Source organism: Thalassophryne amazonica, chromosome 17 (genome assembly GCF_902500255.1).
Source record: "Thalassophryne amazonica chromosome 17, fThaAma1.1, whole genome shotgun sequence".
NCBI classification, from domain to species: Eukaryota; Metazoa; Chordata; class Actinopteri; order Batrachoidiformes; family Batrachoididae; genus Thalassophryne; species Thalassophryne amazonica.
The window spans coordinates 38,405,633-38,477,721 of NC_047119.1; the positions used below are offsets into that span (position 1 = coordinate 38,405,633).

At 40.3% G+C, this 72,089-nt stretch overlaps 1 protein-coding gene across 5 annotated transcripts; it reads left to right on the top strand.

Moving 5' to 3' along the window:
- The first annotated feature begins 14,163 nt into the window (after positions 1 to 14,163).
- On the top strand, positions 14,164 to 37,857 carry pip5k1ba (phosphatidylinositol-4-phosphate 5-kinase, type I, beta a). Of its 5 annotated transcripts, none has more exons than XM_034192484.1 (14): positions 14,164 to 14,346; positions 22,957 to 23,155; positions 23,500 to 23,630; positions 24,376 to 24,493; positions 24,608 to 24,760; positions 25,473 to 25,769; positions 28,600 to 28,784; positions 30,422 to 30,502; positions 32,250 to 32,298; positions 32,379 to 32,463; positions 32,545 to 32,682; positions 33,260 to 33,353; positions 34,998 to 35,094; positions 37,177 to 37,857. In XM_034192484.1, exons 2-14 carry the CDS (start codon positions 23,090 to 23,092, stop codon positions 37,186 to 37,188), a joined length of 1,506 nt encoding a protein of 501 aa, XP_034048375.1. In that variant the 5' UTR covers positions 14,164 to 14,346; positions 22,957 to 23,089; the 3' UTR covers positions 37,189 to 37,857. The 5 variants fall into 5 exon arrangements, with proteins under 5 accessions (XP_034048375.1, XP_034048378.1, XP_034048379.1 ...); XM_034192486.1 differs by having other exon boundaries at positions 14,165 to 14,346; positions 37,172 to 37,857; XM_034192485.1 differs by lacking the exon at positions 14,164 to 14,346 and adding an exon at positions 22,460 to 22,817.
- Positions 37,858 to 72,089: the final 34,232 nt, after the last annotated feature.

Genomic DNA, 72,089 nt, shown 5'->3' on the forward strand with positions numbered 1-72,089 from the left:
AATGTCGTACCCCTGAATATGGGGTAATGTGCTGCAGTACCTCTGAAAATATGAGGAAATAATCACGAGAGTTATTTCTGGTTGTTTCTCTCACGCAGAGGTTTATTGCAATCAATATGACCAATCGTTATTTCTTCGTCTTTTTCTTAACATAAAATGGCAGACTCAAGCTAAGTTCACGTGCAGAAAAACGTATTTTAAACTCTTAAAACATGCATGAAAACGTTTCTTTAGCTTCATTCTAACATGCAATATAAACAGAAAAATACCTTAACAATGCATATAACATTTATAACACTGGGAAACGTTTACCTGAAAATATGAGGATAATCACGAGTTATTTCTGGTTGTTTCTCTCACGCAGAGGTTTATTGCAATGGAGGAGAAACCCCTTGAAATCCCTCCAGTGGTGTGGGAACACATTACAAGTTGCAAAAATAAAGGATCCCAGGATTACTAGACGATTTCCGAGAATGCGGTCACAATTCCTTTGAATAGAATTACAAAACATTTAGAAAAAATAAAAGAATAACATACTTTTAACCAACTCTTAACTGTATTTATATTGTTCTGAAGGCTTTTATGTAAATGTATATTTATTACAAACCTTTTTAACGTTTTAAGCTCTTTCCTATTTTTAACTATTTCTATTCTACTATTTTTAATATGACATCACCTTATGAGTTGTTTTCCCTAGTGTTTTTAATGACATCACCTTATGAGTTATCATTGTTTATTGGCAGAGAGCTAATCACTATTTATTGGTGCTGAGCATAGTTTTTAAAGGCGTGCTACCCTTCTAACTATGAGTTATCATTGTTTATTGGCAGAGAGCTAATCACTGTTTATTGGTGCTGAGCATAGTTTTTAAAGGCGTGCTACCCTTCTAACCTATCACACTCTCCTCCACTTGAAAAATTTCGTCCCGACATTATAATCAAAAACATTTACTTCCACATGTCAAAATGATCAACATTCTATGTTTACCCGTTAGTCCATTAACTTGAAAGCAAACCATATCTGTGGGCTCTAACCATCACTTCACCACAGTCCAGATCTGAAGACCAAAGACTAAGGAGTCAGTAAGCAGTCTATTGTCTGTGTTTGTAACCATAGAAGGAAAAGTCTCGATGACAGTCTGTAGATACATCACTGGAGAGTGTCGTACCCCTGAATATGGGGTAATGTGCTGGAGTACCTGTTTACTGTAGTCCATGCATACCAAAGGGCTGAGTGTAGTATGGCTGCAGCGTAGGGAACCATGGGACCAGACCTGGGTACACAGGCAGCATAGGTGGTGCAGGCTGGACACTGGAGCAGGATGGGGTCCCTAGGTAGTCGTAGGTCATCCGTTTCGGTGGGTGTTTCTCTCGTTGAGGGCGCTGGGACGTGGTCTCCTCTGCTCCCTCAGATGCAGCAGGCAACAAAGGGCCTGGAGGATCACCAGCCGCTGAATCCGTCTCCTCATGAGTTGCCTCCTCAGCAGCAGGATGACGTGCTTCCAGATGATCTCCACCAGGGGGCTCTGGTGGAACAGCAGCAAGGGCTGGTGCTGGAGGCTGATGTCTCACTGCAGCAGGTTCTTGTTCCGTTTCAGGAGGGTCTGATGGCTGGGGAACAGGCGGCTGAGGTGATGCATAGTAAAAGCTGAACTCATCACCACTCTCCTCATCATCAGACATATGAGCATCTGGGGCAGTTTTGTCTCTCTTCTTCTGTTTTACAGGGTTGTCTTTTTCTGGGGCTGGTTCAAAAGGTAAGTGGTCACAGGACATGAGTAAGTTTCTGTGTAGTACCCTAGAGCGTCCTTTGCCTCTCTCTGGTCTCACTTCATAGATTGGAAGGTCAGGCCCCATTTGTCTGACTACCATATGAATAGTGTCCTCCCAATAGCCTGAGTTTCCCTGGGCCTCCCCTTGGAGTCAGGTTTTTGACCAAGACTCTCTCGCCAGGCTGTAACACAGAACTCCTTACTTTTGTGTCATAATGTCTTTTGCTTTTGTCAGCTGTTTTCTTGGCATTCTCATTTGCAATGGCGTATGCTTCATCCATGCCCTTTCTCCATTTTTCAACATAGTCTTTGTGGTCACTAAAACCAGAATCTGAATACAGTCCAAAGAGCGTATCTACTGGCAATCTGGGTGAGCGCCCGAACAGTAGATAAAATGGAGAGTAACCAGTCACATCACAATGAGTACAGTTGTAGGAGTACACCAGCTTGTTAGAGTCCTTCCAGTTTGACTTTTGTGTTTCAGTGAGTGTCTTAAGCATTTGTAACAATGTCCTGTTCATGCGCTCGACTTGACCATTCCCCATCGGGTGATAGGGAGTTGTTCTTGAGCCGGCTGTGCCACTGAGTTTCTTAAGTTGAGTGAATAACTGATTTTCAAATTCACCGCCTTGGTCATGGTGAATGCGACAAGGAAAACCAAATCTCAGGGCATAGTCATTGAAAATGAGGTTTGCAGCAGTTTTCCCTGACTTTGAAGTAGTGGCATAGGCTTGTGCAAAGCATGTGAAGTGATCAACAATCACTAAAATATATTCAAAACCACCTTTGCATTTGTCAAGATGAAGAAAGTCTATACACACAAGTTCAAAAGGCTGTGTTGTTACAATGTTGGTCAAAGGGGCTCTTAAATCGCGACTGGGTTTTTTCTGTTTGACACAGGAACACACACTGGTCACATAATGTTCAATGTCTGTCTGCATGTAAGGCCAAAAGAAGCAGTCACGTACTAAAGACACGGTGCGGTCGACACCTTGATGACCCATGTTATTGTGCAGTTCTTCAAGCACTGTTTTCTTAAAGTGTTCTGGCAGTACCAGCTGTTTGCGGACAGAAGTGGTTCTGTACAAAATGCCATCACTAACTAGCACTAGCTTGTCCCATTCTCTGAATAAGCATTTTGTTTTTGGACTGCAAGTTCTTAGCTCTCTGGTCAGTGGCTTTGAATCTGACATTTTGCGCTGTAATACAGGGCCAATAACAGGATCAGTCTTTTGTGCTTGGCTTAGCTGTTCTTTTGGGATGGGTGCGAGTGATGCTTCGACTGACACACCTTGTGCTGTGACTGACAAAGCTGTGGCCAACATTGACCATGTGGCAGGGGTCTCCTTTTGTGCCTCTATGGCCTGGATAGCAGCTGCAATAGAGTCAGGAGGGAGTTCCTCAGAACAGTCTTTCATTAGAGTCTCTACATCAAGGGGCATTCTCGACAAAGCATCAGCATCACCATTTTCTTTTCCTGGTTTGTACTTAATAGTGAAATGAAAGTCAGCGAGCTCTGCGACCCATCTTGATGTTGCATTCAGTTTGGCAGTGGACAAAATATAAGTTAATGGGTTGTTATCACTAAACACAGTGAATGACGGGGCATAATATAAGTAGTCTCGAAATTTGTCTGTGATCGCCCACTTTAAAGCTAAAAACTCTAGCTTGCCTGCATGAAAGTGGTAGTTTTTCTCAGCTGCTGTTAATGTGCGTGAGCCATAAGCAATAACTCGCAGCTTATGATTTTGTCTTTGGTATAGCACTGCACCGAGTCCCTCGTGTGAGGCGTCAGTGTGTACAATAAATGGCTGGGTGAAATCTGGAAAGCCGAGCACTGGTGGGTTCATCAGACAGTCAATTTGTTCCTCGAGTGCACTTTGGTGTTTGTCAGTCCACATTATTTGTGTGGATGAGGGCACAACGGGACTTGTCTTCTTTTGCTTTGTGACTTTTGTGGTCAAGTTTTCATTGTCCTTGTCTGCTTTTAACAGTTCATATAGACAGTTTGCTTTTCTGGAAAAGTCCTTTATGTATTGCCTGTAGTATGATAGAAGGCCTAACATCTTTCTGAGCTGACCAACAGTTTGCGGTTTAATGTCCTTGAGTGCTCTTACAGCTTCAAAATCAGCAGGATCAACTTTGCTGCCCTCTGCTGACACTATTCTACCCAAGTAGCGCACTTCAGGTTTAAAAATGTCACACTTACTTGACTTAAGTTTAATACCAAAGTCTCTTAGCCGCTGGAGGACTTTTCTCACATCCTCCACATGAACTTTGAAAGTTTTGCTGTAGACCAGTGTGTCGTCCAGGTAGGGGATGCATATGTTGTCGCGAAGTCCCTCCAAGCACTCCTCCATACAGCGTTGAAATGCTGCAGGGGCATTCATTAGTCCAAAGGGGATGCGTATCCATTCATACAATCCCCAGGGGGTCACAAAAGCAGTGAGTGGGTGGCTTTCCTCTGACATGAACCCCTGGTGGTATGCTTTTCCCTGATCTAATAGTGAGAACCAGGAGTTACCACCTAAACTGTCCATAATGTCCTGGACACGTGGGATGGGCTGGCGGTCTGGATGGGTTTTTCTATTCAAGTCTCTGTAATCTATACACAGTCTCAAAGTGCCATCCTTTTTTCTAATGCACACGACTGGTGAGGAGTATGAGGAGTTTGACTTTCTGACCCAGCCTTGTGCGATTAGATCATGCAGGTAACTTTTCATCTCCTGATAGAGGGGGCGTGGTACTGACATATGTGCGTTTGGCAGGCTCATTGTCCTTGAAATAGTCATTTGCAAGTTTTCAATGCAGCCTGTCATTGTCTGTTTTAAAGAAAGAGTCACATTCTTCTCTGAGCATCTGCTTAACTATGACCCTCTGTTCTTCACTGAGGTGGCCAAGATGTACAGGAGGATCCCACTTCTCATTAGAGCGAGATGAAGGCTGTGTGCTGGTGGGATTAATTGTAGCTACAGTGGCTTTTTCAAACATCTGGGCAGGTAAAACAGCTGTTATAGTCTGTACCATTCCAACGAAAGTACGACCTACCAGAACAAAGTCGTGGTCAGTGGGGTTAGACATCCACAGTTATGACAGGTAAAGTGCCCTTTTTAACTGTCGAAGAACTCAAGATTGTCTGGCCACTGAGGGTTTAAATCTGGCTCAAATAACAGTCATGTCTTGTTTAAATGGCTGTGCTGCTACACGGCACTCCACTTGGATATGACTTTGTTTAGGAACAGTAATACAGTCCTTTTTTGTTTTCACTTGAAACTCATCTGCTGTATTCACACTGACAGCCTGAATGAAAGCTTTCACCTTGTTTCTTCTGAGGCTGGGGAATGCTTTTCTCACTGTACTGAATACTTTAGCTTTTTCAGTCTTATTCAAGATGCATTCAATGACATTGTAACCTATAATGGGGTGCGACAGGTAACAACCTTTCATTAGGCTCAGTTCAGTGGAGTCCATAATCTCGGCAACATCTCTCAGCTTTAGGTGTGGCAAGTAGTCCTCTTTCCATCTCTCGTCAATGATTGACACTTGTGAGCCTGAGTCCCACAAAGCCTGAAGTCAGTGGCCATCCAGGAGAGACTCGACCAAACACTGTCTGCCCACCAGAGATGTGACCTTGTGAGGGGTGTTCACCTGGGCCGGTAGCAGTGGGATGCGGACCATCTCATTTTCATTGTTTATCTTAGACTTGTTGCATTGTCTCTTATGTTCAATCCAGTGTTGCTTCTGACATGGTTTAGAACAATAAAATGTCTTTTTACACGCTGAACACCGTCTCAAGCTCATGTCCAGGCCCAGGGACATGTTGCTGCGAGCGATGGTTAACACTCGTCCCTCAGTGGTAACCACTGCCTGTTTAAATGTCTCTCTCGAGGTGGTTTTGTGCCTCTGTTTTTGCATCCAGCTTGGAAGTGTTCCTTACGCCCACAGAAGAAGCAGTGGGTGCAGCGCTCATTAGCTACAGACTGCTGGCAGGCGTGGCACCTCCTTTCTGGACAAGCTGGGTGACCTTGGTAGTGAGGGGGTGGTGGTCTTTGGCGGGGGCCCTGATAGACGTGAAACTGCTGTGGGTCCCGGTCATACTGCATAACTGGTGGCTGAGCATATAACTGAGCACTAGACACTGGCTGTTGTAGTGTCTCTTTAATTTGAGCTATCTCTGCACTGAGACCTTTCAGGGAGGCTACGTCTGTCTTAAGATCTGCTAGTTCTGTGACTAGTTCAGGAGGGATTTTAGCTTTAACTTCCTTTACTGAATTTTTAACAGGTCCAGCATCCTCTGACTGAACTGCACTCACACTAGTGGCTGACTGTGAGGCTAAACACCTTTTCTTGTGCTTCCTCTCTGCTTCATTAGCACAAGCTATGTTTAATCTTTCTAGAAGGAGCTCATCGGGAGTATCATAGTCTAAGAGTAGTGGCTGCATGTCTATCCTGACACTGTCACTCTGAAGGCCTGTCAGTATGGTGTGTAAGCACATACGCTGAACTAGTGCTGGGTCATACTTAAGACCTGACTCTGACTCCTGTGATGCAAATAAGACTTTCTGCTTTAAACCAAGGACCCTCATCAGGAAATTCTGGGCAGTCTCTTTAGGGTTCTGTACCTCTGAAGCAAGCTGTTTGTAGAGTTCGGTGGCACTCTTCTCCTGGAAATGAGAGCGAAGAATGCAGCATAGAGTGGGCAAAGTGAGCTGGGCTTTCCCCTCCAGGTAGCTGCGCAGTTGTAGACCTGGCAAGATAGCCCTGATGACAGCATCTACAATGTCAAGCTCCGAGTAGCCTCTGCTCAGTCCATTTTCGATCTGATGGGCAAGACTCGAAAATGTCAGTTTATCCTTCTGGCCTGGCTCGCCTATTGGGCCTGATATTTTGAAATCTTTGTGCCAATAGGTGCCTGGTTGCTGCTGACTGGGCACACTACTCACAGGGCGGTTACTTGTTTGGGACTGAATATTCGCCACTGTGCTGCTCACTGTATTAACTGTCTCTGTTACCAGTGAAGTAGTAGTTGGCTGGTCTGTTCGCCCTGAGTCTCCTCTTTCATTTACATTTTCTTCAGGTAAGTCATTTTCAACATTTATTATTTCAGCAATCTTATCCTTCAGTGACAATAGTTCAGACATCCCTTCATCCTCCAATTCTTTCATTTCCTCTCTTTCAATATGCATCTGGATGTGCGTCAGCAGGGACAGGCGTGATTTTGTGTCAGCCTTTATTTTCCCTGCTATACCAAGAAAGTCACAGATGGCCACTAACTGTTCTTTAGGCAAGGTGTGCACTTCATGCACGATTTGTTCTTGTTGCTGTTCCAGCACTGACATCTTGGCAGTAGACAGGAGGAACTTTTGCAGGTACAGGGGAGGCCAAGCTGTGAGGTCTGTGCAGCTCCTGATGATCTCTGGTCGGCCTCAGGATGCGTGGACTGAAACACAGCTGCCAGCTCTCCTTAACAGCAACACCTTCCTCACTGTAGGCTGCCTGGGTGATGTGGGGGATTTAGCAGGCTCAGACTACGATGTACAGGCTGTGGACATCGGACATCTAAACGGCAATCCCAGCGGTGCCTCCAAATGTCGTACCCCTGAATATGGGGTAATGTGCTGCAGTACCTCTGAAAATATGAGGAAATAATCACGAGTTATTTCTGGTTGTTTCTCTCACGCAGAGGTTTATTGCAATAAATATGACCAATCGTTATTTCCTCGTCTTTTTCTTAACATAAAATGGCAGACTCAAGCTAAGTTCACGTGCAGAAAAACGTATTTTAAACTCAAAACATGCATGAAAACGTTTCTTTAGCTTCATTCTAACATGCAATATAAACAGAAAAATACCTTAACAATGCATATAACATATATTTATAACACTGGGAAACGTTTACCTGAAAATATGAGGAAATAATCACGAAAGTTATTTCTGGTTGTTTCTCTCACGCAGAGGATTATTGCAATGAGGAGAAACCCCGCGAAATCCCTCCAGTGGTGTGGGAAGACATTACAAGTTGCAAAAATAAAGGATCCCAGGATTACTAGACGATTTCCGAGAATGCGGTCACAATTCCTTTGAATACAATTACAAAACATTTAGAAAAAATAAAAGAATAACATACTTTTAACCAACTCTTAACTGTATTTATATTGTTCTGAAGGCTTTTATGTAAATGTATATTTATTACAAACCTTTTTAACGTTTTAAGCACTTTCCTATGTTTAACTATTTCTATTCCCTACTATTTTTAATATGACATCACCTTATGAGTTATCATTGTTTTCCCTACTGTTTTTAATGACGTCACCTTATGAGTTATCATTGTTTTCCCTACTGTTTTTAATGACGTCACCTTATGAGTTATCATTGTTTTCCCTACTGTTTTTAATGACGTCACCTTATGAGTTATCATTGTTTATTGGCAGAGAGCTAATCACTATTTATTGGTGCTGAGCATAGTTTTTAAAGGCGTGCTACCCTTCTAACCTATCACACAAACCTGGTGAAAAATTACAGGAAACGTTTGACCTCTGTAATTGCAAACAAAGGCTACTGTACCAAATATTAACATTGATTTTCACAGGTGTTGAAATACTTATTTTCCTCACTGTATCTATGGCTATTCATTGAACATTTCAAAGTAAGTATAAATTTTTCTATTTATTTAAAAGTTAACCGAAAGTGATACACCAGGAGTACGATGTTGCCAGTGATGTTGTATTACATCACTAACTATAGAACAATCACAGAGGGCCCCAATTTGGATTCATTGCCATGAACCAGATAACTTCTTTTAGAGCAGGACTGCCCACAGTCTGCTTTGGAGGGCACCTGCCCTGCATGTTTTTTCACTCTTCCTGGTCCACTCATAGTCAATGAGGAGCTGGGAAACACCAGAATTAAATATTCAGGTAGACATGAGAACATGCAGGTGCCCTCCAGGAGCAGATTTGGGCACCTCTGTATTAGAGGTTCAAACTGTCATTTTTAATAAATTTTGATGACCTGCCAAGCCCTCTTATAGACATCTGCAAAATTCAGTTTGTGGACACTTATGTAAATGTTCTCTAATTTTTGTGGAAAATCTACTGAGGTCCATGAAAATGGGTTTGTGTCATCTTATTATGCAATTCTCTTAACAAAAAAAAACAAAAAAAATTCACAATGAAATTATGGCACTATTTGTGTGTTTATTAGACTACTAGTCTCAGGTATTTTGTCATCTGCAGACTGGTGTGAAAATGTGGATTCCACAGTTACTTGTGGGGGCATTTTCCACCTAACAATTGCCCCAAACCTTGGCAATTTAACAAGTGGAGTTTTTGTCAGATGACAACCTCAAGGTTATTGGAGTCCAAAGCCAAGGGCTGTGTAGCAGTATGACCCGATTATTTCAGTTTATGAACAGAAGTGCTGTAAAAAAATAAAAATATGAACCCATAACCATAGAGTTATATTATGCATATAACTACGCTCGTATGAGTTATACAACCCCAGTTCCAATGAAGTTGGGACATTGTGTAAAATGTAAATAAAATCAGAATACAGTGATTTTCAAATCCTCTTCAATCTTATTCAATTGAATACACCACAAAGACAAGATATTTAATGTTCAAACTGATAAACTTTATTCTATATGTGCAAATATTTGCTCATTTTGAAATGAATGTCTGCAACACGTTTCAAAAAAGCTGGGGCAGTGGCAACAAAAGACTGGGAAAGTTGATGAATGCTCAAAGAACACCTCTTTGGAACATTCCACAGGTGAACAGGTTAATTGGAAACAGGTGAGTGTCATGATTGGATATAACTGGAGCATCCCCAAAAGGCTCAGCCCTTCACAAGTAAAGATGGGGTGAGGATCACCAGTTTGTGAACAGCTGTTTCTCAACATTCAATTGCAAGGAACTTAGGGATTCCATCATCTACAATCCATAATACAATCAGAAGATTCAGAGAATCTGGAGAACTTTCTGCACGTAAGCGGCAAGGCCGAAAACCACCATTGAATGCCCGTGACCTTCGATCCCTCAGGCGCCACTGCATTAAAAACCGACATCATTGTGTAAAGGATCTTACTGCGTGGGCTCAAGAACACTTCAGAAAACCAATGTCAGTTAACACAGTTCGTCGCTACATTTACAAGTGCAAGTTAAAACACTATCATGCAAAGCGAAAGCCATACATCAACAACATCCAGAAACACCACCATCTTCTCTTGACCCGAGCTCATTTGAAATGGACAAACGCAACGTGGAAAAGTGTGCTGTGGTCTGATGAGTCCACATTTCAAATTGTTTTTGGAGATCATGGAAGTCCTGTCCTGCGGACAAAAGTGGAAAGAGACCATCCAGATTGTTACCAGTGCAAAGTTCAAAAGCCAACATCTGTGATGGCACCATCAATGCTGAAAGGTACATCCAGGTTTTGGAGCAACACATGCTGCCATCCAAGCAATGCATTTTTCAGGGATGTTCCTACTTATTTCAGCAAGACAATGCCAAGCCACATTCTGCACATGTTACAACAGCGTGACTTTGTAGTAAAGAAGTGCGGGTACTAGGCTGGCCTGCCTACAGTCCAGACATGTCGCCCATTGAAAATGTGCTGCGCATTATGAAGGGATAAACATAAAATGACATTGACACAGAGTTCATCTTTTTGTCTCCTAAAATTAAACCAAAGGTTATGACATCTCTTAAGAGAGAAACATGGAAATTTTTCTTTCAACCATTTTTGAATATCAACCCAAAAACAATGAACTTTCTCATATGAGAAAAATACATGGTCAGTGGTTTGAATATCATCTTCACAAAATGTACAGATATTATCTTCAATATTGAAGCATAACCTCAGTAATTATTTAGATGGGTAGATGTTGTTTGTAATTTTAAAGTGTGTTTCTTTTGCTAACAAGTTAAGTCAATAACTGATCTGGTCTATTTTACCTCAGAATCTAACATCAGAAACAAAGGGCCCGGAATTTGACCAAAATAGCAGCTCTGTTGGTGTTTATGTACTTTTTAAAATTGAGGTGTGACTTCTGGGAACGTCTCCTATTTCTCCTCCTTCCTCTTTTTATCCTCCTATCCTTCTCTCGTCATCTCTCTGGTGTTCATCTGATGCAAAAGCAGCATCCTGGATGTCTGGCAGATGTGGATTCAGATCCTGAAATTGATCCTTTGAATAGCTCATGTGACCAATAAGATCAGGTTCTGACTTCTAACCATCGTTCTGGACCAAAAATTGATATTCTTCATCAATCCATGAAAAAAATCTCAGACTATGAGGGTGAGCCCAGTGCTGCAGCTGTCCATTTTGCTGGGGGCCCTCTGTTGGGGCCCCCGCAGTGCGTCTGTGTCACAGGAGGCACATGGAGTTCCAGTTTCCACCTTGAAGATGCTGTCGTTGGGTTCCGCTCATCATCTTCAGAGCATGGAGGAGAACACTGGGTGGACAGAGAAACAGGGTGCCAGATGGTGGCTGAGATTGGCGGAACCGCTCAGATTCTGAAGAACGCAATCGACCAGAGATTACAAACTGGCAGGACTCACAGACAGGTGAGGAAGAAAGCTGTTCTTGCAAAGCCTCTCAGTTTTTGATTTTCTTTTCCTTTATTAAAATGTGTAAAAAAAAAAAGACCCCCAGAGTAAAACTGAGTTGATCAAATCACCACAGTACCTGGAGTATTTGAGATTAGTATTCCTTCAACCTTCAGCCTAAATTATACATATTGTCTTCTAACAAAGCAGGTAGATCAGTGGAGTAAGAGTTGGACTGCCATTATATAGGACTGGGTTTGATTCCTGTTCACACCACCTGTTTGGTCCTTGAACAAGACACTACATCATAGGCACCGGTGTCATCGACTGACCAGTCAGCTCTGCCTTCACTGCGCACGTGTCATTTCGGAGCGTTAGCAGCAATTAACAGATTATCGCCTTTATTCTGCTTAAAACTGACTTTAGAATGATTTAAGAGGTTTTACTTTGTCATCTGATGGTTAATAATCACATTATTCCCTTAGATCACTTTGGGTGTAGAGAGTCAGACTCAGAAAGTCAGACTCAGACGTGCTGCTGTGGCACACTGATTGTTCCCCCATCTTTTATTATGAAATAATGTTGAATTTGTGTGGAAATGATTGTTGAACAAAAGCTTCAGAGATCTGTCGCTGAGATAGACGATGACTGGAGTGCAGTTTTAAGCAAAAATGAGGTGATAATCTGTGAATCGCTGCTGATTCTCTGAAATTACACATGCAGTGAAGGCAGGGGGGGCCAATCTGTCGGGGGGCGTTCAGTCTGTGACACTGGCACCAACAAGCCTTATGGCTTATTTCGGACGTAGGAAGCCACAGTGATGTTTTCAGTCCACTCAGTGATCCTCAGTTTAGTCTCCTAGTACCTAAAAAGTAATGTGATGTTGTTCAGGTGAGGAAGGAGCTCCAGGTACTGAGGGCCAAAGCAGACATGATGTTAAAGGTTGTCAGAAATCTACATAAAGAGCTGGAGGACCTGGAAATGGAGGAGAAGGTAATGAAGCAATGGATGAATTGGCTCTTCCAAAAAATGAAGAACATGAGCCAGCTGACCTCTGGGAATCACACAGCTGAACATCGGTAGCATGAAGGTGAGAAAAAAGGTGCTTATATTATAAATAAACACATGACGGCCGGATAAAGTATGTTTTCAGGCTTGATGATGCCTCCTTTAATCCTTTTGTACTTTTTGCTATGATAATCACAGATACACGACAACCCCAACTCAAATAAAAGGAACCCTATAATCCTAACAATAAGAATTCTCACATTCCTAAACCTAACAACCATAACACATAACAGTTTATACAAAATGATGAAAAACCAATATCTCTTATGTTTGACAGATCCGGCCTAATTCTGCTGAACCATTTAAATTCAAATTTAAAAATCACATTTTCAGTTATTTGCAATTAGCTCTATATCATTTAATTTACTAGGATTTTATATGTATAGTGACACTGTTATTGAGGCAGTTCTTTGTTTCGATTTGGAGTTCTTTGGTAATTTTTTCTGTTCTGTGATAGATTTGTAATTCAAGTTGCCCTTTGGCCCTTTTTTGAAAGTGCTATATAAATAAATTTATTATTTTTAAAAATGTATTAAAGTTGCTCTTAAGATGGTGAGCTATATTAGCTTGCTGAAAAGATAGACATTATGAGGCTTTTAATCATCTCACACCTCTAGTAAAATTATTTGGATGAGCTATTTTTTATTTTATTCATAACATGATCACAGTACAGAATCCCATCACATTCCATCACCAGTTATTTACAGTAAAAGTCCTGCAGTAGTCCCACAGTTTTCTTTTGCAAAACAATAATTCCTTTCTTTATTTTGTTGTTTCAGGTGTCTGAAGGCCTTCCAGCAGCACTGAGGGCAGATTGTGACCCCCAACTGTGTCCAATAAGCACAGCTGCACCAATATAGTGACTCAAAACAAGGCTGCTCAAAAGCTGCAAAAAAAAAAAAAAAGTTTTCATGAACAGCTTCAACACCCAAAAAGAAGGGACATTAAATAGGGGACTCCAAATCAGGTGGAAACTAAAAGAATGTGTGTAAAAATGGGTCAAAAAATAAATTAATTAATTAAAGTTGCTGAAGCATGTTCTACAATCTTAGTACTGTGGTTGGTGATACATTTTGACAAAAGACAGTGCTTAAAATATGTAAATACACCCCATATTTTTTTTTTTTTGCATATTCTAAATATATGACATTATAAATTTTTAAATTTATACAGTGATAGTCAGAATTTCTAGCAGGCAAACAAATGTTTACGCACATTTTTTAAATATGTCCAGAAATAAGTGCAAATAGAGTGAGGCATAAAGTTTCCACACCAGGAAAAGTAAATTTGCGATATCACATTATAATGTGACACATTTCATGCTTTAACATGAAATTGTATAACTTCTCAATCGGTATCACTGATGATAAGTGAAATTTCGGGACAGTGTGCCCACACTTTTGACTGGCAGTATATATATATATATATATATATATATATATATATATATATCATTTTTCTTTTTTGTCAAAATGACATCTTTGAATTCTTTTTGAGACTGAGCATGCTGTACCCACCTTTAGCAACATACGTTCTGTACAGTGTAAACTGCTGGTTTGTGTACCTAATCTGGTCCCGGGGCCACCAATTTGACACCCTACTGCAGGCATTTTTTTCCCTCCCTTTCTCCATCTACAGCTGCTTTTTAAACAGCAAACACCGCTGACTTGTTGATCTCAACTGTCTCTTTGTGGTAGCTGCAGAACAAACATATCCGGTTTTTAGAGGGGGCTTTTATTTTGAAGGCGGAGCCACCTGTCACCTGTTGACTTTGATCGTTAAACTGAGCGGTGAAAAAAACAAATTGTGTGTGGGTGTTTGTCAGGAAGATGAGCTGACTTCATCAGCAGAGGAAATACTGCACTTCCCTCAGAGAAAAAAACAGAAAGTCAAATGTCGGTAATAAACTGGGAGAAATCGTCGTCGTTTTCTTGTGTGAAAAAGAGCTGCAGGTCGTATGTGAGTTCTTCCGCTTTAGTCTTTAGTTTATTTTTCGATTTCTGACTCTAGATCGATGTTAGGTACTCACCTTGTTAAGCGAGCTGATGATCGTATTATTGTGTTGTGCAAAAACAGACTTTGTGCAATTTTTTTATGCAAACGTATACAAACTTAATGCAAATATGTATGGCACAGTGCTGGTTATTTTTAACCAAAAAAAAGTATATTTTACAATTAGCTTACATGATTAATCAGTAGTGTCAGTTACTTTTATAATGGCTTAACAAATCATTAAGTTAATGGAAAAAATAATTGTCAACTATTTCGGTGATTAAATGACATTTACCATCATGACACCAGTTTTCAATAAAAATGGTGAGTTAATTAATAAAACGTCACCTGTTTTGCTGATCAGTTTACATAATTGTTCAGTCTGCAAAGAAATTATTTTTTATAATCAGTTAATATAATTCGGCAGTTGATAGAAAAAATATGATCATTGATTTGCAGGATGAGTCAATCAATGGCAAAAAATAATTGTCAGCTATTTTGATGATTGTTGATTCAGGAACAATAAATATTTCTATTCAACTTACGAATTAAATGAGGACAAAATTGTCAACTGTTTTTGGTATTTCATTCACTCCTGTAAAATAATTAAATGGGAAAAATAAGTATTTTTTTTATTAACTGACAATGTTATTAACTTGAGAGGAAAAAGGCGGGAAAAAAGTTGGTTCCTGCATAAATATGAGGATTTGTACCACTTCTGATTCATTTAAACTAGACCTTAGGTTTTCATTTGTTTTATTTTATTGTATGGAAAATAACAAAAACAATCAGGTAGTTATTAGTTAACGTACAGTTTCATTCAAACTACTTGACAGAGTTCATGAAGTTGGTGGGAAATGAATCAACAACATTAATCTCCCGTCACAGCACGAATGAAGCAGAATCTCAGCCGAATGACAATTCGAACCACACTCGGCAAGTGTCAAGGTGCATTGGGAAACGTTGGACAGCATTCGCAGAGCAGTCGAACAGGCAGGCACAGTCTTGTGGCTGCTCCGAATGTCGGAATCCCCGTCACGCTAGAGACGAAATGAGCCCAAATGCAGACTGAATGAAAATTCCACTGCCATTCGGCCAAAGTCGTGTAGGATTCAGACACCTCGGACAGCTATCTGAGTGCAACCCACACAGTCAAGTGCATTTGCGCAGCCAGGCCGAATACAGAGCACATGCACCCAACTGTGGAGGTGCATTTCGAATTGGAAAAAGCTTGAACGACGATCGAAATGCAGTCTGACTGCAGTGTCAGCATTCGAAACACCTGAATGGGGTCGGCTGACATACCGCAATGGCCAGCCAATACAGAACCCAGCCGAATGCCCTGGATGTGGCACGGATGAGCTGGAATGCACCTGAGTGCCCCCACAATGTCCCAAGTGGGGCCAAATGCAACCGAGTGGCCCATCAATGCAACACGATTGTGAGCCGAATGTGTCAAGTGGCTCCACCAATGCAACATGGATGAGGAGGGAACCACCCGACTGGGTGTAGACCATGGTCAGACCACTTCGGCCTACGTTCTGGTTATTTGCACACGGCTGGCGGAATATGTTCCCCTCCCGACTATGTCTTGAATTTAGGCTTTTTGTGCCCATTCCTGCTGATTCGGCTTTATTTGTGCTCATTCGTGCTAAGTGTGATGGGGCCTGAAGAATCACAAACAACACCATCTGTAATTTGATTAAACTTCTTTGTATTATATGCAGCGGGTAAATGATGTCATTGTAATTCTAAATCCAAGTTGTATTGTCCCAGTTTTACAGTGTGTCCGGTTCTGCAGGACAAACTGTACCTGTGTGTGTAATTAGCCCCGTTTAAGCTGCTTCAGGCTGTTGTTGTTGTTGTTTTTTTTTTTTTTTTATGAAAGGAGCAGTGTTCAGCGGGTTTGTTTGTCACTTTAGCTTCTATTTCAGGCCTCTGCAGGAACAAAGCATTTAAGCATTTCAGACTTTCTCGTGAACTCTTGTGAAACCATTTCATCCTCACCTTGTCAGACCACAAGACCACATCCTGATGCAAGATCATCTTCAAACACTTTACATGCAGACTGAGTGCAGGAGGAAGTAATTGACGTTTGCAAGCACTGATGCAAAGATGCGTCACAGTACCTTGCTTTCACTCCTAACAGCAGCTGTGTGAACGCTTTCCTTACAGTTACAAAATCTAGAGTGTAAATTAAATCACTTTGTCCTTGGCTGACCCTCAAACATTTCACCAAACTTGGTCCAAATCGGATGAAAAATCTTGAAGTTATATTGTCTGCACTTACACGTAGATGGATGGATGTCCATGGATGCAAGAGAGCTACAGTGTTAATACACTGTTTTGTACAATGGCAGTTCTCATCTAAATGTTAATGTGTTCATTTAACTGGAGAGGTGATGAGCCGGAGGATAGAGAGGCGGAGTTGTGACCAGAAGCTTCATGGTTCACTTTCCTTAAGCCCCAAGTTGTTTGTGGTGTTGGCGTGCAGCCACCCTGACATAAGTGTGTGAGGTGTCACTGTGCACTCTGAGCACCTCCATTACATGGAAATATAATTGCGGTCCATTTATTTCTATAGTGCCTTTCTGCCTGAGGCAGCTGCTCTAAAGGTCACACGGTTGTGTTTTGGCATCACAGAATCCAACCTGAACAAGCTCAACCCTTATGTGCCTACAGGCTTTTGTTGCCAGGTTTCAGAAATTGCTTTCAGACCAGTTTTCTGGTGAAGTAGCCTTCACTGTACTCTGCAGTATAACAGAGAGACAGATTATAAGGTGGCATTTTGTTCGGCTCAGTTAAGATGCTACATATTCTAGTGGCAGCTCTATAGAGTCCATAGTTAGATTCTCAGATTGCCTTAGAATGCACAAAAACGGCCATAGGTTTTTGTTTGTTTGTTTGTTTGTTTTTCCGGAAGTGGCCAGGTGTATGTTCCCGGTGCCCCCAAGTAACACCCCCCCTTCTCTTTTCACCTGAAGCTAGATCTGCCCCAATACTTCTTTTGTGTAAGATCATGCGAGCACTGCCGAATAGAATAATCAATTATTAATTGACTATTGAATTAATCAACAACTATTTTGATAATCAATTGATATTTTTCAGTAATTAAAAAAAAAAGCCAAATTCTTTGACCTCAGCTTCTGACATTAATTTTACTACTTTCTTCACTAATATCTGACTGTAAACTGAATATTTCTGGGTTATGCACAGATCTTGAGCTCAGGAAAAAATTGATTGACTTTTTTTTTTTTTTTTTTTACCATTTTTCTGGGATCTTATTGTCCTAACAGCTAATCAGTTAATCAGTAACTGATAGTAGTCAAGAAACTAATTGATTGATTAATCAGTTGTAAAAATAATCATTTGTTGCATACTGAACAGAACAGGTCATTTATATATATATATATATATATATATATATATATATATATATATATATACACTCAACAAAAATATAAATGCAACACTTTTGGTTTTGCTCCCATTTTGTATGAGATGAACTCAAAGATCTAAAACTTTTTCCATATACACAATATCACCATTTCCCTCAAATATTGTTCACTAACCAGTCTAAATCTGTGATAGTGAGCACTTCTCCTTTGCTGAGATAATCCATCCCACCTCACAGGTGTGCCATATCAAGATGCTGATTAGACACCATGATTAGTGCACAGGTGTGCCTTAGACTGTCCACAATAAAAGGCCATTCTTGAAGGTGCAGTTTTGTTTTATTGGGGGGGATACCAGTCAGTATGTGGTGTGACCACCATTTGCCTCATGCAGTGCAACACATCTCCGCATAGAGTTGATCAGGTTGTCAATTGTGGCCTGTGGAATGTTGGTCCACTCCTCTTCAATGGCTGTGCAAAGTTGCTGGATATTGGCAGGAACTGGTACACGCTGTCGTATACGCCGGCCAGAGCATTCCAAACATGCTCAATGGGTGACATGTCCGGTGAGTATGCCGGCCATGCAAGAACTGGGACATTTTCAGCTTCCAAGAATTGTGTACAGATCCTTGCAACATGGGGCCGTGCATTATCCTGCTGCAACATGAGGTGATGTTCTTGGATGTATGGCACAACAATGGGCCTCAGGATCTCGTCACGGTACCTCTGTGCATTCAAAATGCCATCAATAAAATGCACCTGTGTTCTTTGTCCATAACAGACGCCTGCCCATACCATAACCCCACCGCCACCATGGGCCACTCGATCCACAACATTGACATCAGAAAACCGCTCACCCACACAACGCCACACATGCTGTCTGCCATCTGCCCTGGACAGTGTGAACCGGGATTCATCCGTGAAGAGAACACCTCTCCAACGTGCCAAACGCCAGCGAATGTGAGCATTTGCCCACTCAAGTCGGTTACAACGACGAACTGGAGTCAGGTCGAGACCCCGATGAGGACGACAAGCATGCAGATGAGCTTCCCTGAGACGGTTTCTGACAGTTTGTGCAGAAATTCTTTGGTTATGCAAACCAATTGTTTCAGCAGCTGTCCGAGTGGCTGGTCTCAGACGATCTTGGAGGTGAACATGCTGGATGTGGAGGTCCTGGGCTGGTGTGGTTACACGTGGTCTGCGGTTGTGAGGCTGGTTGGATGTACTGCCAAATTCTCTGAAACACCTTTGGAGACGACTTATGGTAGAGAAATGAACATTCAATACACGAGCAACAGCTCTGGTTGACATTCCTGCTGTCAGCATGCCAATTGCACGCTCCCTCAAATCTTGCGACATCTGTGGCATTGTGCTGTGTGATAAAACTGCACCTTTCAGAGTGGCCTTTTATTGTGGGCAGTCTAAGGCACACCTGTGCACTAATCATGGTGTCTAATCAGCATCTTGATATGGCACACCTGTGAGGTGGGATGGATTATCTCAGCAAAGGAGAAGTGCTCACTATCACAGATTTAGACTGGTTTGTGAACAATATTTGAGGGATATTGTGTATGTGGAAAAAGTTTTAGATCTTTGAGTTCATCTCATACAAAATGGGAGCAAAACCAAAAGTGTTGCGTTTATATTTTTGTTGAGTGTGTGTGTGTGTATATATATATATATATATATATATATATATATATATATATATATATATATATATATATATATATATATATATATATATATATATATACGAGGTCTATTAGAAAAGTATCCGACCTTATTATTTTTTTCAAAAACCATATGGATTTGAATCACGTGTGATTACATCAGACATGCTTGAACCCTCGTGGGCATGTGAGAGTTTTTTCACGCCTGTCGGTTACGTCATTCGCCTATGGGCAGTCTTTGAGTAAGGAGTCGCCCACCCTCTCGTCGATTTTTTTCATTGTTTAGGAATGGCTCAGAGACTGCTGCTTTGTTTGATAAAAATTTTTTCAAAACTGTAAGGCACAACTGAGTGGACACCATTCGATAAATTCAGCTGGTTTTCGGTAAAAACTTTAACGGCTGATGAGAGATTTTGTTCTGGTAGTGTTGCTTTAAGGATGGCCCACGGTGCCTGACGGCGATCTGCGCTTCGAGGCGGCAGCATCTCACCGTTTCAAGTTGAAAACTTCCATATTTCAGGCTCTGCTGACCCAGTAAGTCATCAGAGAACAGAGAACTTTCATAAGAAGTCGGCATGAGGAGTTTATTCGGACATTCCATTGTTAATGGACATTTTGTAATGAAAGAACGTGCAGGCAGAGTCGCATATCGGGCCGGACCCGACCGCGGGGGGTCGCGACAGGGAAAACACCTCCGTTGGAAACCTTAACGGGCAAGTTGGAACATGCCCAAGCTGTTAAACAATTTCTTAGTTACTCACTTGTTGAAAGCCATCAAAAGCCGCCTGAATTTTACAAATGGTTTTCAACACGGAGGTGTTTTTCCTGTCGCGGCGCACACAGATTCGCCGAGTCGTCACGGAAACGACTCGGCGAATTTGCGCGCACGTCTTTCATTACAAAATGTCCTTAAACAGTGGAATGTCCGCATAAAGTCCTCATGCCGGCCTCTTCTGAATCTTCTCTGTTCTCTCACGATGTCCTGGGTGAATTAAGCCTTAAATTAGGATGTTTTCAGGTCGAAACAGGCCGACGACGGCGCCTGGAAGCGCTGCGCGACGTCCCGCTCCGTGGGAAGTCCTTACAGCGACAGAAACACCCCATAATCTCTCATCAGCCGTTAAACTTTTCACTGAAAACCAGCTTAATTTCTCAAATAGTGTCCACTCGGATATTCCTCACAGGTCCAGAAAAAATTTTGATAAAGCAACGCGCGCTGTCTCCAGCAGTGTGTGAAACAAAGGAATTCAGCTGAGAGGGTGGGACCACATCTCACTCAAGGCCTGCCCACAGGGAAATGACGTCACCAACACGCGTGAAAAAAACTCACGCATGCGCACGAGGGTTCAAGCATGATTGGTGTAATCGCACGTCATTCAAATCCATATAGTTTTTTAAAAAAATAAAAAGGTAGGATACTTTTCTGATAGACCTCGTATATATGTCTCTTGCTACCTGACATACTGAAAACATGATGAGCCATTTTTAAATAAATACGGTGGAACTATTGAGTACTATAAATGGGAGGATCGATTATACGAGGTCTGTCAATAAAGTATAGGTCCTTTTTATTTTTTTCAAAAACTATATGGATTTCATTCATATGTTTTTACGTCAGACATGCGTGAACCCTCGTGTGCATGCGTGAGTTTTTCCACGCCTGTCGGTGACGTCATTCGCCTGTGAGCACTCCTTGTGGGAGGAGTCGTCCAGCCCCTCGTTGGAATTCCTTTGTCTGAGAAGTTGCTGAGAGACTGGCGCTTTGTTTGATTAAAATTTTTTCTAAACCTGTGAGGCACATCGAAATGGACACGGTTCGAGAAATTAAGCTGGTTTTCGGTGAAAATGTTAACGGCTGATGAGAGATTTTGAGGTGATACTGTTGCTTTAAGGACTTCCCACGGTGCGAGACGTCGCGCAGCACTCTCAGGCACCGTGGTCAGCCTGTTTCAAGCTGAAAACCTCCACATTTCAGGCTCTATTGATCCAGGACGTCGTGAGAGAACAGAGAAGTTTCAGAAGAAGTTGGTTTCAGCATTTTATCCGGATATTCCACTGTTAAAGGAGATTTTTTTAATGAAAGACGTGCGGACGGATTGCAGCGTCGGCTCGCAGCCGCTGCGACGCTCCGCCACAGGAAAAACACCTCTGTTGGAAGCCTTAAGGACAAGTTGGAACATGTCCAGCTGTTAAACAATTTCTCATATACTCACTCCACTGAAAGCCATCAAAAGCCGCCTGGATTTTACAAATGGTTATCAACACGGAGGTGTTTTTCCTGTGCCGCCGCACTGCGCCGGCTGCATCCCGACGTGTGGACCCGTCCGCCCGTCTTTCATTAAAAAAATCTCCTTTAACAGTGGAATATCCGGATAAAATGCTGAAACCGACTTCTTCTGAAACTTCTCTGTTCTCTCACGACGTCCTGGATCAATAGAGCCTGAAATGTGGAGGTTTTCAGCTTGAAACAGGCTGACGACGGCGCCTGGGAGCGCTGCCCGATGTCTTGCACTGTGGGAAGTCCTTAAAGTGACAGTATCACCTCAAAATCTCTCATCAGCCGTTAAAATTTTCACCGAAAACCAGCTTAATTTTTCGAACCGTGTCCACTTCGATGTGCCTCACAGGTTTAGAAAAAATTTTAATCAAACAAAGCGCCAGTCTCTCAGCAACTTCTCAGACAAAGGAATTCCGACGAGGGGCTGGACGACTCCTCCCACAAGGAGTGCTCACAGGCGAATGACGTCGCCGACAGGCGTGGAAAAACTCACGCATGCGCACGAGGGTTCAAGCATGTCTGACGTAAAAACATATGAATGAAATCCATATAGTTTTTGAAAAAAATAAAAAGGACCTATACTTTATTGACAGACCTCGTATTCCCAATATAGAATCAGGAGTGAATGTTCTCATTTTTGTTCTTATAAAATGTTGTTTTGAATGTTTTTGACTTTTTTTTAATGTTCTGCATATTTCTTAATTCACATCCTGAACAGTTGCCTAGAATTGCTATTTGAGGCACTTCTGGATCTTCTGTGAATCTATAAAACTACTAATTTATGTGAAAAGACAAATAAAAGTATAACCGGTAATGTTCTTACTTTGGGCTGTGTTTTGATTCATCCCCCCATTTCTGAGGTTGCTGCATTTGTGAGAATAGAGTCCCCTCTGTGGAACGTTATGAAACCAGGGAGATTTAATATGTAATGGATTTCTAATCCTTCCAAATTGGGATTAGCAGGTGTTGCAAAGGATCCTGTAAGAGGACTGTGAATTTAGGCTGGTGCAAACACTGAGGAACCCTCAGAGCAGATCGACTACCACGACAGAAAGGTCTGCACACTGAAAAACCTGCGAGTCCTGCACTGGAGTAAGATTTATACTTCTTGAGTTTCTTGCAGGAAGAAGAGGTTGTTTCTGACGCTCTGATTGCAGCGTGGTCGTTGGTCATGCACTTTGCATTGACATTAATCCAAATGTCACTTTGTTTCACCTGTTTATTTGTTCAGGAGCAGTGCAGCTGCACCGTTTCAGTAAAATCCGGTGAAATCGTCATCGCTGCGGTGAAACGGGAACTTGTTCACGGGTACAGTTGGAGGAACATCATAACTTCCCTCATATCGAGTTCACTCTACCTGAGAGATGTCGAGCACCACTGTTGACAGTGTAGGAATAGAGTCCATTAAATTGTCAAAGGATCATAAAAAGGTAAGGAGGTGCCATTATTATACTGTTTTATTTCAAATTTAACTGTCAGGACTAATGTTTCCAGCTCAATTTGATGTTAACACTCTGCATAGTGTGGCTCTAACTTAAGCAACTAAGATATGACTCCACAAATTGCACTGACCCAAATACAAGATGGTATTCTTCTTTTTATATCCCCTCTGAAAAATAAGGAGTTGCCAAATACTTGGGCCAATACAATGTTTCTGTGATAATAATCAGCAGTGCAATTGCTTTTAAGTTTAAAAAGCAGATTTAAAAAAAAAATTCTTCTCTAAAAGTCGAAGCTTTTTTTTTTTTTTTTTTTGTCGTCTGGTGTCTTGCAGCCGACAGCAGCTGCACTGAAAGGTGCCATCCAGCTGGCCATCGGCTTCGCTGTGGGAAATCTCAGCTCCAAACCAGACCGAGATGTCCTCATGCAGGACTTCTCTGTGGTGGAGAGCGTTTTCCTGCCCAGGTGTGCTCACGAACACACACATACCTGTTATTAATTTTGCAAAGTGTTGCTCTTAAATGACTAATACTTTGAGAACTTTCTTTAACAGTGTTGAAGGTCATTTCAAAAAGTAACCACAGGCCTGTCTGGTACTATTTATCTACAATAAATGATCAAATCTTGAATGACCTAGATGAAATGAGATGATATATTTTGAAAGCCACAGATGACTTCCTGTTCATTTCTAATAGTAACCATCGGCCAATCTGGTACCATTTAGCCACCATAAATGATTGAATCTTGAATGACCTTGAGTCTAACATTCAAGGTCACTCTAAGTGAAATGCAATATGTTTTGAAAGGCCACAGATAGCTTCCTATTCATGTCTAATGGTAACTCGTAGAAGTACATTTCCTCTGATTCATGAGTTATAAGCTCCCCCCTCCCCCAATCTAGTTGCACTGGGTAAAAATGGACTTGTGCTGTGACCTTCACCTTTGACCCTTGAACCTGAAACATCACTGGATTCATCTTTAGGTGGGACTTAAATAATGTCCAAAGGTGGGGATTGATCCCATGACCTTCTTGCTGTGAGACAACAGTGCTAACCACTAATCCACCATGGCCTTTCTGATTACCGTGGCCTACTTTGATTAAGCCTGCTAAATTAAATTAGTACTAAAATATTTGAATGATATTGGAGTATCTATCATGTAACAAATCAAAAGATTTCCACCAATTTTGTTTGTTTCTTCATTCGTTCAGTGAGGGCAGCAACCTGACTCCTGCACATCACTTCCCAGATTTCCGTCTGAAAACGTATGCGCCGCTCGCCTTTCGTTACTTCAGAGAGCTGTTTGGCATCAAACCGGATGACTATTTGGTCAGTATCAGAAAACTCCCCAAAACACCTCAGATACATCAGAACCACAATGATTAAGCACATTTAGACTGAGATTTCAGGTCATTTTGATTGAATTCTGATTGTGACTTTCAGTATTCCATCTGTAATGAGCCTCTGATCGAGCTGTCAAACCCGGGGGCCAGCAGTTCCTGGTTCTACCTGACCAGCGACGATGAGTTCATCATTAAGACGGTGCAGCCTAAAGAGGCCGAGTTCCTGCAGAAACTGCTGCCTGGTTACTACATGGTGAGCCTCACTGGGAATGCAATAATTAAAATCAGGAATCAACAAAAATGGTGCACTATTAAAATTCAGATTAACACAGGAACTCAGACACTCTGCTATAAATTAATTAAATTTTTACCCGCACTGATAGTGGCTAAAATTTCCCCCAATAATGTTTTATTTGTTAAATAAAATCATATGGCTTTCTTTTTTGTTTTGCTTTGTTTTTTTTTAACTTCATTTGAATTATGAAATTTCTGTTGAAAGTGAATTTTGAGGCAGACTAGAATGAACAAAGAGAACCAATAGAATATAATTTAAGGTAGTTGAATTTGATCCATTTTTCGGAAACTTCAGACGCTATTGTTTGTCAAAATTTTTAGCTTTTATTCCCATACCAGAACAACACTTATTAGCGTAAATATTGTATTGACCTAAATATAAGATGGGCGGCCCTGATTATAAGACATCCCAATGTTTTTCTCATGTATTTCTAAGAGAAAACAAAGCACGTCTTATATTCAGAATAATATGATACTTCAGTCAAGGTCTCAGTTTTCTGCCTTTGCACGTTTGAATGTTAGAACTAAAGTTTACCTGTTTCTTTTCCAGGAGAGATGTAACCTTTCTGTCCAAGTTTTTGAGAATCAGCTCCCATAGCACATCCTATTCTGCCATTTGTCAATACGTTGCCATGTAAAATGACCTCTCTGTATCCCTGTCCTCATTGTAGAACCTGAATCAGAACCCAAGAACGTTGCTGCCCAAGTTTTACGGCCTTTACTGCATCCAATGTGGAGGCGTGACCATCCGCATGGTGGTGATGAACAATGTGCTTCCGCGCGCCATCAAGATGCACTACAAGTACGACCTGAAGGGCTCCTCGTACAAAAGGCGTGCCTCACGCAAGGAGCGAGCCAAGTCCTCACCCACATTCAAAGACCTGGACTTCCACGAGATGCATGAGGGCCTGTACTTCAATGCAGAGACCTACAATGCCCTGATGAAGACCCTGCAGCGGGACTGTCGGGTTTGTTCACATTCCAAATAGCTGAAATATGCTGTTCATCATACTAGATATCATGCAATCATATTTGCATTGCAACACCCCCTCTCCCTTTGGACAGGGAGGTGTGGCAAACACAGTCTCGTTTCCATTTACAACAAAATGCAAATTATTGGGTCTGAAAATATTTATTGTTTTTGAAGAGGTTGCTGTGGAGTAGTTTTAGCTGCAAACTTTAGTGAATAAAGGCGTCAAAGGGCTGATGGATACCATGTGCTCTCTATACACCATGATATAAATGTACAAGAACGTATATATACATATGTCTATAAGGGTGTTTTTGACTGCGTGTGACGTCTGTGTGACTTCATTATGAAGTCTTTCATACCAATCAATCACAATTGTTTTGCTGATCAATATATGCTTTAGATCATCCATTTAGTTGTCTTGGTTGTGGAGATACAAACACAAAAAGTTTTGGGTTTTTTTTTCTCAGACCATGCTTTCCTAGACCTTTGACCAAACAACTCCCAGTTCTAATCGTCTATAGATATCTATCCAAGTAATATTCCCACCAAATTTGATCCATCTAGGCTTCTTGAGTGTTGAGATTTACCAAAAAAGGTCTTTTTCAGACCATGTTTTGCTAGATCTTTACTCAGACTACTCTGTTTTAATCACCTCTAGATATCTATCCAGGTAACATTCCTACCAAGTTTGAATGATCTCTCTCTCTCTCTCTCTCTCTCTCTCTCTCTCTCTCTCTCTCTCTCTCACTCACACACACACACACACCAGTGAAAACAATCCCTAGCTTTGCTGACGTGCAGGGTAATTATGTTTTTAAGTTAATTATTATCCTTATCTTGCTGAAAAGGTGCATTATGTGACCCCTTTAAGTTCACCACACAATTCTGGACCTGTGATAAAGTTGTGTAACCATTTCCAACAGCCCCCGCACACCTTAAATCTCTTTCTAAACTGTTTTAGCGCCTGCCTGGTATTTGCTAAAAGTGAAACAATGGCAGCCGTTTAACTCTGGATTACCCTAGCGCAGAGCAAAGTACCTAACTCGTATTATCAGGCGAAGCAGCTACGGTGCAAACCTGCGCCGTCTTGGTGCACTGTGCTCTTACTTGGCCGCAGTTAAGTAACACAGTGGTAAATAAAGGCCTCTTTGTTTGCAGGAGTTACTTCCTGACATCAGTGTTTGGTCAGAGGGATTGTGAGGATTGTCCTGTACCGTTGGACCGGTTTAGCGCTGTTAACTGGGACCTGATTGGATGTTCTCCAAAGTTCACCACGGGGCTTGTGTAAGACATATTTACTCTGTGGGTGGGAAGAAAAAAAAAATCCAATACCAATTGTGAAAACTAAACTTAGTTTATTATTTTTAATCAATTTATAACTTGTATACCTCTCTGCCTGGAAATGAGTGGGATCATTCTTCAAACTGCCACTGGGTTGAAAATTAAGTTGGCAGAAAGGAGTGCATTTCTATCGTGCTTTACAATGATGCCTCACATTTAATAACATGAAAATTTCACTCCACTGAATTACTATAGCACAGAATTCTTTGATCTGTTAGAACAGTTAATCCCACAACAAGTCATATATTCCAGATATTTCAAGCAAAATTATCAGAAAGGTCAGAAATGGTCATCTACAACAGCTAGCAGCCACAGCAAGTGGAACTCTGGACTTGGCTCAGCATCACACACACTACCTGTCACTCAAAGCCACCCCACCACTAATTATTCATAACTTTGTGGACTGATGGGTTGTAATCATAAGAAAAAATATCACCAACTGAAGAGCTGTCATGGGGGGTCCAAAACTGTTTTTTGTACCAGGCTGTAACTATGTTTATTTTTCTTCTAACTTTGGACATTTTAATATGGGTTTCTATAGGAACCTGCTCACTTTTGGAGTCATCCTTAGGCAGCCACTCAAGGAAATGCAACTTTTTGGGCTAGGCTTAATTTTAGACGGCTATAGGTTGGGACTTGATATCTACATGGAAATGGATCCCTCATGGAGGTCACCATGTTGTACCACCATCATGTTCATATTTTGGGGAAAAAGGGACATACTCTGAAGAAAAAAGAAGACCAATCAGTAATTGCTCCCACGTAAAATGTGCACAGCTAACAATTTTGAGGAGAAGGAAACTTGAGTTTTGTGAAGTAAGGTGACATGTGGGTGACACTTGGTGGCCTTTTCCAGTTGCTGGGTTCCTTGACGCTTAGGCACCTACAAACTGGATTATGCTCAGGGAGGTGCACCACATGGCCATAATATTGGACCTCACTTTTTCCTCGCATTGTCAGTAATAGCCCTTGTCTGAGTTTCTGTAAGTTGGCACAAAGTCCCAAGGTATCCCAAGGATTCCCCAAAGAGACTGAGTAGCAAAGACATCCATGTCTAACCAGACATAGAGCAAGATTGGAAACAATGTGTAAATGTAAACTAGTTAATAGAGCGCACTGTATTCTGTACATAATCAATATATGAACTCTTATGTGGATCCATAAGGGGTCTGATGAGGTGATCCCAAGCAAATGGGAGCAGCCTAAAGAAAAAAAAAACATCTTTGGCTGTTTTGCTGTTTAATGGCTTTTGCAGACAGACAGTTTCACCAAATTAGAAATTAAATCAAATCAAAACTATGTAAGCTATACATTTCTGCCAAAATAACCGTCTTTATTCCACATATGTACAAACACTGCAACCAAATTCCAAAAATTATTCCTGCAGTTATTACGAACATGCTCTGTGATTCTATGGAAATTCTTTTCATTGTTCTTTTGTTTGAATTGCACTTATTCTGGTGGTTTACTTTGTTTCTTATCAGGTTCTGGAGAGCTTTAAGATCATGGACTACAGTCTGCTGCTGGGAATCCATGTTCTGGACCGGAGGCCTCTTTGCAGGGGAAACCGCTGCGACAGCAGGAAAGGACAGAAAGTCCTCTACTCCACCGCCCGCGAGTCCATCCAGGGGAACGTGAAGGATCCCGAACCCGTGACTGATGATGATACGTGAGCAAACCTGTTGGACTTTATCTCTCCGGCTTTGTATTTGTTTGTTTTGGTTTTCTGACTTTGTAGGGTTAAAAACAAATACCCTGGAATATACATTAATGACATAATTTAGTGTGAATTCACTTCTTGCCATTAAATTTTGGTATTCCTCAGGGATGTGTTCTGGCTCCTACACTGTTTGCATGGACTAAGTAGAGTCCAGCAGCTTAGGTGCCTTTGTTGGTGAGGAAAGGTCTATTGACCTTGACTTCGTGAATGATGCTGTGATCTTTGCAGAATCAGTGAATTTCCTGACTGCAGTCCTTTAAGCAGCCAGAGTGTCTGGGTTCGAGAGTTCCTGCATTAAGTCTATGATCCAGGCTTTCAATGACTTCCTGGACTCGGCCATCAGAAATGTATCTGTATGTGGTGAAGTTTGTAGAGATGTTCAGTCATGTCTCTGGTTCCTCAGTCTTTGAGAGTTATAGCCCTTTGGGGTGTGCTGATGGAGTCTTGAGGTCACTGGGACAGAGGTTTTTGGTGATGCCAGTGTCTTTGCAGGAGAACAAAACATCCAAATCTTTAGGTTTCTAGTGCTTCCTCTTTGGTGGAGAATTGGACATTAACCTGTGACCTAATGTGATGGTGAGATGTCTTTGGGACTGGGTCTCTTTGGAGCATCCTTGGGTATGGCTTGAATGACTTTGTCTCAAACAGTTACTGAAGGATACTCTGAGGAGTATCACTTCCATTCTAAGGGAACGTCAGCTGCAACATTCTGGATATGTGATGCATTTCTCTGGGTGTGAACCAGCAACACCTCAGTGTTGAAGCCCCAAGCAATGGGAAAAGTCCAAGGAAACATGCCTACATGTGTTTAAATTGTAGGATGTTGGAATTATCAAGCTAAAAGGGTTCAGAAGGTTATTACATTCTATAACTTCTTCATGAACAAAAAGTTGTGGCAAATGGCACAAACATGACATTTCTGCTGTGTTGTACTTCACAGCTGAAAGTGTTCTAGGAATTACCAATAGAGAAGATAGCGGTATTTATTTATCTATTGATGTAGGACATTGTTACATGTGACCTTCAAGGACATTCAAACTCAGGTGCTGTGCGGTCAGTGATTGGTTATGTGCAAGGTGACGTCAACCAGTAGCCGTTAGTGCTAACCGCTATTAGCGTGTCCACATATGTTAATGCTAATCACGGTTAGCATCTTCTTTAATAGGATGCGCAGGTTTTCAGGCATGCCATGTTGACATAACGTATAAATGTGCACACCACATCCCCAGATTTGTAATTCAGAGGAAACCTTCATCCTCTTTCATCGCACCTGTGTAACACAAAGATCAACACAAATAAGTTGTTGGGCCTTCAAACGACAGAACATAAACTTTATACTCTGCATCCTGTTAATGAAATCAAACAGTTCACTCTTCATTTAAATCACATCAGTCAGTCAAATTCCAACCAGGAGAATTTTCACCTGATGTTTACTGTCATGGTCATCTAAATGTTTCCATTTTTGAAGAAATTCATCTTCACCTTGTGGTTGTAGAAACACTGAACACCTCTTGGCTCATTGATGTTTGTGACTGTCTTTTTTATTTTATATTTTAATTTTCTTATTATTTGTTTCTGTTTCCCAGTTTGGGAGGAATCCCGGCTAAACATAAGGATGAAAATCTCCTCATCTTTTTGGGAATCATTGACATCCTTCAGTCGTACAGGTGAGCTTCTGGGATGGAAACAGGAATTTATTAGCACCCTTAAAGGCTCATTATTTTGGAATAATTTGATATGATTTGGAATTTTTATTTATGCAATATAATTCAGGCATTAGCTAAAGCTCAAATTTTTTCGATTATAATTACAAGAAAAAAAAAGCGTGGGGTGAGTCGGGGGTCATTTAATACTTTAGTTTGCAATTCTGTGGAATTATAAACCCCAAGTGCCTCCCAACTGGAATTATCTGGATTATCAGATGATATACTATACTATTTTTTTTTTTTTTTTTGTCAAAAAAATCTTTAAAAAAAGGTAAGTTACAGTCTATAATCATCTAAAGAGTTTAAACACAAATGCTCTTGTGACACTTTGACCTACTTAAAAGTGGGTCACGGTCAAAACCTTGCCGCCAAAATAACTAAAGGCTTCGAGGTGTCAGTTTTATGTTGGATACACATGCTCTCTGGAGGAGCTGACACGCACGTGCTCTGTGACCTTTACGACCTCAGTGACTTATTTAACAATAGATCCTAGTCAGATGCTTGTTGATGCAATAATTCATCAATGCGTACAGATATCGCTCTCCCATCGGATACATGTGCTGTCTGTAACAAAATCTTGGACTAATTTGCATGTGAATGCTCTCTGACCTTTGTGACCCATTTCATAGTAGGTCCCATTCAAAGCCTTCCTACCACAATAACTCATCAGTGCATGCAGGTATCACTTTCATATTGCACACACCTGCTCTCCAGAATAAAATCTTGGACGAATTCGCATGTGAGCACTCCATCACCTTTGTGATCAAGTTAAACGTAGCTCACGGTCACTGCCATCAATCGTACACATGCGCTAAATTGAGGCGCCTTTTAATTATATGTATATGCTTTAATACTTTTATGAATTAATAACACTTTCCACAGGTGGAGGACACAGAAATGTGCAGTTCCTAACATCAGAATCTGCTTTTAATTTTAGTCTAGTTAAAGAGGGTGTGATCATTTAGGGCTGTGTACGTGAGGCGAATGGTTTTTAAGTGTTCTAGACTTTACAGAAAACCTTCACTGAGGTGGATTAGAGAAATATTATTCACGGATGATTAATTGCATTTGCCTTGGACATAATAAAATTATCTGCATTTATTTATTTATTTGTCTGTCTTTTAGCAGGATTACGTCAAAACTACTACATGGATTTTGATGAGGGTTTCACCACAGATAGATATTAGGGCATGGAAGAATCCATTAAATCCATTCCGGAGGTGATCTGGATCAAGATTTCCCTTTATATAGGCTTTGAAGGATTACATCAAAACCACTTCACAGAATTTCACCAAATATGCACCACAGATGGCATGGACATGGAAGACTCCACTGAATTTTGGAGGTGATCCGGATCCAGATCCAGATTCTGGCTCAGGATTTCATTTCATAAGCTTTGCAGGATTACGTCAAAACTACTTCATGGCTTCTCACCAAATTTGCACCACAGATAGATATTAGGGCATGGAGGAATCCATTAAATCCATTCTGGAGGTGATCCGGATTCTGGATCAAGATTTCCCTTTATATAGATTTGAAGGATTACATCAAAACTACTTCACAGAATTTCACCAAATATGCACCACAGATGACATGGAAATGGAAGACTCCACTGAATTTTGGAGGTGATCTGGATTGGGGGACGTCAGAAATCTGTTTGCTCTTGTTAAAAACATGTATTAATGATAATCACATTTATTGTTATTAGGTTCATTAAGAAGGTGGAACACTCCTGGAAAGCTCTTGTACATGATGGGGTATGTAACTGTTTCTCCTCCTCCATGTTTTTTGTTTATTTGTCTGTTTTTGGCCACACGTTTGTTTCTTTGCCTTTCAGGACACTGTGTCAGTTCACAGGCCCAGTTTTTACGCAGACAGATTTCTGAAATTTATGAGTTCAGCTGTATTCAAGAAGATCCACCGTAAGTCGAGCAACATTACATCATAGTGATCATGAGCTCCTGAAGAACTCTGACCAGTCAGCTTCTTTTTGTGTGTCTCAGCTCTGAGAGGAGCGTCATCGAAGAGGAAGAGGAATTCTGTACACGCGCTGAGATCCGCCTCACAGGAGTTCCTCTCCCCATTGAAAGAGGAGGCGGAGGAGAAGAAGGCTCAAAGCATGGACAACTTGGATAGCAATGGTAAGCAGGCATGTGATTACTTTATCAGGCATTGCTACACTTGTAGTAAACAAAATAACAAAAATATTTGATCCCATGTGGACCAAACTTGTTGGAATGAATGAGGGCCATTTGAGGCCGAAGTGGTTTGGTTTTTGAGCAAAATCGGTTAAAAGCCAAACTCGCATGCCAAGGTCAAAATTTTGTTCTAATGCAAATGACTATTCTGATGATTTGCTTAAAGATACACCAATGGTTACTATAAAATTATAATATGAACACTTGTATCACAACTCTGTTGGTCACATGTCCTTTTTGACCTTGAAAGGTTAAACACAAGGTCATAATTGTTTAACGCCTACAGTTTTTGAGCCACTATGGATTAAACTTGATAGAAGGGTTGTGTGTCCATCAAGGACACAGTCATTAGTTTGGATAGACGTGCTGAGTTGTCCAGGCTGCGCAGACCCACACACAGTTTTATAGTAAGACTGAATCACGTAGAATGAATTTGTACAACTCTGAATCAAACATGTCAAGTGCACGTGTTGCACCCACTTTCTTGTCTAAACTGATTTTGCTAAATGTGCTTTTGCAGTAGTTTTCACTTCTGGCAAGCAGCCTGACCTGGTTCCAAAACCTGGTGCGTCTTTCGAGTCAAAAATGGGTGATGAAGAGGACGCTGCTAATAGGTAGTGTGCAAGGGTCCAAATGGATTTCTGTTCCAATTGTTACATTTTCACACAGAGTTAAGAGAGTTTGATTACTCATGTCCAGAAACGGGACCTTAACAGTTTCAGAAAAATAACTGATAATTTTTTTTCTAAATATTTTTTATTTTTTTATTTACTCAAAACTTTGAGTTTCTATTCAAAGGTTCTGTGCCCAGTTTCTCCAATTGGATCCATAGAAACTTGTAACTCCTTCAGAGTTGTCGTTGGTGTCTTTGAAGCTTCCCTCATTAGTTTGCTTTGTTTACTGTCAGACTGTTTTTGAAGTAAACCTGCTTGAAGCAAAAGTATTATGCAGTACCAAACTGTTTCTGTTTAGTACTGATTGATGCGTTTCTTTTTAACTGTTCCTAATAGGACACACACTTGTCAATTTAGAGAGAAACTAGGTAGTAGTACCTGTGGGCATGAAGACTGTAAGGTTATGGTAACCTAAAATTTCACCCCAGTGACTTTGACCTTCACCCAAATCATTGACATCTTGGCTGACTTTGCCAGGAAAATTCTGGAATCCATCAAAGTGTGTGCCAGATTTGGTTTGAATCAGGTTGAAATTGAAATTCTTTGACCTTGACTGTTGCCAAAATTAATTTTTTAACACCAGTTTTCATGTCAGCCTTGGTTGACATGCCACAATGGATAAAAATCAGCAAAAGGACCTGGAAGGAGAAAGCCAACAGTCAGACAGGCAAATATGACCTTGACCCCAATGACTGATCTTTGGCACATTTGACTTTGTATGCCAAGATTGATGTACATTACCAGTCAAAGGTTTGGACACACTCTTCCCATTCATTTGAATGAGAAGAGTGTGTCCAAAGGGTAAATTGGTGTGATAAATGTTGACCTTTGACCCCAGTGATTGACATATGGCAAATTAGACCTTACCTGGGAAATTTCAGAACCCACCTACAGATGTGTGCCAAGTTTGGTCAACAGTATGACATCGGAGTGAAAAAAAAAAGATAAATTTGCCTTTTGACTGCAGTGACCTTGACATTTGCCAAAACAAGTCCTTTACAGGCAATTCTGGAGTTGACCGTCATCGATATATCAAGTTTGATGAAACTGGAGAAAGTATTTAAGAAGAGTAGGGGATCCACCTGACAGATTAACCAAAATTTTGACCTGTGACCCCATTCTCCTTGACCTTTGCTAAAACAAACCCCTTAAAGGCAGTTATGAGGTGACGCTACGTTCACACAGCAAGTTTTTGTTCCACTACTCTTCTGAGGTGCTTGGGCCAATTTCCAATCCACCAAGCCAGCACAAACATTTCTGAAATGATAGCGGATGTCGTGGTTATTGAGAGACAAATGTCCTTTCAGATCATTTGACATTAATGTGATATTGCACAATGTGGCACTCACTTTTCTACTGTACATCAGCTACTGTATCCTGATGACACCCGACTACCTCAGATCTATTGATTCCTTAATCTCTAAACATCTTGGCTACTTAAATAAGTGGATGATGCATAATGTCTAAATTTAAATAAAACCTCATAAGAACTTCATTAATACTTGCAATCAGAAATAAAGCTTAGAAATGGCAAATTTGTCCTTGGACTCATAAACAGTCATTTATGTCTGTCCTGTGTTACAGTGAAGATCGACGAGATTCTAACTCCACCATCGCGTTGGATGACATTCTGCCGCCACTCAGCAGAAGCCAATCAGACTCTGAACTGGACGTCTATTTGGTATGAGGCCGTGTAATCCACAGGAAAGACTTTTACAGGACATTTTGAACTGAGTGTTCAACTAGTGGTATCATTAACACCACTGCTGAAAGTGTACATCTGCCATCACAAATAGGCGGCCCGTGGTGCGGGTCCGGACCCAGATGCCATTTGATATGGACTAAGACATATTATTAGATTTTGATGGATCAGTTCTGTCTTAAGCTGCACAACCTTTCCTGCGTTGACGGCAGTCTTATTTAACTGCACATCATTTGCCTTTCTCTTTACCATAGTTGTGTGCACAGGAAATGCACAAACCAATCGCATCCATTGTAAGTCATCCCGCATGACGCTACTCAACCAGTCAATCATTTATTGTGCAGCTTCTGACACGGTGGCTATAATTAAAAGTGGCACTGTGAAGCGGCACCATGAGACAAAGCACAAATCTTTTGAGAAATCTGAAAATGCATGATCTAAGAGCCAAACGTGATCCATACGTCTGACAATCAGTCACTTCCCAAGAAACTGGAACAGGTGATGTCTCATGTTTGAGCTGTTGGGCTTGAGACCAGAGGATCCTTGCTTTGGGTCCCAGTCTGACCGGAAAATCACTAGGGGCCCTTCGGCAAGGTCCTTGGTCCCATAGTTGCTCCTGGTGTGTAGTAAGCGCCCTGTGTGGCAGCATCCTGACATCGGGGTGAATGTGAGGCATGTGAGCGTCCTCACCAACAACATCTTGGTGTGGTACAGGAGCTGCTCTCAGGCTGACAAGAAGGCTCTGGAGAGAGTCAGGAAGTCAGCACAGAACATCATAGGAGCGCAGCTGTCCTCTCTGTCAGACATCTATAACACCAGATGTCTGCGCAGGGCCAGAAGCATCAGCTTCGATGGCTCACACCCCGGGCACAGCCTGTTCTCACTGCTGCCCTCAGGAAAGATGTACCGGTCCATCAAGGCCCGCACATCCAGACTCACCAACATGTTCTACCCAAGTGCAATATGGGTATTGAATGCACATTAGCCTACAGTCTGCACTATTCATTGCATTCACCTTTATAAAAAATAAATGCAATGAATAGTGCAGACTTCTATTTATATACACCTACTGGCTCCTTTGTAAATACATGTATATATTCTTATTTGTCTCTTTATATTACTTTTTTACACCTTTGCACTACGGGAGTTGTCTTTTAATTTCGTTGTACCTTGTGTATAATGACAATAAAAGCATTCTATTCTATTCTATTATTGTAAGGCGCTTTGAACGTCTGATGCAGATAGAAAAGCGCCATATAAATGTAGTCCATTTATTTGAAGAAACTCAAACTGCACTTTTTATTTTTTTCTCAAATTAAGCATTATATTGGAAATAGCCTTTTTCAAAATTTAAATGCAAACTTTATTTTACTTAAAATGAAAAAAGAACATTTATTTTGTAAATGGTGTAAAAATTAACAATAAATATTGTTGACATACTGTTGAATTGTTGTTGTTTCCCATTCAGCTACTCCCCTTTTTTTGTTCGGGGTCACCACAGTGGATACAGCCAGATCTGCATTGGTATTTGGCACAAGTTTTACGCCGGATGCGCTTCCTGACGCAACTCCAGTGCAACCTGGAGAAACATATTGTTGAATTGTACTTTCTTTATTTTAATTGACAGTTATTGACTTCAAACTCACATTGATACAACTTCTAAGCTACTTCAAAATTTATGGCACTGAATTATGATGCATGTTTGACATTGTGATGTTGCAGATCTTTAGTTAAGGAACTCTTCTAGTACTGGACGTCTTTGTATTTTAATAGAATATCCCTGGTGGACATGCTTGTGATGGCATTGCTCTGTGTGTAACTATCTTTGGGTGTATGCATGTGTTTTACAAAAAAAAAAAAAAAAAACCTCTGAAAGTGCTTATGAGGCATAATGATGTTAATCAGACATTACAAAGAAAAAGAAGAAGAAAAAAAAAAAAAAACAGAATGCTGCTGCAGACATTAAAGTCCAACAAAGTGTAAAATGTTGTTGCTGAGTATATTACTGTGCATTAATGTATTTTCCCAATTCAGTAAAAATCTTTTTGTTTTCTAGTGAAGACCAAACAGTGACGCTGCCTCTCCAGTTGGCCCCATCTCTGCAGGCGAATGACCTTTGACCTGTTGCTTCTACAACATTGAAACATTACCACTTACAATTGTCGCATTTTCCATTGTGTTATTACTCCATGCCCTTTTTTTTTCTTCTTTTCTTTAGTTTTGGTTCAAACAAAATGAGCCATATCAGTTATTTGTGTTGTATTTTGGTGACAATTGTGAATGCGTGTTTAAAAATCTGTGTTTTAGTGAAGAAACACTACAAAGCTCCTCGTGCGTCTGCTGACTTTGCTGCTAATTTAACACCAATGATCTCAACAAAAAAAATGTTTGTGCCTTTTTAAATTTCAGTTGCTTTTTTTATTTCTCAGTGGCTGGATCTCTGAGAAGGTTAAAATCTCCTTTTACTCTAAGAAAAATATTTTGTTGTTTCACATCATGTGTTTGTATAGCGACGTTTTCTGAGAATGTGTTCTACAGTAACTGATTTTAATGTGCAGCGCGATCTGGTGATTCTTTCACAAAGTGTTTCTTATACTACATGTGATCCTCTACTCGGTGCTGTTAAAGTGCCATTATTCAAACAAAGCAGTATATTAATTTATTTAATGCCATTTTTATTCATACATTCTGAATCAGTAAATGTAAATTAACCTAAATAAAGGTTGTACTCATATTTCCAAACACTTGTTTTATGCACCTGTCTATTCTCTATAATAATATTAATAACAACATATTCACTACTTTCGTTTGAATCCCAAATGAGCACTATTTTGCGGATTGCCATATTTTTTTAAACAATCAGATTTTGAATTTGCTGTGTTGGGCGTGTTCACTGACGCACCTTCATGGCACGCGGGCTTGCTTCTTGTTGCTATTACATATAGTCACCATAAGAGTGTGCTACTCACATTGAGAATACTTTGGGAAGTCCTGGCCTTGAGAAGTTATTTTATATTGAGAAGTGATGGACAATTTTAATGGCAAAATAAATAAACGAACCAGGAATCATGTTTATTTTTAGTTCTAAATATTATCAAGGTGTTTTTACTCACGTTCTTGTAACTCCCACTTTATTTTTTTATGTTGTATTTTATTTATATAACTGTGAGATTCTCTTACTAAAAAAACAAATCCCTTTTAAATTGTTGCTGTTTTTTTTCAAAACTTTATTTCAACAAAACAATAACAAGCAGTAAATAAACACAAGGCCACAATAGTATTCACATTATTCTCTCCAACAACATTATTCTTTTTTTCTACAGCATGTTACATCATTTTATGCAAATGATATGCAAATTAGACGATGACGTCATTTAACGAGTTCTACAGACTTTTAGGACAGCCAATAGCTACTTTTCTTACTGAGAAGTTGGCATCTTCTTCACAACTGCGGAGACATCAAAGAGACCGCTTGCTATCAGAAACTAGGCTAACTCATACTTTTCTTAAATTCTTTATTTGCCTTTAGGTGTAGTGGGTTTTTTGTTTGTTTGTTTTGTTTTTTAGTGTGTGTTTGAAATTTTACTTAACTGTTTAAAAAAAAACGCTGAAGGAGGAGAAGAGAGATTTACTGGAAAACTACGGCCTCGTTATGTAACTATAAAATAAAATAAAGGAAAAGGGACTTTGTCAACTGATGCTCAGCTTTGGTAAGTTTAAATGATTATTATGTATCAGTACTTGGTATGGTGGTGTGGTATGAATTAGGGGGCTCACACTCGCACTGATACTGACAGAGTAAAAAAAATTACAATACGATATATTTGCCAAAAAAAAAAAAAAAAACTGGAAAAAAAAATTGACAGTCTATTTTTGCCCCATCTAACTGGCAACATAGGGACCACTTTTCTCACTGTAAAACATCCACTCTAATTGAAAATTAATGCTGGGGCAGGCTGTCACTTTGTCTGATATACGAGGGCTGTCAATAAAGTAACGGGCCTTTTTATTTTTTTCAAAAACTATATGGATTTCATTCATATGTTTTTACGTCCGACATGCTTGAACCCTCGTGCGCATGCGTGAGTTTTTCTACGCCTGTCGGTGACGTCATTCGCCTGTGAGCTTCTCCTTGTGGGAGGAGTCGTCCAGCCCCTCGTCGGAATTCCTTTGTCTGAGAAGTTGCTGAGAGACTGGCGCGTTGTTTGATCAAAATTTTTTCTAAACCTGTGAGACACATCGAAGTAGACACGGTTCGAAAAATTAAGCTGGTTTTCGGTGAAAATTTTAACGGCTGATGAGAGATTTTGAGGTGATACTGTCGCTTTAAGGACTTCCCACGGTGCGAGACGTCGCGCAGCACTCTCAGCCGCCGTCGTCAGCCTGTTCAAGCTGAAAACCTCCACATTTCAGGCTCTATTGATCCAGGATGTCGTGAGAGAACAGAGAAGTTTCAGAAGAAGTCGGTTTCAGCATTTTATCCGGATATTCCACTGTTAAAGGAGATTTTTTTAATGAAAGACGTGCGGACGGGTCCGCGCGTCGGGATGCAGCCGACGCGGTGCGGCGGCACAGGAAAAACACCTCCGTGTTGATAACCATTTGTAAAATCCAGGTGGCTTTTGATGGCTTTCAGTGGAGTGAGTATATGAGAAATTGTTTAACAGCAGGACATGTTCCAACTTGTCCTTAAGGCTTCCAATGGAGGTGTTTTTCCTGTGGCGGAGCATCACGGCGGCTGCGAGCCGACGCGCGGACCCGTCCGCATGTCATTCATTAAAAAAATCTCCTTTAACAGTGGAATATCCGGATAAAATGCTGAAACCGACTTCTTCTGAAACATCTCTGTTCTCTCACGACGTCCTGGTTCAATAGAGCCTGAAATGTGGAGGTTTTCAGCTTGAACAGGCTGACGACGGCGGCTGAGAGCGCTGAGCGACGTCTCGCACCGTGAAAAGTCCTTAAAGCGACAGAATCACCTCAAAATCTCTCATCAGCCGTTAAAATTTTCACTGAAAACCAGCTTAATTTTTCGAACCGTGTCCACTTCGATGTGTCTCACAGGTTTAGAAAAAATTTTGATCAAACAACGCACCAGTCTCTCAGCAACTTCTCAGACAAAGGAATTCCGACGAGTGGCTGGACGACTCCTCCCACAAGGAGTGCTCACAGGCGAATGACGTCACCGACAGGCGTGGAAAAACTCACGCATGCGCAAGAGGGTTCAAGCATGTCTGACGTAAAAACATATGAATGAAATCCATATAGTTTTTGAAAAAAATAAAAAGGACCCTTACTTTATTGACAGACCTCGTATATTGGGATGTTGGGCCTCCCAGCCATTACTGACAGTATCATCAGAGTGCTCTGCTGGACAGACTACACAATGACACCATTTCCAACAGCCAGAGTGTTTGTTTTTATTCTGCATTGTTTATTTGGTAAAGTAAAATTTTTCATATCGTCAAAAATAACACTGATACCGATATGTTTGTCTAAGGCTTATATCGGTCGATATTATCAACTGCCCGATATATACTCTCGTAGTGTGAATGACGCATCTGGCTGACAAGCGTGTTGAATTCTGAATGTTTTTTGTTGATGGAATTTTCTCTCGGTTGATTTGTAAGAGTAAACTTGACTGGCTAGTTTTTCTCTTGGTTATTATTATTATATTTTTTTTGTAATGGCAGTGATTTAGGATATATGCATTATTTGTTTGTGACTGCTGCATGGTTTCAAGCATGACCATAGAGAGGGCTTGTTGTTCGACTGGCACCATCTTATCTGGCTGATCTGGTGGAACTCTACGTGCCAGCCCAGGTTTTGCAGTCGCAGGATGTGGGATTTCTCTGTGTTCCCAGGGTGAAGAAGAAGTCAGCAGGTCAAAGAGCCTTTTCATATCGTGCACCCACCCTGTGGAACAGTCTTCCTGCAACTGTGAGGCAGTCGGAGTCCGTGGACATTTTTAAGTCAAGACTGAAAACCTATTTTTATTCTTTCTTATGAATAATTTTTATTTTTTATCTGTTTTATTCTTTTACTTCTGTTTTTAATTTATGTATTTGAATTTTTTTTATTAATTTTTAATTATTTATTAAATTTTATGTTGAATTGTTTTATGTAAGGTGCCTTGAGATGGCTTTTGCTGTGATTTGGCGCATTATAAGCTAATTAAATTAATTAATTTGATTCTCCCAAAGCATTTAGTTTGGTTGATTGGACCACTGTGAAGGGCATCCTGAGAATTCATGAGACCCCTAATAAGCACTTAGTCCTGTGCAAGTTATGCGTACAGTCGCAGAGACTTCTTCTAAATGAATTCTGATGTTCAGAGATGTGGATTCTGATTTTGCAGAGGACTTGTAGAATCGAAGGATGCCCTGATTGCAGATTGGAGCTGTGCAAGTTCGGATTTGTGATTGTCCGACATCAAGAGAATCCAGGGTTCCTCTTGCTTCCTGGTCTCAGGCATCAGATACGTATATACGTATATCTGAAGGTTTAGTGTCGAATTTGTTTGATTGTCTTGGCCGTGACAACCCTTTTTGCCTTTTTAAACATATTCCTTGTGTACTCATGTTCCTACCACTAGGTGGGGCTACAACATTATTACAAGAAGTTGGAAAGTGGTTTTGTCCATTAAAATGCAAACCTGAAATAGGTTTTTAGTACAGTTCGGTGAATAATTGTCAAATATTCTGAGAAATGAACATGTAATGACAAATTTACTTGGCAAATGCAGCATGCCCTGGAGAAAATGGAGAAATAATTTTCACTCTGTCTGCATTTCACCAAAGGAGATTATCATTTTGTTTGAGGATAATATAGTGATTTATACAAAATGATAGTGAAACTGAAGAGCACATTATAGGCTACATAATTTTTGACTCTACAAGAAAATAGGTAGAAAACTTATAACAGGTCTTCAAGGATTGAAAAATCTTCACATGGGTAATTCTAATGGTTTTTCATAATTCCCCTTCCATGCATCAGTGATCTACAAATTACTAATTAACGTTCTCTAAAACATCACCAAAACAAAAACGGATGTACCTGCGGTTCATGACTGCAACATTCTTGTCCAGACTCTACACCTGTGACAGTATGCCTTTTTGGTATAGAAGATGTTGTAGTGTGTCCCTGTAACAATGAAATCGATCACAACTTTTTACAGAGACGAGCTCTGCAAATATCATTCTGAATTAGCCCAGGAGGCAATGTGGTTGTCTTTTGCCCACACAAACCATGAGAATGGACTGAGTAACTAAAGCAAGTAATAGCAAGAGGAGTAAAACTAAAATTAGCAGCTTATTACTTTGGTTTATATTGATTTCTTGCATGAGGATAATAATGATGATAATCTGAATCCTTCATATGTGTGAGTTTAAATGATATTGACTGATCAAGCCTCACTGTTTAATGTAATCAAAGTTCATTTAAGATAGTCTTGAGGTTAGGTTCAACTGAAATGTTCGTGAGCTCCTAGCGATGACCCAGTGGAACAACATTGGGTGTCTTTTATGTCATCATACCTCTTTGAGGTTTCTACACTTCCTCCAACTGTGCTGCTGTGCTTGATCCTCATAGTATAGCAGCTTTCATCGTGATGATCAGAAAAACCCTCAAAGGCAACAACCATTGTGCTGATATGTCTTCCCATTAAAAAAAAGTCTTTCATGTTTGGAAACTGATGTAAGTCAGATCAGTGTTCTTGGTGATCGACCAGTTGGAAGTTGCATTCATGGAAAATATTAACATTAACTTGTAAGATAGGTCATTGTCCTGATGAAGAAGGTTTTCCTGGGCATTTGGTCTTGATATCCTCCTGCTGCTGTACTCTACACTACATTTGTAGGTTAGAGCTTTACTAGGTAGTCCAAGATCACAATGCACTTGCATTCCAGAAAACTGAGGCATCACTGTTTTTGTATGGGAAACTTTAGAGAGAGTGAGGAGTGTTTCAACTGCACGATTCATCTTTGTCTCAAGATGATGAGCCAGTAGACTGGCTAAGGAAATGCTCAATAAGATTAGATTAATACTCCAAGTTCTCCCTTAATGTCAATGTTAATGGTGCAGGTTTGATCAGGGGTCAGAAGATCCAAGACGCTTCATATTTCAAGTTCTATTTTCAGAAAGTTCTTTACTCTTGCACAATAAATTCCAACAGCTTGTGTGTGTGATTGTTAATTGATCACTTATTGTTGACCACCTGGTATTCAGTGTGATCAGTATTGTCCTCAGCAATGGTAATTACAGATTGCCAAATCTTGGATCATCTTCAACTCTCTCTACCCCACTTAAATTCAGCTGCCAAGCTTCTAAGTTTTCAGCTGCTGACAAGTAATATGAAAGTGGGATAAGGCTTTTTTTCCTCCCAAACCTGGTTGTGTCCCCAGAGGACTTCAGCTCTGAAATCTGTCAGCTTTGATACCATGATCTACCGGTGAAGCAGTACAGGACCACATTTATCTTGTTAACAGGTTCGATGTAAATCAATAATGCATGCTTGCTGGCAGGCTCAGTAGTGCTTAGCAGTGATTTCACAGACTGGTACACCCAGGAGCAGTCAGGCAGCGGGGAAGCAATTTTGATCCATCTCTGATGATGAGTCCCTGGTGAAGCAGCAGGACACCACTGGAGACAAGTTCAGCCATGCTTGAATAGTATTTGTAAAACAGAAATGAATGGGTGCATAATTTGTGAAGTAGACATCTGTCCCCATGACTGATACCTGGCAGATAAATGTACAATAGGTTTGGCTTTTTCTTTCTGCAGTAACATTATACAATAAATGTCTGTTTTTTCAGCAACGTTACCTTTCTGCTTCTGCATCATTTACTGACTTCTGCTATTTCCCACAATGATGACAAAGATAATGACAATGCTCAGTCATAACAAATTTCACCCATCAACCCTTTGCAGGTCCAATGTGCCTAGAAAGATTAAAAAAAAAAGAAAAAATATAAAAATATAACTTTATTTTTTTACTGGCTGTATATCAGTGAAACATTCCATTGATTTGTGGGGAAAAAAGGATACCCCGATTGATGGATCAAGGGTAAGAGTCAGGCTTTCAATGGCTTCCTGACCAGTCATCAGAAGTCCATCTTTATGTGGTGAAAATGACAAACTTGATGAGCCATTTACTTACCTCAGCAGTGACATTCATGTTTTTAGGGCCTTGGCCTTTGAGATGAGAGACAACTGGGAAGAGTTTAAGGCCCCTTCACAGACAACATGAATGTGAACGAAACAGGCCGAATGGGCGAAAGCTGAAAAATTCCAGTCACAGTCAGGAGGGACAGATGGTCAGACAGCTGTGTACAAATGCCGTACGACCACCGAGAATGTAGGCGGATCCACCAGCAATGGTTTTGTGCACAATCGTGTGCACATGCACGAACAGAGTGCAACCACGGTGACAGGTGTGATAGTGGCAGCAATTAAATGTACAAATGTACATAAATCAAAATATATAAGGACAAAATAATCAGAGACTATAGAACATTATTTTTTTTTATTTAATATTTATTTCATTCATTTAAGAGAAAAAAACAGAAAAGCAGAAATTACAAACCATTGAATGAAAAGGAGCAGATTGGAAGAACAAGTCATATATTCTGCCCTTTTTTTACAATACAGTCTTGCAGTATCAAGCATCATTAATCAACATAATTTAACAGATTACATTTCTATGACTTTGTCACAGTGCCACCAACTTATTTCATAATTTAACCATTATATTAAAAGATTACATCCCTAACAGATTACATTTTAAACTTCAAACATTCTAAACATTATTAACAGAATTACTTTTTGGCTTTGTCACAGCCCACTGACTTATTTCATAGTTTCATACTTATGAAATACAAGTTTAATACATTTTTAAAATAATTTAAGCGTCCTTGATTCTTTGATTTCTTTGTTGAAGTTGTTCCATAATTTTACACCATTCACTGCAATACTCCATTCCTTTATCTTGGTTCTGAATCTTGGTTTTTTAAAGACTTCTTTCTATGCCCTTCAAATTATAACTACTTACTCTTTTTTCAAACATATTTTGAATGTTTATTGGTAAGGTATTGTTATTCGCTTGGTACATTGTTTGTAATAATTTCAAATCAACTAAATCATGAAATTTAAGTACCCTATACTTAATGAACAATGGACTAGATGGATCTCTAAAACGACTGTTGCTAATCACTTTTAAAGCTCTTTTCTGCAAAATAAATAAAGGTTGTGTATAAGTTGTACATGTTGATCCCCAGATTTCTACACAATAAGTCAAATATGGAACAATCAATGAATTGTACAATGTTAATAATCCATAACTATTTAATGAATATTTAACTTTATGCAAAACAGCAATGGCTTTCGCTATCTTTCCTTTTATGTAATTTATGTGTGACTTCCATGTAAAATCTTCATCAATCATAACTCCTAAAAATTTTGTTTCTTTTACCCTTTGAATGTCCTTTCCATCTATTTTTAATGATACATCATTTTTTTTTACTCTGTCATTAAACAATATGAAATTTGTTTTATTAAGATTAAGTGACAATCTGTTTATATCAAACCAGTATTTAACTTTTTCCAACTCTGTATTTATCACTTGTGCTACTTCCTGTATATCTGATCCAGAGTAAAATAATGTATCGTCAGCAAATAAAATGCTACCAAGTACATTAGATACATTCACAAAATCATTGATATACAAATAAAACAGTTTGGGTCCAAGTACCGACCCTGTGGGTACTCCACAAATAATATTACACAATTCTGATTTAGTATTATTTATCTGAACAAACTGTTTTCTATTTTCTAAGTAGATTTTTACCCACTGATGTACAATCCCTCTTATTCCATATTGTTGTAACTTGTGAAGCAATCTTGAATGATCGATAACATCAAAAGCTTTTTTCAGGTCAATAAAAACACTTACAAAATAATCCTTATTATCTATTGCTGTTGATATTTTCTCTGTTAATTCCATAATTGCCATAGCTGTCGAATGTTTTGTTCTGAATCCATACTGAGCATTATTTAAAATATGATGTTTCTCAATGAATTTATCCAACCTTGTCACAAAAACGTTTTCCATAATTTTAGAAAACTGTGGAAGCAATGACACTGGCCTGTAATTTGAAACGTTATGTCTGTCTCCATTTTTATATAATGGGACTACCTTGGAAATTTTAATTTCGTCTGGGAAAATTGACAGAGACAGATTACAAATGTAAGTGAATGGCTCAATAATAGTTTCTATTGTACTTTTTACAGTCATCATGTCTAAATCTTCATAGTCAGTTGATCTTTTGCTTACACAGTTTTTTACAATATTCCTTATTTCATCTTTTTCCACATTGTCAAGGAAAATACTATTGACCGTATTTACAATTGTATTTAATTTATCTTCTACTATTGGTTTATTTCCCACCAGACTTAATCCCACCTTTGAAAAATAATCAATTAAACTCATTTACAACTTCTTTTATGTCATATATCTCTTTATTTTCCTTGACAAGGTAATTCGGAAAAGTTGATTTCACTCCATCACTTTCCATCACACTTTTTATAATTCCCCATGTTGCCTCATATTATCTTTACTCTTATTCAATGTTCACTATAATAATCTTTTTTTTGTTTCTTAATATTGTCAATAGTTTATTTTTATATTTTTGTGTATCTGTGTCTGTTTCCTTTGTTTGCATTTTTAAAAAGCACCTATATAAATAGTTTTTTCTTTACACAAGCGTTTTTTATTCCCTTACTCAGCCATGGTTTATTTACTCTTTTCTTACTAGTTTTTATTAATTTACAATTTTTATTATATGATTTCATCTGTATTTTCATAAATGAATTATATGCTACATTTACGTCACCGACATAAACTTCTTCCCAGTTTTGATTTTTAAGGTCATAATTTAATGCCTCTAAGGCGTTTAATGACTTATCTCTTGTAGAGTTTATAACAGTTTTTTTTTGTACCTATTTTTATATTTAAATATTGAAAACACTGGTAAATGATCACTAAGATCTGTCATCAATATCCCATTCTTAATAATTTCATCTGTTCTATTTGTGAATATATTGTCAATTACAGTTGCACTTTACGATGTAATTCTGGTTGGTTTTGTTATCAAAGGGAATAAGCCCAAGCTATTCATTGAATTCACAAAATCACTTAGTCTTTGGCAACTGGACCTTTCCACATTAACATTAAAGTCTCCACACATGAAGAGCGTTTTGTTTTTGATTTGATGGAATAATTCTATTATTTTATCTGTAAATTTCACAACACAAGAGTCTGGTGCTGTATACACAACTGATTAGAATATTTTTAGATGTTTCATGTACAATTTCCACTGTTACAATTTATATGACATCATCTATAATTGTCATTTCTTCTACAATTTTACATGTCAGATCTGTTTTTATGTACAAAGCAATACCTCCGCCTTTTTATCTCTTCTATTTACAAAATATAACTCATATCCCTCCATTTGAACATCAGCCATGAGGTCATCTTTAAGCCAAGATTCTGTGATTCTTGAAAGGGTAGTTGTAAAACAGCTAACTGATCTGCAGAGGAATGGTCTATTTGAAGAGTTTCAGTCAGGTTTTAGAATTCATCATAGTACAGAAACAGCATTAGTGAAGGTTACAAATGATCTTCTTGTGGACTCATCTCTGTGCTTGTTCTGTTAGACCTCAGTGCTGCTTTTGATACTGTTGACCATAAAATTTTATTACAGAGATTAGAGCATGCCATAGGTATTAAAGGCACTGCGCTGCGGTGGTTTGAATCATATTTATCTAATAGATTACAATTGTTCATGTAAATGGGGAATCTTCTTCACAGACTAAGGTTTAATTATGGAGTTCCACAAGGTTCTGTGCTAGGACCAATTTTATTCACTTTATACATGCTTCCCTTAGGCAGTATTAATAGACGGCATTGCTTAAATTTTCATTGTTACGCAGATGATACCCAGCTTTATCTATCCATGAAGCCAGAGGACACACACCAATTAGCTAAACTGCAGGATTGTCTTACAGACACAAAGGACATGGATGACCTCTAATTTCCTGCTTTAAACTCAGATAAAACTGAAGTTATTGTACTTGGCCCCACAAATCTTAGAAACATGGTGTCTAACCAGATCCTTACTCTGGATGGCATTACCCTGACCTCTAGTAATACTGTGAGAAATCTTGGAGTCATTTTTGATCAGGATATGTCATTCAATGCGCATATTAAACAAATATGTAGGACTGCTTTTTTGCATTACGCAATAATCTCTAAAATTAGAAAGGTCTTGTCTCAGAGTGATGCTGAAAAACTAATTCATGCATTTATTTCCTCTAGGCTGGACTATTGTAATTCATTATTATCAGGTTGTCCTAAAAGTTCCCTGAAAAGCCTTCAGTTAATTCAAAATGCTGCAGCTAGAGTACTAACGGGGACTAGAAGGAGAGAGCATATCTCACCCATATTGGCCTCTCTTCATTGGCTTCCTGTTAATTCTAGAATAGAATTTAAAATTCTTCTTCTTACTTATAAGGTTTTGAATAATCAGGTCCCATCTTATCTTAGGGACCTCATAGCACCATATCACCCCAATAGAGCGCTTCGCTCTCAGACTGCAGGCTTACTTGTAGTTCCTAGGGTTTGTAAGAGTAGAATGGGAGGCAGAGCCTTCAGCTTTCAGGCTTCTCTCCTGTGGAACCAGCTCCCAATCAGATCAGGGAGACAGACACCCTCTCTACTTTTAAGATTAGGCTTAAAACTTTCCTTTTTGCTAAAGCTTATAGTTAGGGCTGGATCAGGTGACCCTGAACCTTCCCTTAGTTATGCTGCTATAGACTTAGACTGCTGGGGGGTTCCCATGATGCACTAAGTGTTTCTTTCTCTTTTTGCTCTGTATGCACCACTCTGCATTTAATCATTATTGATTGATCTCTGCTCCCCTCCACAGCATGTCTTTTTCCTGGTTCTCTCCCTCAGCCCCAACGAGTCCCAGCAGAAGACTGCCCCTCCCTGAGCCTGGTTCTGCTGGAGGTTTCTTCCTGTTAAAAGGGAGTTTTTCCTTCCCACTGTCACCAAGTGCTTGCTCACAGGGGTTCGTTTTGACCGTTGGGGTTTTTGCGTAATTATTGTATGGCCTTGCCTTACAATATAAAGCGCCTTGGGGCAACTGTTTGTTGTGATTTGGCGCTATATAAATAAAATTGATTGATTGATTGATTGCAACAATGCTGAATCTATTTTTAAACTGGTTTAAATAATCTTTTATTTTTTACATTTTACAGTACAAGCTTTGGATGTTTATATGTATGAGTGACAGGGTATCTTCAGTAATTTTTAAGAACTATTAAGAACTATTTAAGAAGAATTATTATAAGAACAATAAATGTACTGTTGAAATATAAGCCTATCATATTGTTGATGCTGGGACAGCATCTGTGTTGAAATTGAGGAAACAAATGGATTTCTTTTGTCTGTTAAAATATTTAATTCCTGTTATAAGGAGCAGAGAATACAAGTTATCGTCCCTCTGTTCCTTTTGTTCATGAAGCATGCCCATGGAAGTAAACGACGATTTAATGAAATGACATGAATGAGATGAAATAAAAACATCCCTCCCTCCCTCCTTCGCACACGTAGTGACCAGAGGTCAGGACAGCGAATTTCACGGCTGCTGTGGGCCACCTATCTGGAGCAGTTCTAACGCGCACGGACGTGAGGCATCCGTGCGCTTACAACATGAACACATCAGCCAGCCACACGGAGGTGAAAGCAGCTGGCCACACAGAGGGTCTGCGGGTCCAGCTGTCTCTGGTCACTTTAAAAGGACACTGCGTCATGTGGACTATACTCTCTCTCGCTCTCTCTCTCTCTCCCCATCTCTCTTTCTGGAAATCAGCTGTTGATGGGGGCGTGGCACAGTGTGGTCAGCTCCCTCCCTGCTAGATTTCAAACAGCATCCAACCCATGATGTGACTACATGTCAACCACAGTCCCCTGACAACCTACAGTGGATGTGATCGCATGTCAGTGCGGACATCACATCACCGACGAGGATTCATATTGGACCATGCTTTTATGAGCTGATGGTGGGAGCTGTCAGTAGGATGGGATGTACAACACAGGCTGCTGCATGGTTGGTGTTGGCCCAGCACTGTGACAGTCAACTGGAGCCGTTCCACAGCTGAGTTTTTATTTTTATATCTGTCGTGGTGGCGTGGGCACACTGCTGCACGGTAATTCTACTTCCATAGGGACATGCTGTATATGTCATGATGGGTCTTTCACAGCTCTCACATCCCAGTCAGCTGTGTTTGGTGGCAGTGCGCCAAACCTGTCACATGCATCGACTCGCCTTGGGCATGCTGTGTACACCTGCACGTCTCGTATTATAACTGTGGTGATTACAATGTTTCTTATATATTGTGTAACCCATGGGACAGGAATGACAATGTATCTGTTAAATGACATCCATCATGGACATGACAGCCCGTCCAGATGTGCACGCTGCACTCAATAGCGATCACACCGCACCCTGGCCGCCTTTCGAGCTTTCGCCACCTCGGCCGTACCTCAATAATGTTGAATTGTTTGGAGCACAACACATTTGCACGTCATTGGTTGCTCGGGGGACACACGACACACTCACATACCATTTGTGTTGCTTGGAAGAGGAACATGACGCACTCGCACGCCATTTGTGTTGTTTGGGGGGGTGGACATGACACACTGACTGCCCTTTACGCTTTTGCCACCTCGACTGCACCTCGACAGTGGTGTCCTGGGCACTACATTTGTGCTGGCCTTTCGGGTGCCATTCGCCCACTGGTGTGAAGACTAGCTCATTCACGACATTCGGCCAGGATTCAACGTGTCCAATCATTTCATGCAGCCCCTTGACAATGGTCTGAATGGTCTGACCTGCATACAACATGCCATACGAATGTTGCGAACACAGTCAGATAGCAGAATGACTTCATCTACACAGCCGTTCGATTGGGTTTCCAGCACGAGTGCAACACAATTGTGGAGTGCATATACTGTGGCTGAATGGTTGTGCTGACTTTTATACGAGGTGTTCGAGTGTGGCTCAGATTTTTCTTGAGTGCCATTCAAATCCTCCTCCATGCGCCATTCAGCCTCATTTGTGTTATGTGTGAAGGGGCCTTTAAGGACTCACAAGTTTGCTGGACAAAGTTGTTTGATGAAGCTGGTGTCTCTGCAGCAGAACGAAGGCCCAAATCTTTGAGATCTTGGTGCTACATGCCCTGCTGTGTGGTTCACTCGATGTGTTTGGTACTTGGTCTCTTCTGTGGATCCTTGGGTACCACTGGACTGACTTTGTATAAAACAAACAGTTACATTGGGACACTCAGATGAGATGTATCAGTTACATTGTAAGGGTGCATACAGAGGTCATTTTGGCCATGTGGCACGCTTGTTGGGGCATGGTCCGGCATGCGAATTAGGGTTGCGGCTGATCTGATCAAATATTGGGATCAGCTTCCGATACAGGCATAATTCAGGGATCGTAAATTTGCGATCCAACCTGTAGAGTTATCCGATATAGCAGCATTTGTGTTTCTGCTGAAATGGCTGGCTGCTCTCACCTTCTGCCTCCCCTGCAGCCAGCCCAGCAGCCCAGAGCGGAGAGCAGACACAGTACAGTGTGAAAGTAAAAAAAAAAAACTCGATCAAAATCGTTCAATAAATAATCCAGAGTTCCTCCTGTCTGCGTAGCTATGATACATTCAGAAATTAACTGTTTATTTTACAGTTGAAAGGCTTCATGTTTCCAAAACTTTTGGAAACTTTTCCAGCTTGCTCAAAGAAGCCGCAAAGACTATGTGAACAAGCATACTTATGCGCTACACACTTAAAAAGCAGCAAAGGAATTTTAATAAATAATCATCTTCACCACACAGCTTCACTGAAAAAGGAATGTGTGAAAAACTGATTCAGAAAGTTTTTCATCCAGGTTTAATCTTTAAAAGAGGTTTGACAATCAAATCAGTCCAGGTTCAGTTTTTGTTCAAACAAGACAATTAAGGGTTATCTTGTTTAAAAAAAAAAATGCAATCCCACTCAAAAATTTTGAACCCCCCCCCCCCCCCCCCCCCCCCCCCCCCCCCAAAAAAAAAAAAAAACCTCTCAAGATAACTGAAAAACACTGCCCATCTCACTGGATTAATCATACAGTATGTCATTTTTGAAGAAGAGAGCAAATGCTATGTCCATCGAATATTAATGTGTTTTTAAACTTTTCAACGTTATGTACTTTATTAACTTAGACATTCACAGAAACATGCAAAGAAGAACATTGATATTACAAATAGTACAACATAAATGTCTGTTTTTTTGTCTATTATTCTTGCTTTCAGTGCATCTAAAACCACTCAAAATTAGTTAAAATAGGGCTTTCCAATAACGTTTTAGAGGTATAACACCCTATAGCTTTGGGAGCTTTGCCCTCGCAACCCCCCGCCAGGGCATTGCCCCTGGATCCCCTGCCATGCGCCACAATCACATAATTTACCTGGCACTAAAATGGTGACCAATAATGATAATAATATTAAAGCAAACAAGGCTCTGGTATCAGAATAGTATCAGTATTGATAGATATCCAAATTTAGGTATTGGAAGTGAAAAAAAAAATGTGGATTGATGCCTCTCTAATGCAAATGCTTTTAGGTTGATGACCCCAGCTGCTGGAGAAGGCCAAGAGGACACATTAGTTTCATCTGGCTCCAGGCAAAAGATGGTTACTTTTGAGAGGAGCAGATGAACTGGTTGTTTGCCTCTGTGGTTGCGATCCAGGACTCAAAGTGGTTGGTGGTGTGGTGGATGTAGCAACATACAACACCACTGCCAAGACTTGTGAAACATTCTGATTACAGTGCAGCTTTCATATTTTTCTTATGCGCTTAGTTTTGCATTTATGAAAACTTCAACTGTCAGTACATTTTATATTTTGTCGTACTGTATGTTTACGGTATGACAAACATTCAATAATATCCCTGTTAATGTGTACATTTTGACAGGGATATTATTAAATAAGTACCAGCATATGAACTATTTAACAAATAGTTTTGTAATGAGAATTGTTACTTAGTAATAATTACTTTAAGAAGGATTAGTCAGACTGCTTTGGCATTGGCTACATTTCAGTGAGTGTAGGAATAATTACATTAAGCTATCATTTGGTGTAGTTGACTCTTTAATTAGACCAGCCTTGTTTTTGCAGCTTGAGACACTTAAGGAAAAATAATTCATGAGGAAAAACAAATAGATATTTTTCTGTTCATGAAGAAATGGTGAAAAAATTGTTGTTTGCCTCCATGTCTGGCAATATTTCCAGAAAGTACAGGGTTTTTGTGGAAAATATTACATTCCACCATCACTTTACAGGACACATGTAGGAAATAAAGAACAGTTCACCCCTGCAGAACGAGGATTCCTTATAGCAGGGGTGGCCAAGTTCGGTCCTCAAGAGCCACCTTCCTGACACTCTTAAGCCCTGTTTACACATAGACGGTTTTGTCGGCGGGTAGTACGTAGACCGAAGTTCGCGGTAGTTCCGGCTGTTTTCACAGTGGAAAGGGGCGGAGCATTTCACCGGTGTTTTGACCGCCGTACTAGCCGCAAATACGCGGATAAAACGCAGCTAAATCCGCTGTATAAAGTGGCGTTTTGATGCCGTAGCATCCGGCACACGTCAGGCAACGGCAGTTAATACCCAGTTCTATCCTTTACAATCGCAGGTTAAGACGCGCGTGAGAACGGCGGTGTTCTGCTGCCGCCGATAATGCCCTGTGTACCGCTGGTTTTATCCAGGCAAATCCTGCGTTACTCCAGGAACTTTTGCATATAGGCACCGCCCCCAGAGTATAATAGGCTGATGCAGCAGGAAATATGCCTCTGTCACTGCAGGGGGAGGGAGATCATCCTCAGCCTTTTCTTCTCCTTTCCTTTTCCACCTCCTCAACGTGTTGCTCCGTCTCCACCTCCCCTCTGTTTCTGAACCAGACCTCTTGGTAAGTCCTTGCCGCTGCCAATTTTCTTTTAGGAGGCATACTGGAGCTTCTCTGCAAAAATATCTGGAGCTGGCCACAAGTGAGAGGCCTGCATGCAGCGCGCTAGCGTTTTTATACTGACCGCCGCCTATCGGCCGTTTGGAACACCGTTAATAACCGGGAGGTGGCGTTTATAACGGCGTACTGTCCGCTAGCGCTGCCGTTTTGTCTGCCTCTGTCGCCGGTTAAAACGCCCTTGAGGACGCCGATGTGGGCTCTATCGCCGTTTTACACGCCGTTGAATAGGGAAACAACACCAGCCGCCAATTACGGCGGTGTAAACTGTGGCACTACAGGAAGGGGCAGGATGAAACAGTGATTAAAAAGTATCAAAAGCCATTGTTTGCATTGTCTCCGTCGTCATGCGAATTCTCCGGGAGCGCTCCCGGAATTATTCGACATGTTGAATAATTTTTTTCGACGATTCCCGGTAAAGCTGGAACTAAGCCACGCCCCCTAGTGCCAGCGTTAACAACGGCGTTTGATCCTTAAGACGGCCAAAAACTCTTCTGGGACACTTCCGGGAGCTCTTACCGTCTATGTGTAAACGGGGCTTTAGTTGTCTCCCTGCTCCAACATACCTGAATCCAATGAAAGGCTCATTAAAAGTCTGCTAACGAGTCTTTCATTGGATTTAGGTGTGTTGGAGCAGGGAGACAACTAAGAGTGTCAGGAAGGTGGCTCTCGAGGACCGAACATTGGCCACCCCTGCCTTATAGCTCGGTGTTACCGAACATTTCCCAGGAGGCATCTTTCCATCTGCTTTTAACTATGCTGCAGCATAGCATAAATATTCTATAAGCATTTGTCATATAATACAACCATTCAGCAGCAGGGAAAAATTTAGTTATGGTTGGAACCACTAAGAACAGGGATTGGACCTCAGGATGCACGCAGCAGAACACAAAAGGGTTAAATGCAACAACCAAGGTCTTTAATACTCAAACGTGACAGTAATAATACAATACTGACAAAGTACTCCCAAGTGGCAAAAATCATCCCAGCAGACTGTGTGACAAAAGACAAAACTGGTGGTAACAGATAAATTACTCAATCCCACAGTGGGGCATAAGCACTTATGGACGCGTGGCAGAGACGAAGAACAGAGTGAGGAAACTGACCGGCAAATCGCTTAAGCAAAGGTGCATCTTAAATACAGACTAAGCTGATTACCAATAGGTGTGAGGACTGCATGAGGGCAGGGAACCTGGGGGGGCTCAAGAAGGAACACGAGGAGATAACCGGTGCAAAGGCATAATGATCAATGTGGGAATAAAACCAAATCCATAAACATAACATCAAAACAATAAGAACCATAAACCTGGAACTAAGAGATCAGATGAACATGAAAAAGTAACATAAAGCCCTACTCACAAATAACATTAACATGTACCCAAAAACATGTTTGAATTATTTCCACATGGGTGTATTTTTCCATGTCCATGTATTTCCGTGTATTTTTGTACGTTGAATGTACAAAATACATAAAGGACACAAGAACAATCATCCCAGGACCAGGGCACTAGATGAACACAGGAGACTGACACAAAGAGAGACAGAACATGCATAAAAAGACACAGAGACAAGTCACAGAACCGAACCTCAACCTTTAAAGCCAAGCTAAAATTATAAATTAACTCCTTACTTTAATTGGGGCGCTGCTTGTAAATTACAACCATTTTTATTAAAATTCATGTTAATTTTCCCCATATTTAACGACAGCAAAAAAAACAACAAAAAAACAACATAGAGCTAGTATGTTTTTACCTCAATTTTTCATGACATTTTGGTGGAAAGCTAATGTATCATGGTACAGATTTTAATAGAATAAAACGTATTGTGTATTATACCACAACATTAAAATATTTGCTGATCCAGACGTCTGAATATTTAGGTAAATGTTTAATTTGATGTACCTATATTTCATTGCAAGTGGCAGAAATGTCCATCAGGATCTCATCTTACAATCAGGGACAGACTGAGAGGCTCAGACATCCCGGAAACAAAACATCCAGCCAAACACACCTTCTTTGAAGGGATGGAAGGTCAAGAGAAGTGTTTGACTACCATTAACATTCAGCAGTTCCACTGTAACAGGAGCACAACACTGTTAGCTTCTCTCTCTCCTCAGCAATTGTAAATTTTGTGAATTAACCTGCATGCACAGTGGAGTTCAAGATCACTGACACACAGGAAATTGAGGTTGTAGACACACACACAGACACACTCACGTATGCATAAAGGTCTTCTGGACCAAACGTGAAATAACAACGACCCTAATTTAACCCAGAATAACGCCCCATTTCCTTCAGCAAAGCGCGATCAGAAATTACAACCAACAGCAGAGACTCTGCTCTGCCTTTTCTATGCCTTTAAATGAAATTTTCTCATGATTCTCCTTACAACCCTTTCAAGCATTCATGTTATAATCCTACTAATAGTATTAAATCAGGCTTATTCCACTTGAGGTTTCCTACATTGAATTTGTGCACCAACAAGCTACCCTCCAATATGATCAATAACATCTCATTTCCTCTCAACTATGGCTCTATTTGCTCTAAAAAAAATTACATCTACCCCGCAATGCTGTGAAAGAAAAAATACCTCAGTGAAATGCATCGGCGATCAACTGGCAGCCGTGCCAGAGGGCAGAAGCACATATCAACAGCTTTGATGTTTACCTGTTTACAGCAGTGTGTGGAGGGAGTTTATTTCGCAATCTCTCATTGGCTATGACTGAAACATGAAGGCACATTACTTCCAGGGCATACTAATGTCACTACAAAGGCAAATGCTCTGACCAGTTTCTTATCCTCTTAAAGGCGCCATTTGGAGCGAGGCACACAAGTTGTTGTACCTATGCTGTAGTGACAGCCAATGCGGCACTCCTCCCTGCATTGGCTTTGTTACTAAAGGCAGTTTTTACATGTGACACTTTCCCTCAGGTGTCCCCGCGCTCCACAGATTCATTACCTTTTATAACAAGCTGCCAGCACAGTTTATGCAAATGATTCTTGATTTCATCTTTAGCACAAAACTGCGGAATTTTGGCGCATTTGAATTAGTTTCACAGGGACGATAAAGGCAAACCCCATTCCAGCTCAGTGTGAATTGATACTTTATCTAAATATGTCATGGGTGAAGGTTTTAAATGCTAAATAGCTGCTGAACAAACCTGGGGAAGGCTCATAATGAAGGAAACTAAGAGGAATGACCCACCTTAGTTACGTTTTAAGACTACAAAATTAAAAATATGCGTCACCGTTGTGTTTGCCCTGCACCACAATAACTCACAACATAGTCATGCTGCTAACAGCTATGAAACAAATAAGAACATTACAGATTAAAAAACAAAAAAGGCTGTTGACCAGAAAACTATTATTAACCCCCCAAAAAGCATTCATCATTGTATTTGGATCCATTTAAAAATTCATCTTCATGTATCTATGTAAATGTTAGTGAATTCCCCCTCTCCCCACCATCTTTATCCAGAAAATCTGGAACGTTGTCCGGATTGGATCCACACCAAATATCACCTCTTCTTTGATATTAGCGCTCTACAAATGTGTGATTTTCCCCCAAAAAGATCTGTACCATATCGCTTGAGAAATCTGTTAAAATGTTGTAGGATATCCTCTTAAAATGTTAAAGAAATTGCAGGGGAAAAAAAAACTCTAGTGATTCAGCCGGCATCAGATCCACTCCTAAAGTTCATGGTTTCCTGCTTGGGTCATACTCGCCGTTCCACCAAGATTCATGAACATTTTTGCATTATCCTGCTAAAAGGCAAACAAACAAAGGGCAATAGATTATTTTTCTTGATCTGGTAGAAAGCACATCTTAGAAAGTACTGTACCTCTTAGACTAATACACCCCATACCTCATGGATTGATCAAAAGTAAAATGGTGTTTTTTTTTTTTTTCTTTAGTTCATATTTGTGGAAAGAATCATTACTACTGCCGTGAAGTAATAATTCTTATATTATTACTTGCTATTATTATTAGTGCTATTGTTTTTTCGGCATTTCCATAGCATATACATAAAGCCCTTTACAGTGATCCCACATGTGTGTATACACACACACACACCAGTGTCAGGGTGCTGTCATAAAAGCTACCTGCATGCTGAGAGCAATTTGGGGATTAAGGACCTTGCCCCCCCAAAAAAAAACCTTATTGATGTTACTCCCAGAAGGGAATCAAACCTGTTTTCCTCTGGTTACAAGACTTCCTCTTGAAGCTCCCGACCATCACCTTGCCACACAGTAGGCCCAAGTCTCCCGTGTGCCTTCTGGCGAAGTGTAGCTGAGGATTCACTTCTTCTATTTAAGGAAGTCCTTCTCTATTCCATTCTGCCATGAGGCTGTACAACTGGAGATGCAACAGACAAAAGTTGTACAATGCACAGTTTCTCCTATATGCCCTACGGTGTATTGGTGGCTTCCCTCATTTTTTGCAATGCTTTTGTTGTACTTGAGTTAAAGCTCAAAGTCTAAACTATGCATATTTCATTTCAGCTCTATTGTGGTGGTGTCCAGTGACAAAAGTATAAAGTTTGTGTCACCGTAATGCTTCAACCACTGTTTTTAGCGCTTACATGACCTATACAGGAAAAGATGAGAGAAATCCATTTTTTAAAACACAGCTGCATTGGTTTTGTTCACTTTATTTAGGGAATAACCCTGTTGTGTCTGATGATTTGTGGATGTTCATGCTGGTTATACGGTCGCAAATTGAGCTCCGCTAATGCGTCCATTTTACGTCGGTAAAAACGTAAAACGGATATTTGCGACCATATAACAGCATGAACGTCCGCAAATCATCAGACACAAGGGGGTTATTCCCATTCTAATCCAGTTCCATCATTTGCACAGTTTATTTTTCTGTAGGTAATTCGGTCGGCGAGGCTGACCTTCGAGTCGAGGCAGCATCGTTCCAACAGCGGTCAGGGCGTGGAGTAATCCATGAAATGATCAAATCCATCAAATGTGAAACGAGAATTCTGTATCAGACTCCACATCAATACTTTCGTATGGTAGCTTAAATTCACCCATTGCGTCGGCGTCATTGGTACACGACTTTCTCTCGCTCTCAGCTAACAGCTAACAGCGCACGTGGCCGGTGTTCTGTCAAATTGTGCGTCTCATCACATAAATCTACAATTCTTCGTCCCGACAATACTGCGCATGCTTGCACAGAGTAACCAGTCAGATTTGCGGAAAAAATGTAATTGGATTAGAATAAAAAATATACGAGGTCTGTTAGAAAAGTATCGGACCTTTTTATTTTTTGCAAAAACCTGATGGATTTGAATCACGTGTGCTTGCATGAGCCAACCTTGAAACTTCGTGCGCATGCGTGAATTTTTTCATGCCTGTCGATTACGTCATTTGCTGGCAAGCAGCTTTTGTGTGAGGTTGTGTGTAGTGCTCTCGACGGATTTTCATTGCAACGAAAATGGAAGAACGACTGGAGCAGCGCTACTGCATCAAATTTTGCCAGAAACTGGGTGACAGCCAGGTGGAAACCATTCGGAAGATTCAGACGGCTTTCGGTGACGATCCTATGGGCATCACACAGATTAAGGAGCGGTACAACTGGTTTAAAGACGTCCGCACAATGGTGGAGAGCGAGCCACGCTCCATTCGGCCATCAACATGCTGAAATGATCAGGTCATTGCCAAAGTGAACGCTGTGGTGATGCGGGACCGTTGTGTGACTATCCGAGAAATTGCGGAAGAGGTGGACATCAGCAATTTTTCGGCACATTCCACTGTGACAGAAGATTTGGCCATGAAAAGAGTGGCGGTGAAAATTGTGCTTCGGCACGAAGCTGATAATGGCGGAGCAAAAGCACCTCTGTGTTGAAGCCTCACAGGACATGCTGGACTCCGAAAAATGATGCCCACCTCTTCGTAGTCACACGACGGTCCCGCATCACCACAGCGTTCACTTTGGAAATGAGCCGGTCATTTCAGCATGTTGATGGCCGACCGGAGCGTGGCTTGCTCTCCACCGTTGTGCGGTCGTCTTTAAACCGGTTGTACCGTTCCTTAATCTGTGTGATGCCCATAGGATCGTCACCGAAAGCCATCTGAATCTTCCGAATGGTTTCCACCTGGCTGTCGCCCAGTTTCTGGCAAAATTTGATGCAGTAGCGCTGCTCCAGTCGTTCCGTCATTTTCCTTGCAATGAAAATCCACCAAGAGCACAACTCGCGTCCTCACACAAAGGCTGCTTGCCAGCAAATGACGCAATCGACAGGCGTGAAAAAATTCACGCATGCGCACAAAGGTTCAAGGTTGGCACACCTGATTCAAATCCATCAGGTTTTTGCAAAAAATAAAAAGGTCGGATACTTTTCTAACAGACCTCGTATGCTTAGTACCATGTGATACACTGTTTCAAACAAAAATCCAGCAAGACCTGGTGTATATGAGTCTTTGTGTCATCACTTATTTTCTGTGCCTTTATCACCTGCCTGTTAACCATTTGTACCTGTCCTTCCACCAGTCTCCTATCTTTTATTCATTTTGCTCTCAGCAAAATGGCAGAGGCAGGAAAATGACAGGAACCAATAAATGGCCATAGAAAATAAAGAAGAAAGGGGCTGCATAGTCTGCCTTTCACAATATACGTTCTAACAATGCAGCTGCCAATGTGCAATGCTCTGCAGAGTAATTGGACTGAAACATGTCGTCGTGTTGCCAGTTACTTGAGGTGGAGCACATGCCTTTAAGGCTGTTGTGGAGATGAGTAATCTGCATTTGTCATTCTTCATCACAAGTCCTCTTGATAAATAATAAGTTGCGAACAAGAGTAAATGGCGATAAAGCATAATAGTTAACACTTTTTTTTTTTTTTTTTTTTTTTTTTTAGAGAAAAGAAATTTAAACATGAAGTACTTTTACTGGAGACTACTTTTGGTGGAAAAAAAGCTTAGCAAATTTGATGACTAAAACAATTTTGCCAAAAATCCCCAGATTCCATAGTGTGAAGTGGATGAAAGTCTTCGACTTCCTCCTAATGTGATGCCACTCCATAGCAAATCACTACTCAGCCACAGCTGGTATACAAATAATGAATGTTTGAGTTCAATGGTACGAATATTCATTCCTTTAAAAGAATGGAAAAATGTTTATTATTTGTTTTATATAACGGTGAAAACAGATCCTTGTCATTTGATATTTTGTTAATTTCTTTTTTGTTGTTTATAAATTGACTTACATTTTGGTGTGTGTCACTGGTGCTTAATAGTCCAACTTAAACTTTAAATAGGAATCCAAAATTGTTCTCAGTCAACTTGCAAAAAACAATCCTGACGATGTAGTCAGTGACATCGTGCAACCCCGAACTTGTTTTAAAACTCGAGGGGACAGATCTTTTAAAGCTGTGGCACCTCGCCTCTGGAATGAGCTTCCCTGTTCTCTTCGCTCACTAGATTCTGTGGATGTTTTTAGACAGCAACTAAAGACACATTTTTTAAACTGGCATTTTAGTGTCAATTTATTTTATTGTTCTATATTTTTATGTGTTGTTTTTATTGTCTATTTATATCGTGTGAAGCACTTTGTGACCTTGGTCTGTGAAAAGTGCTATATAAATAAAGCTTACTTACTTACTTACTTTGTGTACAGACTGCCGTCTGCTTTCCTCACTCCAGCGAAAAATCGTGTCAGAAATTTGTCTAGCTTTTCATCCTAACTTCATCCTCTTCATCCTAACAGCTCTCCATGCCTCCAGACAGATTACGGTGTAGTGGATTTGTTTTTGTTTGTGTGTGTGTGTTAGAAGAATTAGCACCGTCAATTCGCTCCTTCAAATCATTGTCCAAACAAACTCCACCATGTTTAGCTAAACGCCGTCTCCACTAGTGTGGCCGGTGGTCACAGTGTGCAAAATGTACAAAATGTATGGAACCAAATTTGCATGGTAAATGGAACCAATTTGCATGCTAAATGCAATGCAACACAAATGGGAAGAACAATCCATCTCACATGACATACTAAGCACCAATCAAATGTCAAGGATCCACTCAGCCTTTATATAATACCCATTATATAATGTTTTGCTGTTGGACGACAGTTTGAAGGAGCTAATTGACAGTGTTAATTCTTCTAACGCACACAAAAAACAAATCCACAATGCTGTAAGCCGTCTGGAAGCATGAAGAGCTGTTAGGATGAAACGCTGGACAATTTTCTGACGTGATTTTTCGCTGGAGTGAGAAAAGCAGATGGCAGTCTGTACTGAATTCGACACAACAGCTGCATTAGTCCTTTTTCTGTTGTTTATAAATTAATAAAATATGAAATGACAAGGATCTATTTCCGCCATTATGTAAAACAAATAATGATTTTTCATTCTTTCAATGGAACAAATATTTAATTTGTTCATGATATATTTGTACCATTGAATTCACAAACATTCATTATTTGTATATTGACAGCTTGGTGGATGGGGTGAAATGTTTTTCCAGGGACACAGATAGGTAGTGTGACCGGAAATAGAATCCAGAGCTACCTGCTCTACCTACTTCTTGAAAAAGAATAATTAAGTTCTATAAATGTTGCTACACAACCAATGTATGAGCTTCTTGGCATCATATCTGACCTGTTTCCTAGGGTGTTGGACTCTACCAGGGCTGGCCCTCATCCCCACTTATGTTCCTGATTTTCATGGACAGGATTTCAAGGCACAGTCAAGGATTGCACTGTCCGTTTTAGTGACCTCAGAATTACATTTGAATCTGAGTGAACGCATAGTGCACGCCTCATAAATTTGGCCCCTGAGGACTCAAAAATGAAAATTATATAGTAGACCAAAGTGTAACGCATCAAATGAAAGCTGTTGTTCTGTAGATTTCAGAAATGTATATATTTTATAAATTAAAAGTCTGAATCAATATATTGAAATGCCTATGTTCTTAGAAAATACACTTTTATTGACAAGTCACTCTTTCAAAGCCATTTTTGTTGGCTTATGAAATAGGCCTACTGTTATCACTCCTTTTTAACTAATTAACATAGACATTATCAAAATGTATTATGGGTGTCATATTTTTGACAAAACAGGGCTTGAATATTAGTCTGGAGGCAGTTTGGACATCTTATGATGATCTAATGGACAGACTATACGAGGGCTGTCCATAAAGTATAGGTCCCTTTTATTTTTTTTCAAGAACTGTATGGATTTCATTCATATGTTTTTACGTCAGACATGCTTGAACCCTCGTGCGCATGCGTGAGTTCTTCCACGCCTGTCGGTGACGTCATTCGCCTGTGAGCACTCCTTGTGGGAGGAGTCGTCCAGCCCCTCGTCGGAATTCCTTTGTCTGAGAAGTTGCTGAGAGACTGGGGCTTTGAGATTTTGAGGTGATACTGTCGCTTTAAGGACTTCCCACGGAGCGAGACGTCGTGCAGCACTCCCAGGCGCCGTCGTCAGCCTGTTTCAAGCTGAAAACCTCCACATTTCAGGCTCTATTGATCCAGGACGTTGTGAGAGAACAGAGAAGTTTCAGAAGAAGTCAGTTTCAGCATTTTATCCAGATATGCCACTGTTAAAGGAGATTTTTTTAATGAAAGACGTGCAGGCGGATTGCAGCGTCGGCTCGCAGCCGCCGCGACGCTCCGCCACAGGAAAAACACCTCGGTTGGAAGCCTTAAGGACAAGTTGAAACATGTCCAGCTGTTAAACAATTTCTCATATACTCACTCCACTGAAAGCCATCAAAAGCCGCCTGGATTTTACAAATGGTTATCAACACGGAGGTGTTTTTCCTGTGCCGCTGCACCGCGCCGGCTGCGTCCCGACGCGTGGACCCGTCCGCACATCTTTCATTAAAAAAATCTCCTTTAACAGTGGAATATCCGGATAAAATGCTGAAACCGACTTCTTCTGAAACGTCTCTGTTCTCTCACGACGTCCTGGATCAATAGAGCCTGAAATGTGGAGGATTTCAGCTTGAAACAGGCTGACGACGGCGCCTGAGAGCGCTGCACGACGTCTCGCTCTGTGGGAAGTCCTTAAAGCGACAGTATCACCTCAAAATCTCTCATCAGCCGTTAAAATTTTCAACGAAAACCAGCTTAAATTTTTCGAACCGTGTCCACTTCGATGTGTCTCACAGGTTTAGAAAAAATTTTGATCAAACAAAGCGCCAGTCTCTCAGCAACTTCTCAGACAAAGGAATTCCGACGAGGGGCTGGACGACTCCCCCCACAAGGAGTGCTCACAGGTGAATGACGTCACTGACAGGCGTGGAAAAACTCACGCATGCGCACGAGGGTTCAAGCATGTCTGACGTAAAAACATATGAATGAAATCCATATAGTTTTTGAAAAAAATAAAAAGGACCTATACTTTATGGACAGCCCTCGTATATATTCAGACTTACATTCCTGTGTATTTTTACAAAATAAGTGTAATTTTCACATTTTCTCATTGTGTGAAGAGTATTGATAAGATTTTATCTATCGATGCCATTATCGATCCGATTCCTTATCGATTCCCTTATCGATACCTCGTGAATTTTGTACTAAAAGTAGGCTTTACAGGTTTTCTATGTATTTCATTGAGTCTTAAAGTAAATAAATATGAAATTGGTTACTGTACCCTTGATCTCTGGACATAAATAAAAATAAACAAAACAGTGTTTCACTTTGAAGTTATTAATTCAGACTGGACTCTATCGTTCTAACTTGACTCATCAGAGAGCTGCGCAGCGTTTGGAGCTGTGTGAACAGAACGGAGGACGATTCTCGTTTCTTTCTCGCAACAAGACAGGAGTCCCAGTTAGTAACTTTAATCCGCACAAACGTGACTCACGATTGACATATTCAGGGATGAAAGTGGTGAAAAACAAAAAAAGATGAAACCCAAAATTACCCCCCAACACCACCTGCATGAAAATGTTTGAATTCTAGAAGCTCTGAAATGCAATCTGGGGCTATTCCAGATGATAAACTGGAGTGAGTGCAGCAAAAATTTAGGTGAGAAAAAACAAAACAACTTTCCTTATTCAAATTCATTCCAGTAGTATTCTGCTCTTACTAGGATGCAGCAGTTTTCTAGTTTAGCAGATAGTTCTGGAGGAAATCACTGAAGAAATTAACACATTAAAAATATGGTTTGACTGAAACAAACTGTCATTAAACTTAAATAAGACAGGGATGAAATGGAGGTGTAAGAGTCACTAGGTGTTCACAGGAAACATTTATTTCTGTATTTATTTATTTATGTTTGTTCATTGTTGCTTTTATATTTTCTGTTGTGTTTCTATTCAGGTTCTTTTTGTCTCTTTCTCTAAAATTGTATATAATAAGCATTAGATTATTAATATATAAACAAAAATAAATTTTAAGAAATATTACAATTTGAAAACAAATGCACCCGAACGTGATGACAGCTGCAAATGCGTAATGCTAACTTTTAACATTGAAAATGCCATAGACATGCTAACGCGTTAGCATTGCTCCCGTTTTTAAGTTATAAAATACATCTATCAACTGTTTCAGAAGACCATAACAGTTCGGTTTAACATAGAAAAGGTAAGTAATACTCACAGACGTATGCTCTTTAGGGTTTTAGCGTGGGAAAATTAAGCGAAAGAAAGTATAAACGAAGCAACAGATCGAAGCATTGCTTCAATCTGCAAACCACTGCTTCGATTGGTTCAAGGTTCAGAGCAAAGCCGCGCTGCAGAAAAGTTGATCACGGACCCGCTGCAGGGTCTGTAATCAGTGTAGAGAAATGATCATTTTCCTGACAAACACCCTCCAAAACAACGGGCACTCTGAAGGACCGATAACAGAATCGTTAAGCACAAAGCTTATTGATGTCGGTAGATCGTATCATTTCTTAACGATACCCGAAAGGAACCGGTTCTCGATACCCATCCGTAGTGAAGAGTGACTTACGGGTGCCACCGTGTTGAACAGGAACTTTGATTTATGATTGTTTTTGCTGATCAAATCAGAGAAATAGGCCCGGTTTTTAGCCAGTAGTGCATGCTTATAGTGTAGAATAGCATTGCACCACACGAGGTGGAATACTTCTAGTTTTGAACCACGCCATTTTCATTCTAGTCCTCTAGCCTTATGCTTGAGGCCATGTAAGTAATCAAGGTGGTAATATAGGTGGAGCCATCATGTTGAGTGTGGTTGTGAGCAGTGAGTTTAAGATGTCTTCAAGAGTATCTACTGAATCGTCATTTTCCAAAAGTGATCTTAAGCTATCAAGCAGTCTGGCTGCAAGTTCAATTGTAGTTGACAGTGATACCACGAACGAGGACCAAATTCAGGGTATTGTGTGTTGAATCCTGAATGGATTGCTGGAATCCTAATAAACTAAACTGAGCGATTGGGCAGATGGCCTTTGTCAGAGAGGTGACTAAGAACCCAATGGTCACTCTGTCAGAGCTTTTTGCATTCCTCTGTGAAAAGAGGAGAACCTGCATCTCTGCAGCAATGCACCAATCAGACCTGTATGCTGGAGTGGCCAGACAGTGGTAGGAACTGGGAGACTAGACAGGATTGCAGAAAAAGATGCAGCAATGTACAGAGACATCCAGAATGAAAACCTGCTCCAGAGCACTCTTGACATCAGACTGGGGCAATGGTTCATCTTTCAGCAGGACAAAGACCCTAAGCACACAGCCAAGATATCAAAGGAGTGGCTTCAGGACAACTCTGTGAATGTTCTTGAGTGGCCCAGCCAGAGCCCAGACCTGAATCTGATTGAACATCTCTGGAGAGATCTGAAAATGGCTGTGCACCGACGCGCCCCATCCAACGTGATGGAGCTTGAGAGGTGCTGCAAAGAGAAATGGGCAAAACTGCCCAGAGATAGGTGCGCCAAGCTTGTGACATCATATTCAAGAAGACTTGAGGCTGTTATTGCTGCCAAAGGTTTATTTTTAATCAATTTGCAAAAAATTCAAAATGTTTTTTCATGTTGTTATTATGGGATGTTGTGAGTAGAATTTTGAGGGGAAAAAATTAATTTACTCCATTTTGGAATAAGCCTGTAACATAACAAAATGTGGAAAAAATGAAGCGCTGTGAATAGATAGATATCCAATGACGTCACAGATTTCCCACAGTTCCACAGTCTGCCATCTTGTGAGTCATAAGTGACATTGCCACAATAATGTTGATGTCAATACCGGATAAAATTAGCAAGTAGGAAAAACCAATATATCGCGACACATTGAATCCAGTTTGCAAAGTGAGGTATTTACAGAAAATTGCTGAAATTGACAATAAGAACCTGTACACGATCGGAATAGAAGAACAGTGCTCAGACGAGGAAGTGCTCCCAGCCATTACCTTCCCAGATCTTGTCAACTATTTGGTATATGGTGTGAGTGCGTACACGTTAGAGGAAATGAAAGCCTACAATTGTCGTGTATGTGCAGATGGGGATGATTCAGGCTGCTGATGATTCATCCACAGCAGCAGCAGAAGTAGCAGCAGCACTGGCATTTTTATTATTACTGAGCCAGTATCACCCAAGCTCTTTGAATAATTCACCAACATCTGAGTGTGAAAAGTCATGCTGAAACAATGTGGCACAAAAGCATCTCCGTGTTACGCATCACCTGTTAGTACAAAACGGATCAAACCATCTTCCTCGGTCGTGTGCGCACTGGTCGCAAAAAGTCCTGGCGCTGTCGAGAAGGCTTGCAAGAAAATAAATGTGACAATTTTCATGCGCTCACAGCGATAAAACGCCAGAACAGAACCCGGTGTGCATCCATGGGAAGCCCAGTTTTGACCTCCATGTGCTGCCTGCCCGTGTCATAGGTTAAGAGTCGACGCACGATGGTCACAAAAAAAAAACACTTTTGGGCTATGACCTCAGATCACATGATGCCACCCAGTGAATTTAAGCAGCATATTAATTAAATAAATAAATGCTGATGATTTTATTACATTCTTGGATTACGTAATGAGAGCGAGTGTGTGTGTGTGTGTGTGTGTGTGTGTGTGTGTGTGTGTGTGTGTGTGTGTGTGTGTGTGTGTGTGTGTGTGTGAGAGAGAGACAGAGTGGGGGAAAAAAAACAGTTCACAGTTAACCATTAAGTTTTACTTTTTGCTCTGATGACCAACGACAATATGTGCCTTGATTGTCAGTATATATTGCCGCTTGGGCCAATATGTGCTGGCGTCTCTTTTGTTGACAAACTGAATCAGTGACTTGTTAAATTTGATTGACACACAAGATGACGGCTAGTGCAAAGGGTCACGGGAAATGCGCCGGAGCGGAAACCCATCTATACTTTCTAGATGCGCCAGTGGCAGATTCCCTCAGTGCCATTTCCTGCATTTTGGCACATATTTTACCACAAAATACACCACAGAGAAAATAAACTTTTTAACCTGTTCTTTTTTTTTTTTTTAATTCATTTGAACTTTTATTGTAGAATCTTGAATGTGATGCTATGATATTATGATGACAAGTAACAGAGAACATTTGGTATGTCTGTGGCTAAAAAAGTAAGCACCTTTGCGACACCTTGCTGAGCCATGGTCTGGTATAAATGTATCTATCTGTCACTTGTTGCTGAATAGTAGGCTCTGAAACATTTGGCAAGGATTTTTATTTTTTGGTGCCCCCTTGGATCTGCCCTTGACCTGCTTATCTTTTAGATTACTGTAAAAATGTTAATGGGCAAGTGGAAACACATGATTCAGTGTTGACCAGATGTACTGATGATAGCTCCTAAATTCTTGGAAAAATCAATAGCTGAGGACTAACCTGAACAAATCTCATACTTAAAAGAAAGAGCCGTCTTGTCTGTCTGTCTTATGGCCGACTGGAGTTTTTTGACAGGAAAAGAGCAGAAAATTTATAAAAGATGCTAATTAAGTCAAAGCCTTTCCCTAAAAGGAAAGTAAACACAATTTGCAATGGCGGCTGTTTGACTGCTGACCACATCCCAGTCAACAGTAATGTCGTATTAACCTCACGGAACAGCTGAGTCATTATGTCAGTGTGACTTGTTGGTTTTGCTTAATAATGGTGCAGCTTAGCTAAAGGTTCTACAACAAGTGTGTATTTTATGAAGAAAGCATAGGATTTGGTCCACATATACTCAAAGGTATTTCAGTAAAATGGATATTGGGTCATTATAAATTTTCAATATGTCACTCATGACAGCCATTTTTCAAAATGAAAATTGAAAATGCTCCAATCGTATTGAAATAATTATTTGTGTGATCGTAAAGATTTAAAATGAATAGTTTGGAGTATCTGTGACTGAATGTCATGGATTTATGGGGTAATAACAGCAAAAAGGATAGTTCAAATTCAGTTTATACAGGGGTAAAAGGTTAAAGATGCTTTAATTTTGATAAAAAGTGATACAAATGATTTGGTTTAATTAATAGGGTTTTAAAAAGGAATAGTTTGCACCATCTGTCATGCTTAGTTATCATGTTATGGGGTAACACATTTCATAGAATCAATGGATGTCAACTTGTTTGACCTTTACTTTGGAGACCAAGCATTCAGTACAGTCAAAACTATTCCATTTATTAACCCTATTAACACAACCAATAACTTTTGTTTAAATAAAGAAAATCATTTATTCTGTCTTTGTCCTGATACTTTTTTGGTGGCATTAGGGATAATAGTATAATCCTTTAGAAGTCCAGCAAATTGAATACAGCTTTTTGTAGCTTTGCATTCAGTGTCAAGGGCATTAAGAACCACAGGCAGTTGGCTTAAGATGCAAAAGAAAACTGTCCTTTTCATGAAAACCCTAAACATCAAACCTGCAGCTCAATAGTGTGACTTCAGAGTGAACTTATTTTGTTTGAGCGACAAGACTTTGAACATATTTACAGTTCAATTTGCCTGTAGTCCTCCTCTGAGGGTAAACATCCAGGAAGAGTGAGTACACCAAGGGACCCTTGCATGTCAAATTAACCAAAAAGGAGATAAATTTCCATAAAAGCATGACATGAATATTTTATTTTCAAAAGAGATGTTCAAAAGCATCTTCATTTTTTTTTTTTGGTGGGTTAATATGCTTGAGAGATGCTATTTGTGGGTATTTGTGCACTTTGTGAATGAACAACAACTGTTATTTAATTTAACAACTGGTAAAAGCTACAGTGTGTAAATAGCATTATGCTGTTGCAGGTCACTATTTTGATTCCCTTCACAATTTTTGTTTTTTTTGGTGATGAGTCATGCTCCCTTGTTTTCTCTTGTTGTAAGGTAAAAGTATGATCCTCTACTTCACAAAAAAATCAGTGTTCTCAAACTTGTTAGCCTGCACTAACAACACATGGACACTTTAGAGGAGAATAGCCACTGGTTCCTCTTTGTTTTTTAGACTTTTAGCTGCGCTGCACAATGTGAAAGTCAGAGTAAGCATGTCCCTTTTTGGCTACTATATCAACATGGTGGTTCATCTCCCCATCAGACTGGAAAATCACTAATGGCTCTTGAGCAAAATTTTTAATCCAAAAATTGGGGAGGTGATGGTCTAGTCTAGTGGTTAAGCTGTTGGGCTTGAGCCCAGAGTATCCTTGGTTCAAATCCCAGCCTGACTGAAAAATCACTAAGGGCCCTTGGGCAAGGTCCTTAATCCCCGAGTGTGTAGTGAGTGCCTTGTGTGGCAGCACCCTGACATCGGGGTGAATGTGAGGCATTATTGTAAAGCGCTTTCAACGTCTGATGCAGATGGAAAAGAGCTATATAAATGCAGTCCATTTACCATTTATTGCTCCTGGTGTGCAGTTGAGTACCTTTCATGGCAGCTCCCTGACATCAGTATGAGTCTGTGTGTGAGATTGGGTGAATGTGAGGCATCACTGTAAAGCGCTTTGAGCATGAAAGTGCTGCATAAATGCAGTCCATTTATTATTTAACATGGCAGCCTTCATGACAGGGCTTGCTCCCATGCAGATATGAACAACTCATTCTAAGGTAATGGAAAAAAACAGCAATTCATTGTGTAGGCAATACCCCCGTCACACGTAGTCGGAATCACGCAGAATGGCGTCAGAATGACGAATAGGCACACATTCGAAAAGTGTTGGATTCCAGTTCCAAAACGTTCTGACAGCCATCTGCGGAAGTTCACACAGTTGGTCAAAATGGGCCGGCGGCCTGAGTGTGATGCACATATTCAAAACCCTCCCTGCGCCGTAGTAATGGCACACCTATCTGATGGCGGTCAATGTATAACACTATGTAACAAATTTTTATTTTTGTTTTGTTCCTGGGTACACAGTGTGTTTTCCTAACCTGTTATGCCTTAAATAAATAGAAAATAGCTGTTATTTTCTGTGATCAGGACAATGATATTTTGAAATTTGTCTGTTTTCAAGAATATTCTCGATTCGCCTTCACTACTACTGAGTAGTCTTCTAGAATATTTTATAAGTGCTAGAACTGTCCAGAATTTTCTAGAAGTTTCCAGAATTATCTAGAAATTTCAAGAAACTTTTAGAACTTTCTAGAACATAAAAAAAAAAAAAAAAAAAATCAAAGTTTGTGCTGAATGTAGTCATTTTCCATAGACTTTAGACATAAGCAGTTGAAATATAACACTTAGGTGCCAGGAACAAAAATTGTGTTACATAGTGCTGAGGACCATCTGACCGCAATTTACATATTCCGATGGCAGCAAAAAAGGATCATAAACGATTTGAGCACATACGAGGGAACCTCGAGATGGAAATGGCACGGCAAAGCCTTCTGGTATGACCTGCACATGCCACGTATAATAATGTCCTCACCCATAGCGCAAAGGAACTGTTGAAATGTATGTGGCATGTATCATCATCAGAATAATTATGAATTATTATCATGTACAGTGAATGTGAACAGCAGCTATCAAACCGAAAGCA

Coding starts and splice junctions, on each gene's coding strand:
- pip5k1ba (XM_034192484.1), top strand. CDS start 23,090: ATGTCGAGCACCACTGTTGACAGTGTAGGAATAGAGTCCATTAAATTG. Junction 23,156..23,499: donor TGTCAAAGGATCATAAAAAG/GTAAGGAGGTGC, acceptor GGTGTCTTGCAG/CCGACAGCAGCTGCACTGAA. Junction 23,631..24,375: donor GAGAGCGTTTTCCTGCCCAG/GTGTGCTCACGA, acceptor TCATTCGTTCAG/TGAGGGCAGCAACCTGACTC.